The sequence below is a fragment of the Lycium barbarum genome, chromosome 5, assembly GCF_019175385.1.
Source record: "Lycium barbarum isolate Lr01 chromosome 5, ASM1917538v2, whole genome shotgun sequence".
NCBI lineage: Eukaryota > Viridiplantae > Streptophyta > Magnoliopsida > Solanales > Solanaceae > Lycium > Lycium barbarum.
Window position 1 is genome coordinate 9258290 of NC_083341.1, and position 70996 is coordinate 9329285.

At 35.7% G+C, this 70996-nt stretch overlaps 7 protein-coding genes, 2 long non-coding RNA genes and 1 pseudogene across 11 annotated transcripts in view; 5 read left to right on the plus strand and 5 right to left on the minus strand.

Moving 5' to 3' along the window:
• The first annotated feature begins 11273 nt into the window (after positions 1-11273).
• LOC132640374 (uncharacterized) lies at positions 11274-17770 on the plus strand. The gene is made up of 5 exons (XM_060356954.1): positions 11274-12027; positions 12957-13068; positions 15072-15186; positions 15874-16935; positions 17279-17770. Exons 1-5 carry the CDS (start codon positions 11847-11849, stop codon positions 17534-17536), a joined length of 1728 nt encoding a protein of 575 aa, XP_060212937.1. The 5' UTR covers positions 11274-11846; the 3' UTR covers positions 17537-17770.
• A 24-nt stretch (positions 17771-17794) lies between these two features.
• On the minus strand, positions 17795-20230 carry LOC132639160 (uncharacterized). Its single transcript, XM_060355642.1, has one exon. The coding sequence runs from the start codon at positions 20228-20230 to the stop codon at positions 18326-18328; it is 1905 nt and encodes a 634-aa protein (XP_060211625.1). The 3' UTR covers positions 17795-18325.
• Positions 20231-21700: 1470 nt separating this feature from the next.
• On the plus strand, positions 21701-25685 carry LOC132642266 (uncharacterized). Its single transcript, XR_009583078.1, has 2 exons — positions 21701-22379; positions 25252-25685. It is a non-coding gene; the product is annotated as an uncharacterized LOC132642266 (long non-coding RNA).
• A 597-nt stretch (positions 25686-26282) lies between these two features.
• LOC132639161 (uncharacterized) lies at positions 26283-28173 on the minus strand (annotated as a pseudogene).
• Positions 28174-31093: 2920 nt separating this feature from the next.
• On the plus strand, positions 31094-31797 carry LOC132642267 (pleckstrin homology domain-containing protein 1). The gene has a single exon (XM_060359518.1). The coding sequence runs from the start codon at positions 31172-31174 to the stop codon at positions 31607-31609; it is 438 nt and encodes a 145-aa protein (XP_060215501.1). The 5' UTR covers positions 31094-31171; the 3' UTR covers positions 31610-31797.
• Positions 31798-35363: 3566 nt separating this feature from the next.
• On the minus strand, positions 35364-37936 carry LOC132640375 (small ribosomal subunit protein bTHXc). Its single transcript, XM_060356955.1, has 3 exons — positions 37687-37936; positions 37278-37342; positions 35364-35636 (listed from the first exon to the last, which is right to left on the minus strand). The coding sequence occupies exons 1-3, from the start codon at positions 37853-37855 to the stop codon at positions 35514-35516; spliced, it is 357 nt and encodes a 118-aa protein (XP_060212938.1). The 5' UTR covers positions 37856-37936; the 3' UTR covers positions 35364-35513.
• A 2124-nt stretch (positions 37937-40060) lies between these two features.
• LOC132640376 (uncharacterized) lies at positions 40061-43313 on the minus strand. 3 transcript variants are annotated; one of them, XR_009582214.1, is made up of 4 exons: positions 41988-43313; positions 40677-40927; positions 40520-40597; positions 40061-40408 (listed from the first exon to the last, which is right to left on the minus strand). XR_009582214.1 is itself a non-coding variant. In XM_060356956.1 (3 exons), exons 1-3 carry the CDS (start codon positions 43142-43144, stop codon positions 40575-40577), a joined length of 1431 nt encoding a protein of 476 aa, XP_060212939.1. In that variant the 5' UTR covers positions 43145-43313; the 3' UTR covers positions 40061-40574. The 3 variants fall into 3 exon arrangements, 1 of the variants encoding a protein (XP_060212939.1); XR_009582213.1 differs by having other exon boundaries at positions 40486-40597; XM_060356956.1 differs by having other exon boundaries at positions 40061-40597.
• Positions 43314-60637: 17324 nt separating this feature from the next.
• On the plus strand, positions 60638-67915 carry LOC132640377 (eukaryotic translation initiation factor 3 subunit F-like). Its single transcript, XM_060356957.1, has 6 exons — positions 60638-61049; positions 64605-64684; positions 65952-66181; positions 66740-66861; positions 66946-67059; positions 67358-67915. The coding sequence occupies exons 1-6, from the start codon at positions 60828-60830 to the stop codon at positions 67445-67447; spliced, it is 858 nt and encodes a 285-aa protein (XP_060212940.1). The 5' UTR covers positions 60638-60827; the 3' UTR covers positions 67448-67915.
• LOC132640378 (uncharacterized) lies at positions 63022-66846 on the minus strand. Its single transcript, XR_009582215.1, has 2 exons — positions 66712-66846; positions 63022-63102 (listed from the first exon to the last, which is right to left on the minus strand). It is a non-coding gene; the product is annotated as an uncharacterized LOC132640378 (long non-coding RNA).
• A 2930-nt stretch (positions 67916-70845) lies between the features above and the next one.
• LOC132640379 (uncharacterized acetyltransferase At3g50280-like) overlaps positions 70846-70996 on the plus strand; it is a 1804-nt gene continuing 1653 nt past the window's right edge. Inside the window, exon 1 of the mRNA XM_060356958.1 lies at positions 70846-70996. This exon is cut by the window's right edge and continues 1653 nt beyond it. The gene's annotated coding sequence lies outside the window, so the exon portion shown is untranslated.

The window sequence follows — 70996 nt, forward strand, 5'->3', positions numbered from 1 at the left end:
CCGAAATTGCTATAACACACTCCAACTTTGCGGGGGTCCTATGACCCCCCTGGACTATTTTTTTGTGTATTATTGAGGGTATTATCAGGTGACGTGGATAAGCAAGTGAGCACATGTTGGTTGAGCGCGCAAGGGTGGACTTAAGACTTAACCGACCCGTCTCTATTTGCCATGTTGAATTCCAAATAATCCTTCTTTATGTGCTGACTTTTTTGTCCATATCACCCGATAATACCCTCAATAATACACAAAAAATAGTCTAGGGGGGTCATAGGACCCCCGCAAAGTTGGAGTGTGTTATAGCAATTTCGGCCAAAGTTAGAGTGTGTTTTGAACTTTTTTCCCAAGTTTGTACGATTGCAATAAATTTGTTTCTCAAATGCTTGACTAATAGTTGAAAGAGAATTATAGTGGTATAATAAACTTTTCAACTATACAAAACTGCGACTTTACAATTGAGCAAACAATGGCCAAATGAATTAGAGACGTCTGATTCATCAGCATAATTATAAGGTCTTATTCATAAAAAAGAAAATTGAGCTGGATGATTCATTCCCGATCAATAACTCAAATATGGAGGTAATTAACCCCACAAAAATCAAACACGGAGATATATAAAACCCGAGTAAGTCAAATATAGAAGAAATAAAATACAAAAATCCAGACTCTAGGATATTCAAATCCGGAGGAATCAGGCTCATACTCAATTGAACTAAAGAAGATACCATTTAAACTTTGAAAAATTCCTATTAATCCGAAAAAAAATTACTCCGGATAAACAACATGATTACTTAATCTAAACGAACAAGAATTCACTACAAAGTTGGAGTGTATTTTGTAACCTTTTCCCTACAAACTTTGATTAACAAGCTTAGTATATATCTGGTCAACAGTCCCCAGTTCTTATAACACCTAACTTTAAGGTTTGTTGCTACAGCTCTTGAAATAATCAAATTCTTGCGGCCACTCTTCTTAGAAGCTTCGCTAGGATTATTCCCGATTTCTGGCCTTTTATCCAGAACAACACATATTGCTGCCTCATTAAAAATATTGCCGGAAAAACCATTTCTCTATTTTAAGGGACAAAAATCGCGCGTAGGGAAAAAGATTGCAGTATGTGTTCTCTAAGTCCTCCAAATATCCTTGCGATCATTTCTTGCCTCCGGGCTCCATCCTTGCTGGGAAGCGTTCCGAAATCAATCCTTTGTTCCTGCAATAAATATTAAAACTCTCTTAGAGAAAGAGCCGTCCAAATAAATTAAGCTTACCTCAAAACGATCTTGGCCTGAAAATCCTGAAGATTTTTTGTTCCACTTTTTTCTCGGATATTTTCTCCGACCAAACAGTCCTTCACTTATATCCTTTGCTCACTCATCATTAGTTTATTCTTCCAGCTTGTCTGCAAGTTTTTTTTTTTTTTTTGCCAACTTCTTCGACTGTGCCTCTATCGGGCATTCCACTCATTAAAATTTCTTGTCGGGACGTACTCTACTCCTTTCGGAGTCGAAAATTCCAACCGCTTAAGGGGAGCTAAGATCACGATATTCGTATCCTGAATCCAGGGTTTCCCCAGTAAAACCTTGAAACCCTCGTCCTCATCTACTACACGAAACTTCATATTTTTCTCCGCCTCTGGTGGCTACCATTAACTCCACAACTCCAGATTGAAGCAAGTCAATGGCTCCCTCCACGGACAACTTAATTTCGCCCATTTCAACTAGCTATTCTATGACTCCCCACTGAATAATGTTCACCGCACTTCTTGAAACTACCGTTATTCCATAAACCACAATACTATTGATCAAAACGGAAATAACCATATCATTAGGACGATGTAAAATTTCTCGTATACTTCTGTTCCCTATTGATAACACATCCATTCGCTCCAGTCCCGAAGTCTTTCGCCTGAGCGCACCCGTCGTCTTATTCCTTTCAACTGTAGGTACTTTTCCTGACGAGATCCCTGTTTTACCTAAATAAGACCAATCAAAACAATCGACATTATTTATAAGTAATTTAATAACTTTAAGCCTGAGCTCCGGGGATAGTTCGATGCCCAAGTATACCTTCCTTTCCAGTTGTTGATCTAAAGGAACAATTTGATCCCCTTCTATACTTCTTTAGTTTGCTCGTGTTCATCAATTATCGTGTTAATAACATGTCAAGGCTCAATATGAGGCTCTTGCTTCACCAAGTCCCAATGCTTTCTATAGTTACCCTTGGCCCTGTCACACAAGAATTCTCTTAAGTAACTGTCCTTCAACAATCGTGCTACCTCGTCCCTATCACTCAAGAATTCTCTTAAGTAACTGTCCTTCAACAATCGTGCTACCTCATCCTGAGGTGTCAACAATCAATCGTTCGATAACCATGAGCCCCATGATAATCACAAAATAAGCTCATGTCTCTCTGGCTTGGATCCGTCCTCATGGGTCTGGGTTGTTTCACGCCATCGATTTTATTTATCAACTCAACCAATTCGACCAAGTCAGTGTTGAAGTTGTACTATGACAATCTTGGATTTTCCGCTTTACTTGTAACATAATAAATTGTTGCTGCCTTGGGTTGCAATCCTCATCTATTCTGATCAGACTCACCCTTCCTATCCGAAACTGGTCTCTCATACTAATTGCCCCGACTCCGTTCTGGCCTTTATTGAGGCCTTTCCTGGTGACCATACGGCTGATACCTATCCTTTCCAAATATGGAATCAGAATCAGCATTCCATCTTGGCCTGTCATAGTTCTGACTCCGACCAGTTGACCCAACCGGCAATTCAAATTAGTCATCCTCCACCTTGATTTTTAACTCATACCTATTGTGAACGTCCGCCCATGTTGCAGCAGGAAATTCTAATAAGTTTTCTTTTAAATTCAACGAAGCACTAGAACTTTTAGGGTTTAACCCCTTAGTAAACACCTCCGCTGCTCCCTTATCCGGGACAGCCGGTAGCTGCATATGCTTCTTTTGGAATCGGATAACGAATTCTCGGAGCAACTCATCACCACCTTGAGCAATTTTAAATATATCCGCTTTTCTTGCTGACACCTTCTTTCCTCCAGTATGAGCTTTAATAAAGGCATCCACAAGCATTTCGAAAGAATGATTGAATGCTCCGAAAGCAACGAGTACCAAGTCATTGCCCCTTTGGACAAGGTCTCACCAAATTTCTTGAGCAGAACGAATTCAATTTCATCCGACTGCATATCATTCCCTTTAACAGCACATGTGTATGTGGTCACGTGCTCTTGAGGATCGGTAGTCCCATCGTATTTAGGTAGATCCGACATATTAAACCTCTTTGAGATTTATTTAGGTGTTGCACTTGGCGGGTACGGAAATTGCGCATATCTTTTTGAATCCAACCCCTTTAGCATTGGTGGGGCTTCTGGAATCTAATTTATCCCGGAATTGAATGCCTTGAACCCTTTTTCACTCCTATCCAACTGGTTGTTTAATTCCTTCTCCTTTTTCTCCAATCGGTTGGAAAAAGCCTCCAAGTATTGCATTACCTCGGGTGTCGCCCCATTGCTACGAGCTTCACCACTGCCTTCTCTGTGCTCTGTCTCTGCATTGGGTGGGTCAACACTATTTTTCCCTATTTGCAAATCCACGATGGCCTTCTGCTGCTTTTCCAGTAGCTCAAGTATTTTTTTCTATCCCTGGATATGCTTTTGCAACCACTTCTTCTTCATGATCATCGCTAGGAATAAGGTCATCATCAGTGTGCTTGGATCCACGAGGTGAATCCGGGACTTGCTCGTTCCTTGTTCGTTCCTCTTCTACTACTTGATTTCTTTCCTGAGTGTTTGAATTGTTCAACACTCCATCAGCTTGGTTTCTAGTGTTCGTCATTTTCAAGTTTTACCTGATAACAGAGATTTAAGTATGATAAATATAATGGTTAGATCAACAAAACAATGTTACTATTATCTTTAGCCTCACGGTGGGCGCCAAACTGTTTACCCTAAAAAGAGAACAGTTGAATTTGTTTATGGTTTAAAGGATACGTGATGTGTTGTTTTATAAATGAATGAAATAAAGCCAATGATAACTATTATAATCAATTAGATAAAAATATATGAGATGTTAAATAGGCTATAATAGAATAAATAAGCGTGAGCTTTGTTGATTCTGGAGCAAATCCTTCGTTGGGTTTCCTCTTGTGGAACAAATATTCACTCCAGCTCTAAGAAAATGAGAGTTATTCCAGTGCAAAAGAATAAGTAAAATAGCAAATTGTAAAGACTGAATTGCAAAAAATGGGTACAAGTGATTGTTATTTGATGTTTTTTTCTGGGTTGTTAGGCTCCTTTTATAGTACAAATACATCAGCTCTTAAGCTGTGATTAAATTCCAATAATGACTAATAATGAATAATAAATGCAGCTTTAATTCTAAACTGTAACGCTTGCCCCGATCTGGACCGGTCATATAACGTTATTTTCCTATTAAAGGCCCGGTGCTATTGCCTTTGTTGATTTGCTCCGGATGTCTTCGGGATTTCTTACTCGAATTAAATGAGACAACTTGCAACGTTCCACCTTCTACTGCCACATGTTCTAATACCATATTGCCACGTGACGAGTTATATTTTTCCATGTATACAAGAACAATAAGGTAACTACCACAAAATCATATGGTAATCGAAGTACAAGAAACAACAAAAATCAAGGTAGGGGTAAGGATAAAAATTTAAGCTCCAATCGACTTTGTATTCTCTCATCCCTAATCCCTCTGAGGTACACCTCCTGGACAATGTTTCTAACTGCATTGTCTGCATTCTGAACCTTCTTTTGGAATATTCTTTTGTTTCTCTCCATCCACTCCTGATATAAATTGGAGGTTAATGACATTCTGAGGACTTATGTTCTTGCAGTCCTTCCTCTCATATTGACACTAGCTCATTGCATATTTATCTTTCATTCCAGGTTGCTCCTCTAAATCCCTTGCGATGATAAAATCTTTATCCACACCACACTAGACCAGTCACACTTGAAGAAGAGGTTATTGACATCCTCATTCTCCCTGCTAAACAAAGGACAAGTTTGGTTATCAATGAGCCCTCAACTAACTTAACCACAGTATGCAGCCTCTAATGTGCAGCTAAACTGAAAATGAAAGTTCATTTTGGGCATCCTCTATTACGGCAACTCAATTGTCTCCATTCCACCTTGGGTAAATCACATCTTAGCTTATGGTACACTGCCTTAATATAATACACATTTAGGTTCAACAACTCATTTATAGTCATACCTGTTTCATTTGCATATTGTCTAGCTTTCAAGATCTTCTTTATCATCCATGAAGCTTGTTTTGGCTCAGCTTCCCACATATTCTTGCCCTTTCCATATTATTCATGAACCCAAAAAACCCACTGTTGACACCCAATTTTGTCCCGCCTCTCCTCCGAAATACCTATTTACGCTTCTAATATTTTTTGGTAAATTAAAAAATATATTTGTATTTTTACTATAATTAATAGCCTCTTATCAATACCGGTGTTTTATCATTCTATTACAGTTACTAGCTATTATGATGATTATTATTATTATTATTATGTTACCAGTACTATTATAATTCACATTTTTTTATCATTGCAACACTTTTTTTACCAGCTTACGCACACGCATATCATTTATCTTCGCATAATTAAATAATAGTGTTTATTTACTGTGGACTTTCGAAATATTATTGCACAGCTATTACGATGCCATATAATTTTATTATCTGAGCATTAATAATTACACATTTTATATTAAGTAATATTTTAACACACTTTAGTATAGAGTTATTTAAATAGGTACTTTATTTAAATGTAGTAGCCCAATCAACCCATATTATTTCGGACCAATTCATAAAATCAGCCCACATTTTATTCCCATCCCGCATTTTCAGCCAATTCAGCCCAAATAATTACCCAAACGGACCAGCCCATACCCGTTTAATTTGTACCCGACCCGGCCCAACTACCCTTTTAACAAAATATGAAACCTTAGGGTTTCATATTTTTCCTTCAGCCGACACCCCCCTTTCTTTTTCTCCTCTCTCTCTCTCTTCGCTCCTTCATCATCTTCATCCCCCACCACCGCCGCCTACACCCCGCTCCCACTTCCCTCTGTTCCCCACTTCGTCTTGTCCCCCCGCTCCTCTCTCTCTTCGTCACAAGAAACCCTAGCTCGCAACTATAAATACCAGTCCTTGCATCCATTTGAGGAGGAGTTTTTGGATTGATGAAATTCCCCAAGAACTAGATCTTCTTTTCAGTCGCAAAAACCCCCAAAATATTGAGTTCTTTCAGCCGCTGAATTAGTTTTGTTTTTTAGCACTCATAGTATTGACTAATGTCGATTAAAGTATAAAAATGTTTTCCCTTTTTTTTACTGCTTCGATTCCGAGTGATACCAACTCAAGAGTTTGTGGTGTTTCAAGGTAGATCGGAGATTCGAGGCCTCACTTCGCTGCACCCGAAGAAGCATGTTGTAGGACTTTGTAATCATCCTCCAAGCTCAATGGTGGATCCTTCCTAATATGTGGGCTGGCCAAATCATTATATAGTTGTGTTCTCTCTTTTATCTGCTTAATAAAATCAGATCTTCGCTATGTGGAACATGATAGTTAGAGTTTCCAAATCATGTGTAGTTAAGTGTTGGGTTGTTATGAATTGTATTTGATTTGAGCTGTGTTGCATATGCACAATTAGTAAGTGTATGTCCCTGCCAAACAATCATGTAGTTAATTTAAGAATCATACATGTTAGATTTGTTCATTTATTAACTTGTTCTATGTGTTAGAAGACAGCCATGTTAATTGCTAGTTTAGGATATATTTATGTGTGTTAATTGCTATCTTTGTTTAGTTATGCTTAGTAGTAGTAGTTTTCAAGCATGTGCATATATGTTACTTACTAGGTTCAACTCTGTTTAAATTTCTTTATATGGTTTGGTTGGTAATTTAGCATTTGATATATCTTTACGGCAGTCTCTAGTACGCCTGGTTCTGATTTCATCCCTGTTTAGTTAGTGCTTGCTCTGTTAGATTGAGATTCATGCTTTAAGAATTTATGTGATCCAGTTATATGACAGTTTTTATATGTTACTGCATTAGTTAATTTATACATTGTTAACCTTGTTCTAAGTTTCCCACTGGCTGAATATCAGTCACCTTGCATGTACATTTGATTTGAGGTCTAGTATGCTCACTGTTTGGATTGAATAAACAACCGGTCTCTTTTGTTTGGGTCTGTGCATTAGCCGAGTGAAATAGTGATCATATCTCGCACACTGTCTAAAATTGATCTGAAGCGTGTTCATCTAATCCATGGTTGACCAATATATTAGTAGGAGTATCTACAAACCTGTGATATGTGATATTTTCCTCTTTAAAGATACCGATAATGTTTGTTGAGATGGTTTCTTATGATAGAAAATGGTCCAGGATTAGCCTTTGAATCTGTCGTCATGTCTGCTGTCAGATGTACTCATGTTTCCATACTAATGCTATATTTTGTATGGAATTTGATAGTATCTCTGCTGGTTCTAGTGGTCTTTACTGTGTATTAGCGGAAGAGTCTATTTTAGGTTCAAACTGAGACTTATATGTGCATATAAGAGTTGAATCAAAAGGCACTGGTTTTTCAGCTACAACGTATAAAACATCATGTCCCTCCCCCTGGCTGTTCAGCTTTATTTGGATGTGGTGTTCTGCATTTCCTGTCTGTTTCCAGTTTTGTTGCTATCTGGGCAATTTCAAACTTTTTTTTCCCTCGGTTATTGTTTGCTACTTATCTAAAGCTCCACATGGTTTGGTTGATTTGATTTTATAAGCACCTTAGTATTACGTAGTTTTGGTATGCGAATTGAGGAATATGAATCATTTACGGCTTTTAGTATCCTCTCCATCTGTGTTGACGCTGCCTATGTCTTGAGTGCTGCCTTGTTTTTCTATGCCGTGAGTATATAGGGGCTGAATCGTGTATATATACGAAATATACCCAAATATACACAGTCTACTGATCTTCTTTGAATTCATATTCTACATATTTAACCTTACTCATTGATTACATGCTAATCCTTTCCCTTTCGTTTTTGTGCATGACCATCGCGTACGAGTCTGAGGAACTCGTCTTCTTCCGCATTCAACGATGGGCTAAAGCCCAGCAAAACTCTCTTATCGAGTCTGCCCCATCAGTTCTGTCCACATCAAAAAATAGAAAACAAAATTCTGGGCCAAAGCCCAATGGACGGGAACAGCCCGCAGCAGCGCATATAAAATTTATTGGGTCAAAGCCCAATAGCATGAATAGTTTGCAGCAGTTGGGCCTGGAAAATGGGCCAGATCCATTTAGTTTTTTTTTCTTTTCTCTCTTCCTTATTATTGTTGTTGTGCATTTTTATTTGCTTTGTATGACTAACACCTTATCTTATTTTATTTCTTAACTTAAATGAATCCTAGTAAAATTAGTGGTTTAGTTTTAATATGATGGGTAGTTAATAAAAAAAAAAAGAAACTAACATTAGTTCCATAAGTTTCATTCCCTTTTTTATGTTAAAATTATTTATAGTATTTATTTTTATTAGAATAATTGATTTTCAAAATAGCATGACTATATATTTTTGAGCTAAAAGAATCATGATTTGTTCTTGCTATCTTAAAATTTAAAAACGTCACTAATATTGCAAAATATGAGTTCAAGTATGCTTTTCAAACAATTCTTCAAGAGTTACCTAACTATGCGTCTTTTAGCCAAGTATAGTTAATATAAAAGAAAGAAAACTCATACCCTTTTCATCACATTTTAAAGAAAATAAGTCTAGGTATTTCTACATCACCATATTGATATAATACAAATTTTGTCTAAAGTTCACATTTTGCTAAAAGGCTATAGGCGAGTTGTTATATTTTTTAAAGTCTTATTTTCAAGAACATTACTACATTTTCATTCAAGGCTTAGCATGTCCAAGTTTTATTTTAAATAGTATTTAAAATCTTCTTTTTATGCAATACATCATATTTTCTACAAGTATTATTTCAAATGACATCATTATTACTTTCATTTAAAGTCTTAGCGACATTTATAAGTCTTATTTTAAAAATGGCATTCAAAGTTTTCTTTTATATTATATTTTCTGTAAATCTTATTTTCACTAATATTATTTTCCTTTTTAAAACTTTAGCAACATTTGTGAACCATTTATTAAGCATTATATTTACTCTTAATTAATTAACCTAAGTTTGACCGGATAACCGTAGTTAACGGATTCTAAAGGATGCCTAACCCCTTCCCTTTAGGATAATATAGAACTCTTACCTAGAATCACACTGATTAAGCAGACTATTAACAGAGGTTTAGTTAGCTTTACCTTAGTTAATAAATTAGGTGTCCTAATTCACCGTTAAATTAATTAGGTGGCGACTCCTTAAAATAAAACAAATAGGAATCACCAAAATGTTGTACTCTAATTATAACCCGGTTAAAATGGGGTATGACACCCACAACTTGTCCTTCTTTTTACAAAGGTTCTAGAAGAGTTTAGTGATGGCTATCCTATCCCAGGAAAACAACTCAATAACATTGAATCCTTTTGTTGTCCTTGAGTAGCAAACTCTTTCCCAAGCCAGAAGTGCCCTCTTTGAAATGCTTGCCCCTTCAGTCCAAAGGAATGATCTACAAATTGCTTCAATCTTGCCAACGAGTTCCTTTGACATTAGAAAGATTTGTGACCAAAGAATTTAAATGCCAAAGAGCACACTTTTTATCACTTGAAGCCTTCCACATAAGAGAGCATCTTAGTTGTTCAAGAAGTGACCCTCTAACCATTTTGTCCTGAAAGCAATGGCTCTGGAGTCTTTTATTTTGTTATATACTTATATATCTATGAGAAAATGTAATGAGTTTTTAACGTTCGAAAATTAGAGCTAATTTTATTGTTATACTCCCTTCGAGTCAATGTATATACCGAAGTTTGACTAGATCTAGAGTTTAAAGAAGAAAATAAAAATCGAAATTTGTGGTTTTAAACATGTCACAAATTTGCTGTAAGACTTTTGAAACTTGTGATCTGACATTTGCATGACTATAAAAGCTAGTTATTAAGGATAAAATAACAAATTTAAATTAAATTATTTTTAAATTTTAAAAAACATTTTTAAATAGACTAATATAATATATAACTGCATATAAAAAATGTAAAACGGCGGAAGTATTAATGAAACGGATTTAAATGGAGTGCCGTGTGCAATAAATATTTACTATATAACATATCACAATTTGCACGAATTAAGGCTTTGTAGTTATTGTTGCTGTCATACTTTTGTTGCAATCATACTTTTGTAAGTATTGAAGAATTTAATTCCTATTTTCAACCCTCTAACATGCAATTATATCTTCATTTGAACTGATTAAGACAACTAACCACCATAACCTCTTTTTCCCTCACAACAAGGCAAAAGTGAAATTTCATAAATATTTTTGGTTAAATAAATCAAAAATATTTTCTAAAGTGGGGCTATTTTTGTAATTATGCATAAGCGGAAGCGCATCCATCGGAATTCTGATAACGTACCCTTCAAGTGAAGAAAACATCAGCGAGTTGTGTTGGTTGCATTAAACATGCCCCACACTCATGATTTTAGTATTTTTGGTCCCTCTACTATTAGTAAATTATAATTTTGATCCTTATGATATTTGCAAGCAAATTTAATTTTCAATAAATTTAAATGTGTATATTTGATCCTTTTCCTCGTAAATATTCACAACAACATAACCAGTATAATCCCATCAAGTAAGATCCGGAGAGGGTTATAGTGCATGCAAACCTTATCCCTACCTTATGAATATTCACAAATTTATCATAATTATTAGTCGTTCCACCTTTTAATTGTTAGTCGGTGATGATAAGTTTGTACTATTACTCCATATGTAACGATAATATAGTTCTAAAACATGCTTCTTACATAAAAGGACTAAAAACACTTATTTCGACTAATTGAAGGTTAAATATACCTGTCAGATATCACATGGACCAAAATTAAAATACATCTATAATTTCAGGATAAAATAATGCTATTATCCCTTTTCTTATTTAACTTTTCACTCATTCGGTGTCTTTATTAATTTTGATTATTAGTTTAAATTCATGTTGCATAAGATATATTTTTTAAAATTACTTATTAAAACAAACTTTTTTCATATAGCCTTTTTATTGGTGCCCCACAAGGGGTGACTTGCCCTCTCAATAATCCAATTCTTAAAAAATAAAATGAACAACCTAACCCCAAAAGTCATTGTAATTTTCCATTTCATCCCCCATTCTTCCCATAAGTAACATTTTTAGCTTCCCAACTTCCTCACTCTGTTGATCTTCACATCACACCCCTTTAATTCCTCTCTCTAATTTTTTCTCTCCAATTTTGTAAACCTCTCTGAATAACCCACAACAAAACAATTTTTGTTTGAATATTTCAAGTGATTTTTATATCTGGGTTTTAGCACTATTGTACTCCTTGTAGTTCATAAGGTTGAGTTAATGATGCTACTTTTTGAAATTTACTGAAAAAACTGGGGTTTTATTGAGTGAATTTTCCACTTGATGGATTAAGGTTTACTGAAAAACCCAAATGTCTTTCTCATATGCACTTTCATCCCTAATTTTCCCCATATGTAACATTTTTAGCTTCCCAATTTGTTCTTTCTGGTGATCTCCATATCATACCACTTTACTTTCTCTGCACATCAGTAATATTTATATCTGGGTTCTAGCACTATTGTAGTTCTTGAAGTTGAGTTATGATGAATTAAGGGGTTTGTTTTGTGATTATGATGAAATAAAGGGTTTAGATTTGCAATGAATAGAAGTTTTAGGGGAGAAGAAAAGGCGTTAAGGAAATTACAACAACAAATGGGGAGTTTTAGGAATTCAGTAATGAAGGAGAAGGAAGAAGAGCTAGCTTTATTTTTCGAAATGCGAAGAAAAGAGAAGGAAAGAGATGATCTTCTTCTTTTTCAAAATAACGATGAAGTTGATGGTGAGAAATTCTATTTTTACCTTTCAAATTTGATGTTTCATATTTGTGGTTTTTGGTTGAGATTATGGTGTGATTTTGCGTTTTGTATAGAGTTAATGGTGAAAAACACACCTGATCTGTCACTTTTTTCACACTGCAACTATTAGTTATTCCCTTTTCCTACCTGCCTGAACTATCACAATCTATGTATTAAAATACACCTAGGTAATAGTTCAGGTGGGAAAAAGGAACAACTATATTGTCTTTATTATGGTGTGATTTTGCCTTTTCTATGGAGTTAATAGTAAAAAAAAACACCTGAACGGTTACTTTTTCGCCTGTTTTACACCCCAACTATCAGTTGTTTCTTTTTCCTACCTAAACTATCACAATCTATGTATCAGAACACACCTTGAAGTTGATTAGGCTAACTATGAGTTGTTCCCTTTCCCTACCTGAACCTGTCCCCTACGTGTATTTTGATATATAAATAGTGATAGTTGTATAGAAGGGGAACCTTGGCTGGTAAATTTGCTACCATGTGACTAGAAGGTTACGGGTTAGCCGTGGAAATAACTTTTTGCAGAAATGCAGGGTAAGGTCCCCCTAGGCCCTTGTGATCCGGCCCTTTCCCCGACCTTGCGCATAACGAGAGCTTAGTGCACCGGGCTGCCTTTTATTTTTTTTATTTTTTATGGTGATAGTTCAGGTAGGAAAAGAGAACAACTGATAATTTGGGTGTGAAACTCGCCAAAAAGTAATAGTTCAGTGTGTTAGACCATTATCTCTTTTTTATGCTATAATAAGATGATTTGTGGTCATTAAAAGATGTTGATATATTTGGCTACTGTAGATGCATAACAGTTCTATAGTATGTTCAAGTTGTGGTGAATTTGGGTTTTCCATTGAATCTGCTTCATAAGCTAAGCTAATTAAGTGTTACTTTGTAGGATCAAAAGCAGGCGACTCACTATTCGATATTGGATCAGCCACTACTACTGTGAGGAAAAATGGTGCTGATGATTTCCTCAATGCTGACAATGATAAAAATGATTATGAATGGTAATTTCCTAATTTTTCCTTTCTTCTCGAGCATGTGGTGATAGTGACTCTTCTTCTTGTTCAGTTAATTATGCTTTTAGCTGGTTAGGTATAATTGTCATATATTCTTCAATCAAGTGAAATGTCTGTGTCATATCACCTACATTATGTCTTCATGTTCAATCTTTGTCTATTTAGGTAATGCAATGATAGCTTTTGCAATACTATCGTACATGTTTGCTAAAATTATCTTCCACATACACGGTTACTATTTTTTATCTACTCTACTACTCTTAGTAGAGTAGTAGTACACATAACACAAAATCTTGAAACTGAAGGGGCAAAAAAGATAAGTGGATAAGCAATTATAGTTTTATTTGTATTGATAAGTGAGGGTGCTAGTGGCAGAGTTCCATCTCAAACCATTAAGTTGGTGATCCGCGTCCCTAAGGGAAGGAAGAAGTGGAGACGTTTTTTTTTTTTTTTTTTTTTTGGGCGGGGGGGGGGGGGGGGGGGGATTAATTCATTATTTTGTATGTAGAATTTCTTTATATTAGCCTTAATTTGCAAAGAAAGGTAACATTAAGAACTTACTCATCAAATATATGGAGCGTACTTCCTTAATGTGACAGCGATAGATTCCAGTCACTAAATATTCATGATCAATATTAAAAAGCAATTACAATTGTTCGTGAGGCTAAGAAATGTAAAGCACCGTGCTAAATGTCTAAATCCCGTAAGGTGTTCCCCCCTCTTTGTCTCTGAGTTAGGACATTCTCGAATGAAAGTGGTTTGAACTTTATCTTCTCGCAGGTCTCTTTTGTAGAAGAACCAAATTATTTATTTTACTCATTGCTCTTTACATTGAAAGAAAAGCAGAAAATTAGGTAAATGTTGTATTGGTGTCCAACAAATTGACACTAGAGTCCAAACTTAGAAGTTATTAGAAATAGAACTGTGTTGGAGAATGTGTCTTTCAAAACTTGACTACAATTCGTAAATTTGGTCTCCATGCTTCCAGGAAATACTCACGATGTAGAGGTAAACTTAAGATGAACTCTCAAAGTAAGAAGTTGAGGATAAACAAAACTTTTGGTGATGGACATTTAAATTAAATTTGGTGTCAATAACTAGTCCCTCCATGCCAAAAAAAATTGGCTTGGTTCGGAGTATGAACATGATCTCGTATAATTTTGTGTGGATTCTAACATCGAATTTTTAATTGTTTAGAGATTAAAACTACATATTTGGAAACTACATAAAGGTACTACAAATCACAAGTTTTTGTAGTTAAAAGTAATTAGTACTTATTTAATGAATCATAGTCCAAGGAAAAGCAGTTTGACTCCCAAAATGGTAATGACAAATTCCAGGAATTGGTGACAATTACTGCGACTCTGTTGGAGCACAGCTAAGCTAGAGTAAGGAAAAACCAGCGAGTGGGAGAAAACTGTAACTGCTTCAGATCAGCAATCTTACTGCTTTTACAAAGTGTACTAATAACAAACATCTGCAAATTAAAACCTAACTAACAAGCTAACTGACAATTAAACAAACTTGTTATCTTAACTCTTCAGCACCAATTCGCACTATTTACATCACAGCCTCCCGTCATGCTAAGTCATAGCTCTGCAGTTTATTCCTCTGTACTTGCATTCTTCAAAGGTAACAGTGCCAAACTATTTGGGACAGAAGGAGCGTTTAATAATCAATGTTCATTCACATCATGAATAGCAAGAGAACATGTTCAGTATATAGAGCTCGTTGTTACTTACATTTTGAAGTTCAACTGAATAACTAGTGAATTCCATATATCAAATTGTTGATACAAACAAGTAAAGGAGTAGGTGTTGTAACCCCATGCCAAAAGGCCCAAAATACAAGAGAAAAGACTTCTCTAGACCTCTAATATCAGATGATCTTAGTGCCACACTTATACGCCCATTCAGTATCAAAAAAATATTTGCTTAGTCTTTTATCTAATGCTTAGGTCTCTATTCTGAGAGGATTCTTTTGTGTTTCAGGCTTCTAACACCTCCCAGTACTCCTCTGTTTCCTTCACTTGAGATGGAGTCACAAAAAACAATGATGAGTCAGCTGGGAACAGCTAAAGCTCGTCCAACTGCATTGAAATCTAGAGTAAGAATATGCTACTTAATACTTAAACTTTCCTTACTCCAATAATGCATTTTCTGTAATTGAGATGAGTAATATATATGATAATATACTTAATACATGAAATGTTATTTTAAAGATTTCAAGTTATTTCGCTTCACCTCCAGCCAGTAGAAGGGATGTAGAGATGTGCAAGAAGCATAATAAAAGGAAAATTTCGATAATCAGGCAGAAAGGACCTTGCAGGTCTTTTAGTTCAATACACACATGCCCAGTTGCACACGTGGTGGCTCCATTGTTTAGTCAAATGCTATCAGCAATGGAGTCATCTTTGTTGATATATCATAGTTAGCTTAATGAATTTCTGAAAGCAAATAATATGATGTACTAATTTGCATTTCCTTTTTGAAGTTTCTCATGAGCATATGGAATTACCATTGCTCAATCTCTCAAAAGATTTTACCACCTTTTGCAGACATAATAAATTTCTAGTAGTGCATAGTTGTTGGGTAGTAAGGCTTGTTCACCCTTTTATCACAAATTACGCATTCTCCTAAGACGTGAACAGATACAGAATTTTGCGTACCACCTACCCCAGATAAAATTTAGGAATTTCAAATGGAATACTGGAGCCTCCCCTAGGTAGTCTTAACTTGAATTGTTGGGAACCATGGACTGATTTTACCATGAAACTTGTTATTGTGGATGCAGTTAGCACATCCCCAGCCCGAGCCCTCTGGTAGAAGCAATTTAGCATCTAGACAACCTGCTTCCGCTGCTGGATTAAATACTTCAAGTTCAGGTCTTCGAAGACCATCTTCATCAGGTGGATCAAGACCTTCAACACCAACTGGACGACCCACATTAAGTGCAACATCCTCCTTGACATCAGCATCTAGACGCACATCTACTGCAACATCCAAAGCAATGACATCCACTGCAACTTCTAAAACAATGTCGACCACAACCACGTCTCGTCCATCAAGGTCTTCAACACCAACTTCTCGTGCCACCTTGCCTTCTGCTAAATCCACGGTTCCTCAAAGATCTTCAACACCTACATCCAGGTCTAGTGCGAGGTCCTCAACACCAACCAGAGCCTCCTCAACACCCGCAACCAGGGCATCTATTCCTGGATCAAAGTCCACATCAAGGGCAGCAACTCCAACTCGCCGGCCTACTTCAGTGTCCAGTACAGCTAATGCTACTGCTCCTTCCGTTAACTCTCCGTCTTCAGTTACCACAGCAACCACTACGGCAAGAAATCCTGGAGCCTCACGTGCTAGTTCTCCAGCTGTAAAACCCAGACCATGGAAGCCTTCAGATATCCCGGGTGTCTCCTATGATGCTCCGCCCAATTTACGGACATCACTCTCTGACAGGCCAACTTCAGCTACAAGGGGTAGACCTGGAGCACCAAGTGTTAGATCTTCATCCATTGAACCAGTTACAAATGGAAGGATTAGACGACAATCTTGCTCTCCAGCGAGAGGTCGTCCTCCTAATGGTGTTGTGCGTAGCAGTGGGAGCTCTGTTCCGATTCCAGCTATGAGTCGATTACATGCTAAAGCTAATGATAATGTAAGCCCTGGTATGGTTGGAACTAAGATGGTTGAAAGGGTAGTAAATATGCGGAAGCTGGCTCCTCCTGCAAAGCAGGACAACAAACATTCTCCCCGTAATAACTTGTATGCACACTCTTCATCGTCTGACAGCTTGGGCTTTGGAAGGACATTGTCAAAGAAATCCTTGGATATGGCAATGAGGCATATGGTATGTATATTCTTTTCATCTCATGCTGATATTTACGCAAAGATAATACACTAAATTCACTCGGGTAGGCTTTTGAGAAAACGGTCGTGAATGTTGTCTATGCAACATCTTCAGAAATTGTCATTTTTGTGTTAATGCAGCATGGTGCTCTTCAGATTGAACACTTTTTTTGGGATAAGTTTCTTTAGTCTGAAGACAGATATAGCCTTTTTAAAACTTTTAAAAGTATCAAATATGTTCTCTTGTTTTTTCCGGAGGTCTAGGAAGCTCCCAGCCTTGTCAGCCTTCTTGTTCTTTTTATACTTCAAGGTTTTGCTTAATTGGCAACATTCCTCTCTAACAGGATATACGGCGAAGCATCCCAGGTAATTTGCGTCCATCGATGACTAATATTCCAGCATCCTCCATGTACAGTGTGAGATCAGGACCTAACAGAAGCAGAACAGTGAGTGTATCCGATTCCCCACTTGCTACAAGCAGCAATGGTAGTTCAGAAATGAGTGTCAATAACAATGCATTGTGTGTTGATGGGAGTGAAGTTGATGATGCTATTAGCGGTGATAAAGGTGCTAGATCTCCTGCCAGTATGCATGGAAGGTAATGATTGCCCTTCGCTGATGCAAGATTAAAAATTATGTGCTGATTCAGTGTCGGAATGAGAGTTTGAGGCGCTTGAATTATCATTTTTTCCCAGGAAGAACCTAGGCGTATGGTTATCTCATTATGTAAAGATTGATGCACAGTTAGCTATATTATTTGAAGCCAGCCTTATCTCATTATTGTGTTGTGTGCTTAAACAAATTTTCTGCAAGCAGTAATGCTAGTTCTGAAGTGAGTAATGTGCCTCGTTCTATTTCCTTCTTGCAGAATAATCATAAGTCTACAAGGTACTAAATGAGGATATAAATTTTGCAGAGATAGGGTATTAGTATAAAAAAAAAAAAAAAAACTTTCCACATTGGAGGAAATGATTGGGGTCCGTTATCTCATTATGCTATACTGAGTTGTACTTGCGGCTTTTGGTTTTGTAAATGCAACTACAAGTTCATTTTTTTTTGGCCTGCAATAACTTAATATTATAGCATTTTAACGGTTACAAGATTCGAGCATCTGCAAAATAATAAGTACTAGTACTAGTAGCATTACAAAACGTAAAATTTCTATCTTGGATATTACAAGAAGATGTTATCTGCTGCCTTGTAACCTTGCGCATGGATAGTGTTCTTTATCCATTACCCTTGTTGGTGGTTGATAAAAACCGTGCAATGTGTATCTACTAGTTTCTGTTGACTTTAATCCATACTGTGCTAAATTCTCATCCAAAAAGTACTGCTGAATTGTTGGGTCATTCAGCTTGTTGATTAAGTAGTTCATCAAGTGAACAAGAGTCCTATGAAACATGTCGAAATGGAAAAGGCCCTGAGCTCTCGACAGCTTGTCTAATACGAGGAAACCGATCAACCCATGAGGAATATGCTGAGGCAATTATCTGAAAAAGATCTACTTCAGCTTTAGCATCATCTGACATCAAGTCCTGACCACACATCGCAAAGCTTCGTGCAATGAGCTTTGACAGAGTAACAGTAGTGCCACTACTGAAGTCTGGATGAGTTGGAAGAGCTTCCTCTGATGTCAAATCAAGTATAAGTGAACAGATGCTTGATGCCATCATGATAATAGATGCATCATCTGTACCCTCTGCCCAATGTGACAATGCTACTAAAAGTCTGATAAAAATGGGATCATCTGAGGGAAATTTAATTTGCTCCCGCTTTAGAAGAAGATTCAAAATTGTATCGCAAGCCAAGAATATAGAACCATAATTGTTTTGGTCAATCAAAGCAATGAGGCAACCAACAACTTCTCCATATGCACCTGAGGAAGCTAAAATTGTACATCCTCCGGTCTTGAGAGTTATTTGAGACAGCACAGGAAGCAAAAAACAGATGGAATAAAAAGGACTCAATTCATCTTCCCCTTCAATTGAAAGCATATAACCTAGGAGTTGTGTGACCTTATCTTTACATGCATCTGGTGCTTGAGCAAGATAGCTTCCTATTACTCGTACTGCCCCTAGAAGATCATCCCCTTTCATCTGTCTATGCTCCTTAGTATCTTGTAGATAGTCCAAAACAACACCAATTGTCTCATTGAGCCCAGAAATAACTTTTGTGAAGGTGCTCCCACTGATAACATCATTGGCAGTTGAGTACTCTTCTTCACCAAAGCTAGAGATAAGTTTAATTATCTTTTCAACCAAAGAGAAGGCTACAGCAAGATTCCTCTGCTTCACAAGAATGTTTTCTCTGTTTGAGGACGACGTGTCAGAGGCTTCATATTTTAAGTATGCCAGGTCATTTAGAAGAACAGCAATTTCGACCCTTGATGACTCCAAAACAAGCAGTAAACACAAGGAATCCTGAGAATCAGTTATGTTCATCTCCCCAATAAGCCACCTTTCACCAATGATTCCCATGACACAGTCAGCCAGAACAAGAGCTTGAAGCTTATGTGAAGGCGCAACTCGATTTTGCAATATAGCCATAATACCAATCCTTATGTTCGTTGACCAAACGCCGTTTCCCATTAAGCGAAGAGCATCATATACAGGTGCACAATTATATCCATAGGACAGGATAGCGAATAGGAGAGAAAGCGCTTCAAACTTGAGTGCATTATGCAGCAAAGCAAACTGTTTTGCCAATGCAGCCACCACCATTACCAGTTCAGTTGAATGCTCGGAATAAACTTCTAGCTTAGTAACAATTATCTGCACTAGTCTCATAGCGTGTTCAATCATAGAGCCATTCATTATTTGGGAAGCTAGTACGTTCAAGCCGCCAGTTTTATACAAGGTTTTAACCCCTTCTTGATTGGCAGTTGAGACAAAAAACAAGAATTCATAGCATTCTTGAATGATAGGTGATCCTGATGCTTCTCTTGATATTGTCTCAACAATGAGAGGAATCTTACTTACCATATCTTTAGAACTTGCAATCTCGGGAACTCTACATAATGCTGCTAGAACTGTGATTGACACCTGCAAATAGGTGTCACGACTATCATCACTTTCTTTTCTGGTTCCAGTTTGAAGAAGCCTGTGGAGGAATTGAGGTCCAATGGCATCGTAAACCTTGCGGATGGCGATGTGATCATCTTTATTGCACAACTTTGTTACTAGTAGTAGTCCCGCTAGTCGTTGTTCGTCCCTTTCTCCTCTGAGTAACTTCAAACAATCATCTAATGAAGCATGCTCTTCTTCAGGCAATGGAGAGAAGCCAAAGTTGCTGCTCATGATGGAAATTGGAGAGAACTTACAAAAACAGAATAAGATTTAAGACGAGGGATTGGGAATTGACGGGCTTGGGCTTTTATAATTTTTACTGTTAAGTCCAAACCTACTACAAGGAATAAAATTTAATCATCCAAGAGAAAAAATTAAATATTTTCCTGTTCAAGACTGGCTTAACATATTTAACATTATCCCATTAGAATTGGGTTTTACTAAAACTATTTAATTTAATTTTTGTTATATAATATTTTCTTATTAAAAGTGTAACAATTGTTTTAAGATTTTGCCGTATATGATATCCTTGGCATTTAGACAATGTTTGAACTGAAGTTGAAAAAAGTTATTGTTTGTAAAGAAAGTTTATTGTCGAAATTAATTTTTTCTTGAAATACACCTTTAAACTACTCCATTTGTCTCAATTTATATGGCACCAATTAACATAACATGAAATTTAAGACGAAAAAAATAAAGACTTTTGAAATTTATAATCTAAAATAAATTTTGATTTGTATTGTTATAATTTATCTCATTATCTCATTAAGGTAAAATAAAAAATTTAAAGCTAAATTTTGGATATACAAAGGTGACAGTCTTTTTGAGCAAAATTAAAAGGAAAGAGTGTCACGTAAATTAAAACCGAAAGACTATTATTTAGTACTTACTTAATTGAACATATCGTAATTCAATATTTACGAATGCCTTTTTTTTTTTTTGGTAAACTAGGGAACTCTTAGCCGCTAACTCTTTAGATGCGCTCTGGGTAAATTCCATTTCAGTTCAATAGCTCGCAAACCACACTGGAGAGATAAACTGTATTAGGCAAGCCCCGTGCAACTAGCTCGATCAAGAAAACATGTAGAGATTTCAATCCTGCGATCTCCCATTAATGGACTACTAGTACCCATATTTAAAACTCCCTCCATTTTAAAATAGGTGTTGTTGTTAGCTTTGGCACATCGCTTAAGAAAACTATTCAATCCTGGAAAGTAAGATGTATTTTACAAGCTTATCCTTAATAAATACCTTGAAAAATATGTCTTTAGTACTCCCTCCATTTCAAAATAAGTACTAGTGGTTTTATCTTTTCATTTTGTTTCAAAATAAATGGTGTTTCACATCATCAAGGAAACATTAATGACGTTCTTCCAATTTTACCTTTATTTAAATGAAGGGATATTTACATAACCAAGGAAATACTAAAGAGCTACATTTTATTCAAGGTATTTATTAAAGGTAAGTTAGTAAAAATATATCTTGCTTTCTAGGAATAAGTAGTTTTCTTAAGGGGTTTGTCCAAGATATATACACCATTTATTTTGAAATGGAGGGCGTCGTATCTCGATTATGTAAAACTCTCTTACTTAATTGGAAGAACACCATTAATGCCTTCTTGATTATGTGAAACACCACTTATATTAAAACAAAATGGAAAGGTAAAAACACCACTTATTTTGAAAGAAGGGAGTATTTTACTTGAGATAATGTAATTCAATAATTACGAATACTTATAAACTAGTATTTCATATTTAACGGAGAAGGGCCAAATATATCATGTCCTATCGGAAAAGGGCCAAATATATCCCCTCGTTGTACTTTGGGTCCAAATATACCCCTGCCGTTATACTTTAGCATAAATATGCCATTTAATTTAACGAAAGGACATGTGTCAAGCCTGGAACGAATAAACTCATACCCGATTTAAAATATCCATTCCATTTTAGAAACCCACCCGACCCAATCTCCTCAAAATTATACAGCCGACATAACAAGGAATTTTAGGTCATTTAACATAACAACAATTTCAACCCTTGATGATTCCAAAAGAAGCACAATACATAGGGAATCCTGCGAATCAGTTAAGTTCATCTCCCCCAATAAGTCATCTTTCATCGACGATTGACTTGACACAATTAGCCGGAACAAAAGCCTGAAGCTTATGTGAAGGTGTAACTCGATTTTGCAAGATAGCCACACTACCAATCCGCATGTTTATCAACCAAACGTCACTTTCCATTAAGCGAAGAGCATCATATACATATGCAGAATATGATCCGCTGGACAGGATAGTCGATAGGAGGTGAAGTGCTTCAAATTTCAGTGCATTATGCAGTAAAGCAAACTGCTTTGCCACTGCAACTACCACCATAGACAGGTCAGTTGAATACTCAAAATAAACATTTAGTTTAGTAGTAACAATGATTTAACAAGTCTCATAGCGTGTTCAAGCATATGAGAACCATTCATTATTTGCGAAGCTAGCATACTCAAGCCACCATATTTGTACAAGGTTTTAACCCCTTCTTCATTGGTCATTGAGACCAAAAACAAGAATTCATAGCATTCTTCAATGATTGTTGATCCTGCTTTTTCTTTGGATATTATCTCTATAGTGAGACAAATCTTAGTAACCATAGCTTCAGAAGAAGCAATTTCGGGAACTCTACATAATGCTGCAATAATTGTGATTGACAACTGCAAGTATGTGTCACAATTAGCATCACTTCCTTTCCCGGTTCCAGTTTGAAGACATGAGTGGCTCAAGGGTAAGGCCACTAAAGCATCTGCTTTAGGGTCGAATGAGTCAAAGGGTCCAAAAAATTGATTGATATTGTATAACTAGTCATTCTTACGTATTTATAGTTCTAGATGTAAAAAAAATTATCGCATGTCTTATTATATAATTGGGAGAGGATAAATGTTAGCCATTTGTTACAATTTAATACATTCATTCTTGTCGACAAAAATCTTTTGGTAGATATTGAGATTTAAGTAGTTTAATTCAAATTTTAAAAAATCAAACAAAATTCTACAATGATTTTTTAATCACTTTAAAAATTGAAAAGAAAATCTACTACATTCCTAATGTCATGACTATATAAGGAAACAATGAACTTTTCTAAATATTAATTATAACTTTGTTATATACGTATGGTAATATTCTAGTGGTTATAAGAAGATTTCTGTTAAAGATATACTCCCTCTGTCCGACCCTTCCCCGGACCACAAGGAGGTCACGGGTTCGAGCCGTGGAAACAGCCTCCTGCAGAAATGCAAGGTAAGGCTGCATACAATAGACCCTTGTGGTCCGGCCCTTCCCCGAACCCCGCGCATAGCGGGGGCTTAGTGCACCGGGCTGCCCTTTTTATATACTCCCTCTGTCCCAATTTATATGACACACTTTTATTTTTTCGTTAGTTCCTAAAAGAATGACACGTTTCCTTATTTAACAACAATTTAACTTTAAACTTTACCTTTTACGCTTAACGAGATTATTTATAGCCACACAAATATCTTTGGCTTATTTAAGACTACAAGATTAAAAAATCTTCCTTTATTTCTTAAACTCTGTGTCCAGTCAAACTACATCACATAAATTAAGACGGAGAGAGTAATTAATAGTGACTTCAGATATTGAAATAAAACTTGCTAATATGGAAGAAGATCTAACGCAAGAAAGGGTTTTATACAGAGTGGGAGACATATTTATTTTTGCTAAGGACTTACGAGTTGTTGTCCTATCTCCTTGATCTGTTCAGCATCAGTCATTTGGAATAATAGTAAAACATCTGTATATGGCTTGAATTGTTTCTTGAACGTTATTCCAAAAGCGGACCCCACGGTCACATGTTTGCACATTCTTAAGTCACTGTACAAGAAAATTATAATATTAAAAGACCTGAAAATAAGTTGTATTATTGAAGTTTTGTTTGGACATGAAATTTGGATTTCTTAAGTTGTATTTTTTATCTCATAGCCATAAAAAATCCACAAGTTATGAAAACCATTAAAACTTTTTCAATTCTTATACAATCTTACCAAATAAGCAAATCACAATTCACAATAAAATTAATACGTTACTAGAAGGCATTTCTAAAAAATACAACATTAATTGATCGAACTTTAGTCTAATAAAAAGGAACATTGAATATGAGTTTTAGTGTAACTACTCTTTAATATAATTATCTCAAGATTAAATTTCTTATAAATATACTACCAACTTGCTAATCTTTTAATATTTTGTATAAATGGTTGGTAAACATGATAGGTAAATATATCTACCAGCTTATGAACCTTTTAGAAATATATATATATAAACTAATGGGTCAAGTTTTACATTTTAAAATAAATAAATTGAAATCATGATTTGGAATTCCAAATCATACTTTTTCTGAGAATTTGGGATTTGAAATCATAATATGAAGTTGAAGTTGAAATTTTATGCAAATTACATAAACAAACGTTGATTTGAAATCAAAATATGAAATCATGATTTCATATCGCATGGCCAAACAGCTACTAAGATTTAAGAAAAAGGATTGGGAATTGACGGGCTTGGGCTTTTATACTTTTTACTGGAAGTCCAAACCTACAAGGAATAAAATTTCATCATCCAACAGAAAAAAAAAAATATTCCTGTTCAAGACTCTCTTACAAAAGGATGTGGTGCAGCGGATGAGTTGCTCCTACCTTAACCAGAGGTTTCGGGTTCGAATTCTGAATATGAAAAAATTCTTGGTAGGGAGCGCTTCCTCCTGAATGTCTAAGAATAACATTATCCGATTAGAATCCAAAATTATAAATCTATCAAAACTATTTAATTTGATTTTGTTCTAATGTTTTCTTATTTAAGGTGTAACAATTGTTTTAATATTTGTTGTTACTTAAAAATTATGACAATGTTTGAACTGAAGTTGGAAAAAGTTAGTGTTTGTAAAAGAAAAAGTATGTTGTCGAAATTAATATTTTACTTGAAATACATCTTGACCTACCTCCCTTTGTACTCATTTATGTGCATTCTTTTGACTGAATACGAAATTTAACAAAAAAAAAAAAGGAAACTTTTAAAATTTGTAATCTAAAACAAACTTTAGATATTGTGTCCTTATAACTCATCTTATTAAGAGTAAAATCTATTTTTTATTTTCATTATAGAAAGATAATAGTCTTTTTGAGCTACATTAAAAATAAAAATGTGCCACATAAATTGAAACAAAGAGATATTAAGTACTTATAAACTCTAACAGGATATAAGGCGAAGCATCCCAGGTAATTTGCCTCCATCGATGACTAATATTCCAGCATCCTCCATGTACAGTGCGAGATCAGGACCTAACAGAAGCAGAACAGTGAGTGTATCCGACTCCCCACTTGCTACGAGCTGCAATGGTAGTTCAGAAGTGAGTGTCAATAACAATGCAGTGTGTGTTGATGGGAGTGAAGTTGATGATGCTATTAGCGGTGATAAAGGTGCTAGATCTCCTGCCAGTATGCATGGAAGGTAATGATTGCCCTTCGCCTATGCAAGATTAAGAATTATAGTTTTGATTCAGTGCCGGAATGAGAGTCTTTGGCGTTTGAATTATCATTGTTTCCTGGGAAGAACCGAGGCGTATGGTTATCTCATTATGTAAAGATTGATGCACAGTTAGCTATATTATTTGAAGCCAGCCTTATCTCATTATTGTGTCGTGTGCTTAAACAAATTTTCTGCAAGCAGTAATGCTAGTTCTGAAGTGGGCAACGTGCCTCGTTCTAGTTCCTACTTGCAGAATAATCATAAGTCTACAAGTTACTAAATGAGGATATAAATTTTGCAGAGATAGGGTATTAGTAAAAAAAACTTTTCATATTGGAGGAAATGATTGGGTCCATTATCTCATTATGCTACACTGAGTTGTACTTGCTGCTTTTGGTTTTGTAAATGCAACTGCAAGTTCATGTCTTTGGTCTGCAATAACTTAATATTATAGCACTTTAACGGTTACAAGATTCGAGCATTTGCAAAACAAGAAGTACTAGTACTAGTAGCATTACAAAACGTAAAATTTCTATCTTGGATATTACAAGAAGATGTTATCTGCTGCCTTGTAACCTTGCGCATGGATGGTGTTCTATATCCATTACCCTTGTTGGTGGTTGATAAAAAACATGCAATGTGTATCTACGAGTTTCTGTTGACTTTAATCCATACTGTGCTAAATTATAAGCCAAAAAGTACTGCTGAATTGTTGGGTCATTCAGCTTGTTGATTAAGTTGTTCATCAAGTGAAGAGTCCTATGAAACATGTCGAAATGGAAAAGGCCCTGAGCTCTCGACAGCTTGTCTAATACGAGGAAACCGATCAGCCCACGATGAATATGCTGAGGTAATTATCTGAAATAAGATCTACTTCAGCTTTAGCATCATCTGACATCAAGTCCTGACCACACATCGCAAAGCTTCGTCCAATGAGATTTGATAGAGTAACAATAGTGCCACTACTGAAGTCTGGATGATTTAGAAGAGCTTCCTCTGATGTCAAATCAAGTATAAGTGAACAGTTGCTTGATGCCATCATGATAATAGATGCATCATCTGTACCCTCTGCCCAATATGACAATGCTACTAAAAGTCTGATAAAACTGAGATCATCTGAGGGAAATTTAATTTGCTCCCGCTTTAGAAGCAGATTCAAAATTGCATCGCAAGCCAAGAACATAGAACCATAATTGTTTTGGTCAATCAAAGCAATGAGGCAACCAACAACTTTTCTATATGCACCTGAGGAAGCTAAAATTTTACACCCTCCCGTCTTGAGAGTTATTTGACACAGCATAGGAAGCAAGAAACAGATGGAATAAAAAGGACTCAATTCATCTTCCCCTTCAATTGAAAGCATATAACCTAGGAGTTGTGTGACCTTATCTTTACATGCATCTGGTGCTTGTGCAAGATAGCTTCCAATTACTCGCACTGCCGCTAGAAGATCATCCCCTTTCCTCTCTCCATGCTCCTTAGTATCTTGTAGATAGTCCAAAACAACACCAATTGTCTCATTTAACCCAGAAATTATTTTTGTGAAAGTGATCCCACTGATAACATCATTGGCAGTTGAGTACTCTTCTTCACCAAAACTAGAGATAAGTTTAATTATCTTTTCAACCAAAGAGAAGTCTACACCAAGATTCCTCTGCTTCACAAGAATGTTTTCTCTGTTTGAAGACGACGTGTTGGAGGCTTCATATTTTAAGTATGCCAGGTCATTTAGAAGAACAACAATTTCGACCCTTGATGACTCCAAAACAAGCAGTATACACAAGGAATCCTGAGAGTCACTTAAGTTCATCTCCCCAATAAGCGACCTTTCACCGGCGATTCCAATGACACAATGAGCCAGAACAAGAGCATGAAGCTTATGTGAAGGTGCAACTCGATTTTGCAATATAGCCATAATACCAATCCTTATGTTCGTTGACCAAACGCCGTTTCCCATTAAGGAGCATCATATACACGTGCACAATTATATCCGTTGGACAGGATAGCGAATTGGAGAGAAAGCGTTTCAAATATGCAGCAAAGCAAACTGTTTTGCTAATGCAGCCACCACCATTGCCAGTTCAGTTGAATGCTCGAAATAAACTTCTAGCTTAGTAACAATTATCTGGACTAGTCTCATAGCATGTTCAATCATAGAACCATTCATTATTTGCGAAGCTAGTACGTTCAAGCCGCCAGATTTATACAAGGTTTTAACCCCTTCTTGATTGGCAGTTGAGACTAAAAACAAGAATTCATAGCATTCTTGAATGATAGGTGATCCTGATGCTTCTCTTGACATTGTCTCAAAAATGAGAGGAATCTTACTTACCATATCTTTAGATCTTGCAATCTCGGGAACTCTACATAATGCTGCTAGAACTGTGATTGACAACTGCAAATAGGCGTCGCGATTATCATCACTTCCTTTCCCTGTTCCAGTTTGAAGAAGCCGATGGAGGAATTGAGGTCCAATGGCGTTGTACACCTTGCGAATGGCGATGTGATCATCTTTATTGCAAAACTTTGTTACTAGTAGTAGTCCTGCTAATCGTTGTTCGTCTCTTTCTCCTCTGAGTAGCTTCAAACAATCATCTAATGAAGCATGTTCTTCTTCAGGCAATGGAGAGAAGCCAAAGTTGCTGCTCATGATGGAAATTGGAGAGAACTTACAAAAACAGAATAAGGTTTAGGGCAATTCGTTGCCCTTCTTTTGGGGTGGTCTTTAAATTTTGCCCTTCGGCTAAACCCCATGGGTTCCAGGTTCGAACTCCCACACAGTCAAAATTTTTAAAAAAAAATCGCAAGGCAGAGTTTAAATTTCGCTATGCCCCCACCGGCATACACTTGTGAAGGAATTACCAAAGTTATGCCGGACCCGGCATACTTATGCCTTATGGGCAGACTTGGCATAAGTATGTCGGGTCCGGCATAAGTTTGGTAATTTCTTCACAAGTTTATGCCGGGTCCGGCATAAAAGTTTGCCCATTAAAAGTATGCCCCCACCAGCATAAACTTGTGAAGGAATTACCAAACTTATGCCGGACCCGGCATACTTATGCCTTATGGGCAAACTTGGCATAAGTATGCCGGGTCCGGCATCACTTTGATAATTCCTTCATAAGTTTATGCCGGTGGGGACATACTTTTAATGGGCAAACTTTTATAGTATGCCACATAAGGCGGAATTTTTCCTTAAGGCATAACTAAAAGTTTGCCTTATAAGGCAAAGTCTATACCTTAAGAAAAAGTTCTGCCTTATGGGGCATACTTTTGGTTATTCCTTAATTAAAAGTTGCATAGTTTTTTAAGGAAAAGTTTTGCCCCATAAGGCATAACTAAACTATGCCTTGAGGAAAAGTTATGCCTCCTCCGGCATAACTTTAGTTTTTCCTAAGGACTTTATGCCGGATCCGGCATACACTCCTCCCAGCCCTGCCTTGCGAAATTATTTTTTTATTTTATGCCTGAGCGGGGGTTCGAACCCAGAACCTCATGTATCCAAGCGAAGGACAAAATTTAAAGACCACAAATATGAGGGGCAAAATTTAAAGACCGGCAATCCGTGCAAAAAAATGAAAGGTTTAAGACAAGGGATTGGGAATTGACGGGCTTGGGCTTTTATAATTTGTAAGTCCAAACCTACAAGGAATAAAATTTCATCATCCAAGAGAAAAAATTAAATATTTTCCTGTTCAAGACAGGCTTAACATATTTAACATTATCCCATTAGAATTGGGTTTTTTTAGTTTATTAAAACTGTTTAATTTAATTTTTGTTTTAATGTTTTCTTATTAAAATTTTAACAATTAATATTTTGTTGCCACTTATGAAATGTTGTATCTAGGCATTATGACAATGTTTGAACGGAGGCTGAAAAAATTTATTGTTCGGAAAAGAAAGTTTATTGTCGAAATTAATGTTTTACTTGAAATACACCTTTAAACTACTTCTCTTTGTCTCGATTTATGTAATACCATTGACAGAACATGAAATTTAAAGAATAGAATGAAGACTCTTAAAATTAATAGTCTAAAACAAACTTTTGATATTTGCGTTGCTATAATTCATCTTATCAACTCATCAAGGGTAAAATAAATTTATAAAATTAAATTATTTCTAAAGTAGAAGAGTACAATCTTTTCGAGCAAAATTAAAAAGAAAAAGTGTCACGTAAATTGAAATAGAGAGAATAATAATTAGTACATACTTACTTGAACATATCGTAATTCAACATTTACGAATATTTATAAACTAGTACTCTATACTTAATGTTTTACTTGAGATATTGTAATTCAATATTTACAAATACTTACAAACAAAAAAAAACCGTAAACAACTTGAATACTTACAAACTAGTACTCCATATTTAATACTTTACTTGGCATATAGTAATCAATTCAATATTTTTGAATACTTATTTCATCCTAAATAGAGTGGTAAATATTGTATAGTATATTTGTTAAACGCAACATTTTTAGTCTTTGTCAAATGTTTATCAGAATACGAATTGTTAAATATGATGGGAATTATGAAAAAAAAATCGTTTTGAGTTGTAATTTTGCTATTTCTTACTATAATATCTTTTTAGTACTTGCATATTTTAGGATATGATGAGACTTTCTTATTTTATAATTTAATTTTTTTTCCCACCATCTCCGTCAAATCTAACAAATAGAGTCCGTTAATATTTGACGGAGACTAAAAATATTAACTCCCCCAAACTTAAAGCACCATGACCAAGAATTATTAAGTTTATACTTAAAGGACTATATTGAATCTATCCTCAAACATGAAGGACCATCTTTATATTTTCTCAAGAAAATTAGAATAAAACTAGCAGTTGTGATGGCCCCAGTTCACACCTCTCTCTCCCCTTTGATCACATCACAATGGCCGTTAGTCCAATAGCTCGAAAACCACATTGGAGAGATAAACTGTATTGGGCAAGCCCCGTGCGACTAGCACGACCAAGAAAATATGCAGAGGTTTCAAACCTGCGATCTCCCATTAATGGACTAGTACTCCATTAATGGTGTTGTTAGCTTTAACACATCGCTTAAGAAACCTATTTATTACTGGAAAGTAAGATGTATTTTCCAAGCTTGCCCTTAATAAATTCCTTGAAAAGTATGTCTTTAGTACTCCCTCCATTTCAAAATAAGCACTGCAGTCAAAGCTCTCTATAATTGTCATTCGTTATAACGACATTTCACTATATCGGCCTGAGTTTCTCTGAAACTGATTTTTCATATTATATTTTACTTTAATATAACAGTATTTTACCTATAACAGCAGTAACGTCCATTATAGCGGTACACTCTTTGTAAAATTACCTCTCTATAACAGTCATACTCAAATATTATGTAATACTCCCTCCGATTAAAAAAGAATATCCACTTAGCCTTTATTTTTTTGTTCAAAAAGAATTTTCACTTACCTAATCAAGAAAGAATTAACATTATATTTTTAGATTTGCCCTTATTAGTTATTAAGTGATCAAAGTATTGAGATTTGATCACTTAATACCTGATAAGGACAAATCTAAAACCATTTTTGTCATTTTCTCAAGAAAATAAAAATAAAACCCAGCAATCTATTAGTCTTCGCACCTCTCTCTTTCTCTCTCTTTTTTCGATCCCATCACAATGGCAGTTAGTCTATGGCGAGCAGTGATGGGCAACACCACCACTCAATCGAACAACAACGAAAACTACGACTCCATCGAGTTCTGGTCTAACCCTGAACGAACCGGGTGGCTAACAAAACAAGGCGAGTACATAAAAACCTGGCGTCGTAGGTGGTTCGTATTAAAACAAGGAAAACTATTCTGGTTCAAAGAATCAAACATCACTAGCGAATCGAAACCACGTGGCGTGATCCCAGTGGCTAATTGTGTTACTGTTAAAGGAGCTGAAGATGTGCTAAACAAGCAATTCGCTTTCGAGATTTCGACACGTGAAGATACTATGTATTTTATTGCTGATTCGGAGAAGGAGAAGGAGGATTGGATTAATTCCATCGGACGGTCTATAGTGCAGCATTCTAAGTCTGTTACCAATGATGAAATTGTGGACTATTCATAGCTGGGAATAAATATTTTGCATAACCTAATTTATGTTTTTTTTTTTTTTTTTGGAAATAAGGTTTGTCTTGTCTGTGTGTGGTGTGAATATATGTAATTTGTGGTATTTGAAGATGTAAGTACTCTGTTTGAGTCATTGGTGAATTATGAATGTTGTAAATTTGATGTCGTTTGTTGAGTTGAAGTTTTTTTCCCTTTGCAATTTTGTGTTGTTAGGGCTTTTATCTTACTATTTACCGATTTGTGATGACAATTTAGATGTACAAGTACCAATTCAAATATCATGAACGTTTTGCTTTTTACTTGTTATATATGGTGATTAGTTGACGATAGACTATTGTTGATTATTACGATAGAAGAAATGCAATTAAAAGGAAAGAAACAACTTAGATTCTCTAATTGATTTCTTCGAATAGGAAATTTGGGACTTGCGACTGTCCCATGAAGTTTCTGTTTTACCCTCCACTTAAATACACTCAAAAGTTGCATTATATTGCTGAAATGATTTTTTAGGTAGGTCTCCCTCAAGTATTATCATTAATTGCTCTGACACTTTGTATAAAAGAAAAAAGGAAAATCCTGGGTTTCATTGACGATCCTACAAAATGTCGCATGACATATAGCCTTTTGAATATGTAGAGATTTAGGTTGTTGGCTAAATTTCTCTGGCTCACATCTGAGTACTTGCCAAGTAAAGTATTTCAGGATATTTAGTAGTTTTAGGTGTTGCCTTTTAAAACTGAAACTGATTGAAGGAAATTAGAGTGAATCCAGTACTGCGATATTGATAAGCTAACAGGGTTTCTCCATGTTAATGCTCATTCGAGCTTGGAAGAAATTTATTCTCTCCTTCAGAAAAATAGAATTTTCTTGCACTAACTTTCTGCTTTCAATTTCGACATTTTGATTGAGTTTCATTAGGAGTCTCTGCAATTATGGTTTCAAGAAGTTGGTTTTTAATTAGCCTCCAGGGCTTAGTTCAGGTTGAGGGTCATGTGACTTAGGCCGGAGGTTCGAGCTCTGCACCATGTGATCTTTTTTTTAAGATAAGGTAATGAATTTCATAGAAGCATCAAGCAGATGCAAAATTTACAAGGCAAAGAAAACGCAAAAAGACAATGTTAGCTCTATTACAAAAGGGCTATTCTAAAGTTAAGGAGCTTACAAAGTCTAAAAAGACTTCAGCGGAGGTAACAGGGGAAAGGTTGACCAGTTATAAAGACTTGTTAAGCATCTACCCTTAAGAGTGTAGTTTGGAGCATCTACCCTTAAAAGTGTAGTTTGGACTTTGGAGTAGATTTGCCATCAAAACATCTAGTATTCCTTTCTGTCCAAATACTCCAAAAAATACAAGCAGGAATCATCTTCCTAAGTGTCCTTATGGACTTTCCAACCTTCCATGAGTTCCAACTAACCGTAGCATCTTTTACACTCTCAAGCATTACCCAATTAGACCAAAAGCTGAGATAAACATGTTGCATATCTGCAGCTGCTCTACAGTGTAGTAGAAGGTGTCTATTACTTTCAATAGCCTGATCACACATATTGCACCTATTAACAATGTGTGATTTCCTCTTACGAAGGTTATTCTGAGTAAGGCATGCTTCATAAAGGCCTATCCAACTAAAGCACATCATCTTTGGAGGCAACTTAGTCTTCCAAATTATCTTCCATGGCCAGTTAACTGCCATTTCATTTTGAGCAGATATGGTAGAATATGCTGCCTTCACTGAGTATTTGCCATCATCTATGTCACCCTGAGTCTGTTAACTATCTGATCATTGATTTGGAATGTCTCTAACCTCTCCAGTAGGTTGAGAAGGTCTTGTAGCTCCCAGCCTTGTATATTTCTTCTGACTTGAGGGTTCCAGGCATTGTCAGCTCTATTTTGTGAAACGGTTGACTGCTTGCTTGTGGAAATTGAGTAGAAATTAGGAAATCTGCTTGCAAAGTGGAGTCCCCTAGCCATCTGTCTTCCCGGAACTTTATGTTTGTTCCACTGGCTACCTTGAATTTTGCATTTGTTCCACTGCCAACCTTGAATCTGCGCTGTGTGAACTTAGCCTGGTATTTAAGGAGGACAGTGGATGGGCCCATCATTCCGAAGTTTCGTAGGCTACGGTTGGTCCTTAGGGTTGGACCTGGACGGCTTCCTTAGGTCATTAAAAAAAAGTTGGTTTCTAATTTCTCCTGTAGCTTAATATGCACATCAAACTCATCATTTTCTTCAATCAATATCCATTTTACCTAATACTCTGTCCAACATTGGCTTACTTCTGCTGCCACAGATGCACTCTCAAGCTTAGTATCAACATACTCGTCGTCTGCACCTTTACCATTTTAACACGTCTAATGTGTAAACATACAGGAAAATGAGCTTGCTTAGGCAATAAAGACAGGGCGAGGAGACGTCGGTTTGTTGTAGCTTAGATTTTACTGCTCGTTTTCTCTGTGTGTAAGTAGCAGATTTGCCTTTTGAATATTCTACCTTTATTTGACCTTAATTTTGTAGGTAAACAAGTCTAGATTGGCTTTGAATACCTTTTCTCTTCTTTCTTGGTTAAACGTCTAGGTCGACCGTCATACATTTAAGAGACATGACGAAAAAATGAATCTTTATGCAACCAAGAAATGCTTGAGGGCCATGTTTGGTTTGGGAAGTTCTTCAGAAATCTTTCAAATACCAAATCCTAAGTCTGAAATTTTGTTATGGCAAAACCAAAACAATATTTTCCCTGTGGAAAGCCAAAATCTATAAGCCAGCTTTGTACCTAATAGTGAGCTCTAATCCAGAACCGAATAAAATTGGATGGTTAAATATTTCCATGATTGGATGATCTGATTGAGCTATATCCAGAAGTGCTTGGATGATGGAACATTTCTATTGTGCCTTTAAATGCTTTTTGATGTCAGTTGCTGTATTGACGCTGTGCTCTTGGGCAATGAGTGCTGGATTCGGTTTTTAAATTTTTATAGGGGAAATTTTCATTACTATGCAAGTTTTGTTTATCCAACTTGTGTCCTGTTGAATATGCATACAAACTTTGGAGTAGTTTAAGATTATCTTTTCAACTCGAACGAGAAAAGTAGTAGTTAAGATAATCTTAAGATTATCTTTTCAACTCGAACGAGAAAAGCTCTTCTACAACCCGTTTCATTATAATTTTGCTCCTCTCATACTTGTTGCCTCAATGTAGATGTTTCAGTTTTCATTTATTTCCAATTAGATTATATATAAATTCACCAGGAAAAAGAGTAATGAAGTGAAGTTTGTGGGTTCTTTAAGCTTTCCATTTTAAACTTATCAAAAAAAGAAAAAAACTTTCCACTTTTTTTGATGGCTGAAATCTTGAGCCTTAGAAAGGTGGCCTGAATCTCTCCGTTCGCCCTATTTGTTTAGTCCGTCTACATGGTCCCAAATTCTTAAATTGAGCCTCTTAACCAGTCCGAGATAGGTCCACAATCATAGATGGCCCAGAATGGACGTCGCTATAACGTCTTTTTCGGCGCGGTAACAAGGTCCAACGATGAGTCTTAACGTGGAAGACGTTATTGTGTCTTAAACGACGCAATATAGGCTTTTAAGAAGGTTATCGTGAAGGATTGTGGGATAGCTTTCACTCGGACTTGAGATCCTTTCCCTGGCTGGCTGGCTGTGTCTTACTATGATTTTCGTCCCCTCGACGATGGCTATTACCACTTGTATAATGAACCACTGAACGTTACTAAGCATACTTTAATAGGACAAAGAACAATTTAATGAAGACCCTTCAAGCAAACTAGAAAGCTCAGTCCAACAAGCAACTAATCGACATTTAAATTTGGGTAACTCAAGCAAATTAACAAGTTGTAGAAAGAGCTACATGAAAATAGAAATTGTAGATGAACTTGACCCTCCCAGAAAACTAGTTTTCATGAATCTCAATTTTAACGACCTGGCCATCATCAAATGGATCCCTCTTTGGAGCTGCTGGAGGTGCTGCAACCCTAGGTGGTCCTCTTCCCTTCTTCTTGTTCCTTGGCCTTGCCTAAAACCCAATTCTCAGAGTCAATATCAGTTGCAAATAACAATCAAAATTATTGAAACGACTACTGTTTCCATCAAATCTAACAAACATAAGTTGTTAATATTTGATGGAGACAAAAATGCTAACTTTGGCAAACTTAAGGACTAAAACTGGTCGGTGTATAATTAAGGGACTATTTTGAACCTACCCTCAAACATAAGGAATTATTTTTGTTATATTCTCATATTACAATGAAATTCAATCGATCAATTGAGCCTCAATCTCGAACTAGTTTAGGTCATCTATATAAATTGTTTTTGGTAAATCATCTATAACAATTTTTGATTGTATCTATTATGATCTATTAAGGTCCATTTCATTTTATTATAAAAATAACAGTGGATGGCCTTTTAACCAAATTAGAGGTTTTCAGCATCTTTAAACGCTCAAGTTTTAAACTAAACTAAGAAAAATTGTTGTAAGAAACAAAACAAAATCTTCAAAACTAAGGTATCGTCTCGTTTGAAATTTATAAATAATTTTATCAAAGTATAAAATTATACAAAATTAATATTGCATTAGTTGTGCGAAACTTTCTCCCTCCATTTCAATTTAAGGGGTCGTTTGGTCATCTTGATGAGATAGACAAGGATATTTCATGGGATTAGCTATCGCACCTTCTATAGGGAATAGCTAATTCCGCCATTTTAGCGTAAATGGTTCCTGTCACTAATTAAGAAGTACTTCCTCCGGATCAAAAAAAGAGTCCACTTAGCCATTTGCACACCCCTTAAAAAAATACTAACTCCTAGACAAAAATAGATAATTTGACTAAACTACCCCTAATTAAATATGCATTGGGATTTGATCATATAACACTTAATAGGAGCAAATATAGAAAAACAAAGTTAATTCTTTCTTGATTTGTTAAGTGGACTCTTTGTTTGATAAAAAAAAAAGAGCTAACTGGACTCTTTTTTTGATCTGGAGGGAGTACTACTTATAACCAAACGCGAGATCTCTGAATCTTATCCGGGATTGCTATCTCTTATCTCACCAAACAAACAATTCCTAGGTGTCTCACATTTCTTTTTAGTCTGCTTTAAAAAGAATGTCTTTTATATTCAAGTAACTCTCTAATTCCAACACTCTACATTACTTGTTTAAGACCACGAAATTCAAAAAATACTTTGATATGTTATGCACATCTTCAGGGGGTGTTTGGATTGACTTATTTTAAGTACTTATTGGTTTTTAAGCTCTTTTTTAAAATTTGAAGTGTTTAACAAAGATAAAAAGTGCTTAAAAGCACTTACTTTTAGCCAAGAAAAGTACAAAAATAAGCTATAAGCTTTTAGCTACTCTAAATAAGCCAACCCAAACACCCTCTTAGTTTAAAATCACAAAATTTAAAAGTATCTTTTATTTTCTTAAATTATATGTCTAGTCAAACTAAGAAATATAAACTGAAACTAAGGGAGAACCATAAACCAAATGGTTTGTTAGTAGTAGCACTTATATGGAAATTTATTTATTATTTTATATGAAACAGAGATATGAAATTAGAATAAATATTATCAGCAAAACGTGGATAAGAAGAGAATTTTTTTTCTTAAATTAGGTAATTTCTACGTAGCAGGAATGAAAGTGGAATTAACTCACATTGCCGAAGGAGTGATTGAAGCGCTTGCCCTTCGCAGTCTTCTTATCGCCTCTGCCGCAGTAAACTGAAATCAAATTAAAAAAAAAAATATCACTTTCCCTAACTAAATTGTATTATCACAAACATAATGTTGGTAAAAGTTATGAGGTAAGTTACTCATGTATAAAATTATTACATGTTTGGTTCGCATTAGAAACTCGCAGGTGGAATAACTAATAAGTAGTACATAAATAACTAAACCGTTCATAAAATAATACATATATTCCCTCTAACTAATATACTAACCTGCATAAGTCTAATCAACTACCAAACGACCCGTTACGGTTGAAAATTAAAATGAACAACAAAATAATTCTAATCTTATTTAGGGTTCAATATATTTCAAGGTTAAAAAGATGTGATTCATACTGAATGGCAGGTTTGAAGAGGTGAGAGTCAAAGACGAAATTGATGCTGAAGGGGTTGCCGCCGCAATTGACAGGCCAGCTACTGAGTGAGAACGAGAGAAGGATAAATTAGGAGAAAGAGCCGCCATGGATTGAACAGCCATAGGTACTGCCCCGAGTAACGAAGCCATTGCAGGTGAAGTGATAGTGAGATAAAATTGAGCTTTGTGGCCGTTCAAACCTCTTTTTATTGTTTCCAGATAATGTGTCTACAGATGTCCTTTTTTCTTCAGAAGGTCATTTGCACTTAAGCCCCTATTTTGTGCTGGTCTTTAATTTTTGCTCTCGTGATTTCTATCCACACAAATTTCTATAATTTATTTTAGATCATAATTTTATAAATTTTATTTTTATTTTTTAAACTCGTACCCAGTTAGAGACCCTCATATAAAATGGGACGGAAGGAGTAACTTTTTCATGGGCGTAAGTTTAAATTTTTGTATCATAAAATCCCATAAGTTATGCCTCGTGCTCTTAAAGAACATTTTTTTGTGCGGAATGTCCTTCAAAGGCACTGGTCTTTAATTTTTACCCTTCGCCTAAAACCCATGAGTTCTGGATTCGAACCCCCGCTTAGTCAAATATTAAAAAAAAATCACAAGGCAAAAGTTTGTAGCAAAGTTAGGCCTATTCGGGCAAAGTTAAGCCTATTCATGCAAAAGTTCTGCCTGAATAGGCCTAACTTTGCCCAAAATTAGGCCTATTAGGGCAAAAATTAGGCCTTAAGGCAGACGTTTATAAAATTCCAACTAACTAAAAAAAAATGCCTGAAGGCAAACATCTGCCTTAAGCAAAACTCTGTCTTGCGAATTCAAACTCTACCTTGCGATATTTTAAAATTTTTAAGTGAACGGGGGTTCGAACCCGAAACCAAGGAATTTTTAGTGAAGGACAAAAATTAAAGACTACCAATTTGAGGGACAAAAATTAACTAGTGCCTTTGAAGGGCAATCGTGCAAATGACCCCTTAAAGAACCTATGCTCCGATAGGCGTAAGTTCGATTGCCAGGGATAAAAATTAAAGGCAAGCCCATTTAAGCCCATTTTGTACGGATTGCCCTTCTTTTGGGGTGATCTTTAAATTTTATCCCTCATAGTTGTGGTCTTTAAATTTTACCTCTCATATTTATGGTCTTTAAGTTTTGCCCTTTGCTTGAAAAGGTAAGCAAATACCTGAAGTTCTAGGTTTGAACTCCGCTCAGTCATAAAATAAAAAAATAATTTTGCAAGGCAAGGCCGGGGGTCGTGTATGCCGGATCCGGCATACACTCCTTAAAGAAAAACTAAAGTTATGCCGGATCGGGCATAACTAAAAGTCCATCCCATAAGGCAGAACTTTTCCTGAAGGCATAGTTTAGTTATGCCTTATGGGGCAAACTTTTAGTTAAGGCAGAACTTTTTCTTAAGGCATAGACTTTGTCTTATAAGACAAACTTTTAATTATGCCTTAAGGAAAAGTTCCACATTATGAGGCATACTTATAGTTAGGTTTTATGGGGCACACTTTTAGTTAAGGCATAACTAAAAGTATGCTCCATGAGGTGAACTTTTTCTTAAGGCATAACTAAAAGTTTGTCTTGCAAAGTAAAAAGAAATATATATATGCCTTAAGGTAAAGTTTGGCAGAGCGAAATTCAAACTCTATCTTGCGAATTTTTTTAAATTTTTTGACTGAGCGGGGTGTTTGAACCCGGAACCCTTAAGTTTTAGGCAAAGGCCAAAACTTAAAGACCGGCAATTGAGGGACAAAATTTAAAGACCACCCCAAAAGAAGGGCAATTCGCAAGATCAGCCCATTTGAAGGGGAAAACCTGCAATTTCTTCTTCTTCTTCCAAAGATAATATAATTAAGATTAGTAGTCAAACTCGTTTGGTTTAACGGGATATAACATATTATTTATTTCATTGCCGAAACTGATTTTATAAATAAATATTTATGTGTTCGAAAAGAACTTAAAGTGAAGAAACTGATAAAAAGCAGTAACACACACACATCACGCGTTGGGTTGATGCTGATAAGCATTTTTCTTGTTAAAATGACTCAAAATGTCCTTAAAGTTATTCACAAAAAAAAATGTAAACTTAAGGATAATTTTTATAAGAAAAAGGGACGGACGAAGAAAGTCGAATGGAAAGATAATTAAAAGTTATGTTATAGGAAGAGCATATTTGAGATTACAAAAGATATTAGGGATAAAATTATAAAAGGCTTTGGTGGACCAAAAGTGGCTATAAGCTTTAAAATCATAAGTTGGGGGTGACCAAAATGTTAAAAACACTGAAGAAGTGTGTTTTAGGAGTGGAAAGAGAGATATCTCCAAATGAAGAGAGAACAATAATCAGCATTCAGCAGTAATGAGATAAAATGTATTCAATGATTAATCATACAATACTCCTGGCTAAGCCTGAAAAGACTGACATTCCAAACTGAAAAAACAAAATTACCAAACTGACTCATAAATACACAAATATACTAGCAGCAAGTTTGTAAAAAGATGAAAATACACTACTGCTATTGTATACTTCACAAAATTGGTCAGAGTTACAAAATTTTGAAAACACATTACTCTTGTTATAGACTTCACAACATTGATACAAAAACCATGATCTTTCCCTCTAACCTGGAACTTTTGCTTTCTGCCATTTCCCTGAATTGGTGAATAGCTCCAGGCGAATTACTCATGCTGAATATAGACACAGAAAATTAAGAACAAATAGTACAGCCATTTCCCTAGAAAAAGCGTGTTAATAATAGACTGACCATTCACATTAGCATTTATTAGTATGCAATTTACCGGAACAAAATTCATCTCTGTTGGTGTCTTGAGAAACTTCTTCTCCACTTTGTAGTTACTTAATATTTACCATAATCACTAACAAAAGCATATGGGAATCTCGTTAGTTGATGCATTTCTTGAACAATCTCTGTCATTTATGACTAAACTTCTTCACCTTTCCTGTCGTTGAAGGAAGTAGTACTACTTGGAAGGAAACAAGTTTCCTCGCCGCCAGTGTTCCACAAGAAATTGGCATATGAAGATGCATAATAAGGGTTCCTAGACTCAGCTGCCAATGCCTGTTGATATCTATCTTCTGCTCCCCATAAGTCCTTCCTAACCTTCCACAAGAAGTTTGCATACTGACATAGGACCTCTGCATCCTGTGGTTCTACTTGGACTGCCCGCTTGAAACATTCCTCTGCCCTGTTACAACAAACGACTCATCGTCTGAAGTTATAGCAAACAAACTACTTTTCGATCCCAAACTAATTGGGCTTGACTATAAGAACTCTATGTAGTTATTACACTCTATTCATATCCATTTCATTTGGTTGTCCGAAACTACAAACAAAAGGTGCTCTATTTTTTTTGTTACTCCATAAAACAAATAAAAGTGACTTTCTGAGATAATTACCATTAATTGAGTGACTTTTCGATAACAAAACAAAGAAAAGTGACTTTCTAAGATAATTACTACTAGTTGAGTGATCATCTGAGAAGTCAACTCCATCGATAAACTATAATCCAAATTTCAAGAATAGGGTTCAAATAATTTACATGAGTAGCAGTGTCAAAGCACAATCCCTCTTACTTTACATGATCCCATTTCCACATGAAAGAAGATAAGAAGTCTTATTGTGATGATATAAGCTTAAAGGAACAGTTTCGTCTGACAGGCTAGAAAAGGCAAACTCAAGAACCTAGTTTTGGCATACTCTTGTTGAGAGATTCAAAGATCAAACAGCAAACTTTTGACAATTTATAGAGAAGCAGAACTACAATCTAAGGTCACAGAGGAACTAATTCACCATTCAAATTTCTTTAACACAATATAGTTATTTGGCTTTTCTATGTGACCAAATTTTCAAAATGTTGGCAATGGACAAAATCTGATTTTGCACATACCAAAGAGGACATAATACACAAATCATCTGGATGAATGCTCGTCCATTTAAGAGACTAGTACAGTTAAACCTCTCAATAACTACATCGTTTGTTCAGATATTTCTTGACTGCTAGGGAGAAATGCCGTTATAGAGAACATAAATTATAGCATAACATTGAAATCGGTTCCAAAGGAAACTTAGATGTTATAGTGAAATGTTGCTGTAGAATAGAGCTTGTTATAGAGACTAGAGGTCTGACTGTATATCCTTCTATCCAATTGATTAACTTACTGGTAACATAATCTCAAATGAAATAGTACAACAAAATCTGCAAGGCATGATGCATCATATAAGGCAAGGGAAGTTTTAGAACTTACCTATTATAATCTCGAGCGATAACTTGCAGAAACTGTGCATAATTGCATAGTAGAAGAGTGTTATAAGGCTCATGAGACAGAGCAATCTGATAAAGAAGATCAGTCTTAAAATAGTCAACATTGTTATCTGGTTCAATCTCCACTGACAATGGTGAGACAAACTTTAGCATGGCTTCATGATCAAGCCCAATAATATCCCTTATACCCCTCATATTTAAGGCTTCATCTTCTATCGAATCCCACAATTCTATCTCTTCATCACTTCTCAGTACTTGATCAGCAAACTTTGATAGTTCTTCAGGAATGATACGATGATAATTAATCTGCACGTGTTGTTGATTATGCTCACAGGCTATTTGTGGTAATGGTTTAGCAATAGCAAAATTTTGAGAGGCCGAGTATACACTATAATTAGCCAAAAGGATCATCACATAGATCATTAATGTTGGTGTTCGAGAAAATACTTGTCGAAAAAGCCAAACAAACGATGAATACATTTCTCCTTGTACTTTAGCGATAATCCTATCCAAATCTTCATTGCATATTGATTCCCTCATGTGCAATGCATAAGTTTGCAACTCCAGAACAATGATTACCAAAGTGTTAAAGGCCTTTGAGGTGCAAGAATTGGTCTCTTTAAAGTCTCTAAAATTACCAGACTGCAATTGATGTTTCTTTTTTATCATTCTAAGTGACAAAGGAAGTCCAAAACTTTTGGCTTTTTGTTCAATATTTGTCCATAAAATTGCCTCTCTTTCTGGCCAATATGGAGGTTCTGGTTTAATACCAAGCGTTCTTGGTTCAAGGGACTCAAATTTTGATGGCAAAAATGAGTCTTTTCTTGCATATTTACTCTCAAAAATTGCACAACATCCTTCATTTTTCCTAAATCTTTCTTCAAAACCTTCTCCATCATATTGTTCTTCTCCAAAATTTGCATATAAACTTGAACTACAACATGGTTGTCTGCTACTATGACCTTTAGAGACATTTTTGCCAGACCTAAGTGACTTTCTTGATTTTATAGGACTAAAAAGAACAACTTTAGAAACCAAGTTTGCATTTTTATCACCCCATCTTGTTGATTTAGAAGGTGAATCGAGAAGAGAAGTGGCTGAAGGAGCAAAGGCTTGAAGCACAAAATTTTGGAGGTTCATAATTAGTACAGTAACTATTTCTGATCATAACTATAGAGTAAATAAGGCAAGATGTAAGGAGAGGAAGTAGTAGTGGGTATGAGATGAAAATAATAGGCAGAAGAAGTGGTCAAATAAGAAAAGTGGAGAAAAAAAAACCAACAGAAAACCCGTGGGAAAGGGACATTTTTCACAGATCTCCAAAAAGAAAATAGAAAACCTATTATTTGAATCTCAAGGAGATTAGAGGCGGTGGTTCGGTCCGATTTTGTGTATTATCAATTTGGTTAATCAGTTTTTTCGATTTGTAAACATGTGGCCTTGTGATGTAAATGGAAGATTAATGGTTCTAATTAGCATGAAAATTTGTTGTTAAGTTGTTGTCAGAAAGTATGTGATTTTATTACAGTTTATGTAATTATGGGAATGGAGTTGTAAGATGCAAATTGTTGTTGTTGTTAATGAAATTGAAAGATGAAAAATGCGATGTGAATGTTGTGTCGAAGGTTGGAGGTTTCGGGTGAATTATAGTTTTTGGTGGGATTGTTGTATATTTTGTAGAATGGTATGAAATGCTTTTGAATTGCACTTGAATGATCTTAAATTGATAGTGAATGTGTAAGTGTCGATATCGGCTTGAAAATTCGTAGTTGAATTGAATGTTGATGAATTATGTTGAAGAGAAGGTTACTAATGTTAGAATGTGTTTTGAATTGATTAGTGATGTTATTGGTATTGTTGGTATGGTTGTTGATGAATTTGGCCGAGTTAAATTCTCGGGGATGTTGAATTTACAGGGGAGATGCTGCTGAAATTTCTGTAGACAAATTCTAATTAGAATTAAATTTCTAAGTACTTGTAACTAAGTTTTGGGAAATTGATAATATTATTGTAGATATTGGAGAGCCCGAGACTTGAGTCGGGATTTGTTTGGCGAGTGATCGAGACTTGGTAGTGAGCGATCGAGATATGTAAAGCTTATCTTTCTTTCTTGGCATGTCATTTGTTATTTATTTTTTATCCGTAACTGTTCGGTTTTCGATTTAATTATAAGAAAATACTCTTCCAATTTTTATTTTTACTTTCTCTTATTTTCATTTGTTCATATATATATATATATATATATATATATATATACTGTCTTCATACATAAAAGTCTACACAAATTACAAGCAGAAATAAATTCAATTACGTTATTGCTAAACCAAACTTGTTTTCTTTCCGATGAAGTAGCAAATTTGAATGCAAATAGCACTGTAGCAATCTCTCAGGAAAAAAGATCAAGGCCAGTTCGCAATGGTGGGTAGAACCCACCATGCCAACGACTTCAGGAAAAAAACAGCAGCACCATGAGAACAGCTATAAAATGCAAAAAGCCACTATTATATAATTAGGGATAAAAGGTAATTTTAATATAATTTTACTGCTTTATCGATTTAATCATTAATTAAAACCTTAAAATCGGAAATCAAACCGATAACTTAATAAAAAAATTACAAAACCATTTACAAAACGTAAACCCAATAACCCGATATGGATAAACAATAACATTTTTATCGTTTCTGTTTATTGGTTAAACCGATTTTTGCACCCCTTCTGGGATTGCGTTAGATTTATCGCATCCAAGTTTTCAGAATATGTTTATTTAAAAAAAAAAAATTAAAACAGTACTTTCAGAATAATTTTTTTTGATTATTGATTTAAAAAATGCTTTTATAGTAATTTAATTTGGTCAAATCGCAAAAGAGTTTTTGGACAAAAGTTAATTTTTTTAATTTATGAAGAATAACTTTAGTACTCAAAAATACTTTTTTTTCTTTTTCTTAAAAGTTCAGCTAAACAACTCAACTCCCATAATAACATTTTTCCTAAATTAATATTTTGTCTTGTGAAAAAATTGACCAAATAGTCTATTTAATTAACATGTAGGTCCATGTAGGTCCAGGGTTCGAGTCTATGAAAATACTATAGATCCTTCAAAATGGAGGGTAAAAAAAAAATTTAAAAAAAATTTAACCTGTGAAATACAAAGTTAAAAGAACTAAGAGGATCCACTTTAATGAAGACACCAACGTGTACTGATCCAATTCACATACACGTAGAGAAAGCCATTGGAGAAGAATGCGCGACTTAAAGTAGTAAAAAAAAGAAAAGTTGAACCAAACTAGTATAAAAAAAAAAAAAAACACATTAATAGGTTTCACGCACGAATTTCGTGCGTGAAAGGACCAAACTGCAAAAATGCACTTTGGGCTTTTCACGTACGAAATTCGTGCGTGAAAGGAGTAACTTGCAAATATATAGTTGCCAGCTTTCAAAAATATACCTGGCACCTTTCTTGCACGAAATTCGTGCGTGAAAGACCAAATACCATTTTTGCCTTTCACGCACGAATTTAGTGCGTGAATGGGAGCAACATAAACCCGTCCCCTTCTTCCCCACCACAGAACCCGACAGTTTGCCCCACCCACCGCCATTAAAGCCTAATTTCGGTGGTCCCCAACCCCAAAAACGCTATTTTCTTGTTGTTTTTCAATCCAAAACTCAATATTCTTGGTATATTGAAGTGTAGGACCAAGTTTCTAAGGTTAGATTTTGGAATAGAGCGGCGCAGAGGTCATTTTGAAAACTCAAAAAAACCTTCAATCTAGGTATTTCACTACAAACTTTTTATTACATTGCTAAATATATTATTACCCTAGTGATTGTGGAAGTGGATCTAGCGTTTTACGCAATTTTTTTGTGCGTTTTTGGGCAGTGCCCACGCACTGTTGGGACTGCCCTTTATTATTATTATTTTAAAATTTGTTTATGTATTGTTAATTAGTTAATTATTTAGTAATTGTTTATTTAGTATTTAGTAATTGTTTATTTAGTATTTATTAATTGTTTGATTAGCGACTTAAGTATTTATTAATTGTTATACTAGCTATTTTAATTGTTAGACTAGCTAATTATTTATTGAGTTTTTGTTAAGCCAATTGTTTATTTGCTAATAAATTCTTAATTGTTTCATTAGTTAATTAATTGTTTATTTGTTAAATATATGATAATAATTTATTAATATTTTGATTAGTTTCTTAATTGTTTATTTATTAAATATATGATAATAACTTGTCTATTATTTGATTAGTTAGTTAATTGTTTATTTATTTATTATTTACACTAATTGTACGCTAACTAATTGGTAATTATTTGACTTATTAATTTTTAATCTTTATATTTTAGGATTGAAAACCCTTAGATTAGGATTGATAACCCGTAGCTTAGGATTGAAAACCCTAAATATAATTTTCGATAAAAGATTACATAACTAATATTACTTGTTAGTGGTTTATTTAAAATACGTAAAACAGATGGATCACCACCCTCTTGATCCGGGGCCTTTCGACCGAGAGTTACTGTATCTTCAGCCCGAGCATAGGTCGCAACATATATGGACATCCGACCTGCAGCCTAAGTCTCAGGTTCGTACCCGGTTAGGGGACTCAGCATGGGAGATCTTAGCTGCTCACCCCCCACATCCTCGTGTCCTAGATATACTACGTCGGGGCGGTATCTACCGGTGCGTCGAAGTTGGTCGGGTACAGCACGATAGGTCGCTAGTGACAGCATTGATTGAGAGGTGGCGACCGGAGACGCACACATTTCATCTCCGCACCGGTGAGGCTACCATTACCCTTCAGGATGTAGAGGTCATTTATGGGCTACAGGTTGATGGACGCCCATTGTATATTGAGGAGCCCCCTGTGCTGCCACCTTACCGGGATGAGTTGACTAGGCTCACCGGTTTCGCGGCTCTGGATGGTCATATTTCCGGCCAGAGTCGGCTTTTATTGTCGGCCCTTTAAGCTCACTTGCGCCTCACAGACATGCAGCATCCGATTGGAGAGGATACGCCTCAGGCTGATGTTGACCGACGCGCGCGTCTATACCTACTCGTCATATTCGGGGCCATCTTGTTCCCGAACACTTCGGGTTCGCATTTGAGCTTGAGGTATCTTCGGTATATCGACGATCTTGCCGAGCTAGGATGTTATAGTTGGGGCGCTGCTGGGCTGGGCTACATGTATCGAGGATTCTGCCGATGTTCTATGGGCACGAGGGTAGAGGTCCCTGCATTTTGCTCGCTCCTTCAGGTGATATATTTAAGTCTGTGTAATTAAACACAAAATATATTTTTTTAAAACGACGACTGATAAAATATTTTCTAAATGACTATATCAGATATGGGTGTGGACTAGATTGAGACCTTTTCAGCCCATACCAGCTCACCCTTCCGCTGACTATCTTACTGTGCCGATGCCATACGCGCGGAGATGGTCGCGAGGCGTACGCCGACGTGCGGAGTCTCATCACAGCCTTCTCCCGTTTAGGGATCAGCTAGACCGCATGACGGCGCAGACGGTATGTTCATATTTTAGATCCACACGCTAGACCACATAGCTACTATTTTAGTCTTTTATTGTTAACTAGTTCAATTCTTTTTACAGGCTTTTATATGGACGCCGTATGATCATATTTTGGATCATCTGCCGGCGTTTTGTAGGGCTGGTCAGCACATGTGGATGTCGCGATGTCCATTGATACATATGGATATCGTTGAGTATCACGCGCCCGACCGCGTGTTACGGCAGTTTGGGTATGTACAAAATATACCCGCGGCTACGGTTTGGGAGCATGACCACCATGCTAGGGACGAGTGTGCCGGCGTCGATGATGCATGGCGACTATATATGCAGCAGCAGGTCCAGAGTTGGGATGTGAGGATGACGAGCCTAGCGGTGGTCGGACATGACACTCCGATCCATGTGTACATAGAGTGGTACATGCGGATCACTCGCATCATTATTGGCAACCCCTCTAGGCGTCGTCCAGATGGCCTGGGATATGTAGCTCTCTCAGGAGCGTACGAGGCGCTAGTGCGGACCGTTCATACGATGCGCTATGAGAGCACTGCCCGTATGGAGGCTCCCAAGACGGCGGAGTATGCAGCACGGATGATTGAGCTTGCCGAGGCTGGTATGAGACAGGCACATGACTTTGAGCGTCTTCATGAGCGTGTTCCCGCTGCCCCACCTGGGGCAGCAGGTGGTCGTGGTCGCAGAGGAGTTGGTAGCCATCGTAGAGGTGGTAGGGCTGGCAGAGGTGATGAGGCGACTTCAGAGATCCCATCAAGTTCTTACCAGCCGGCGACTACTGATATCCCATCGACTTCTCATTCCCGGCCGTCGACTTCACAGACACCTCTTTATATGCCGGACCCTTTTCAGATTATGTGCCCTGGCCTTCATTTCCACATCCACCAGTTCGTGATCCACAAGGTGAGCGGCCGGTTCGTGATCTACAGGGTGGCCTACAGTTGCACTTCGACGAGTCTATGTTCGAGGAGTTCGTGTTTGATACGGCACCATCTCAGGAGGCCGTCGACACACAGGTTTGACTTTTACAAAAAAGCAAAATTATTTGTTTATTTCAGGTTAAATCTAATTTAAATTGTTTATATATTATTTCAGGTTCATTCCTCTGCGCCTGTCGACCCATCTCCTGCACCGGGCCCCACTCCAGAGACCGTTGAGGAGCCAGCTCAGGAGCCCTCTCACCAGGCATCACAGGAGGTCGTCGTAGAGGTGGTATTTTTACAATAAAATAATTTATTAATTATTTATTTATTTCAGTTTCATTTCAGAATAAATCTAAATTAAATTGTTTATATGTTATTTTAGGTTCATTCCTCTGCGCCTGTCGACCCATCTCCTGCACCGGGCCCCACTCCAGAGACCGTTGAGGAGCCAGCTCAGGAGCCCTCTCACCGGGCATCACAGGAGGCCGTCGACACACAGGTTTGATTTTAAGAATAAAATAATTTATTAATTATTTATTTATTTCAGGTTCATTTCAGAATAAATCTAAATTAAATTGTTTATATGTTATTTCAGGTTCATTCCTCTGCGCCTGTCGACCCATCTCCTGATGAGATTGAGGAGGAGCCATGTTATGAACCGGCCCCACCGCCCACCGTTATTTCCCATAGAAAGCATGTTATGAACCGGGGTCCAAGTCGAAAGAAGGGAAGGAAGGGAAGCAAGGATGATCATGCCAAAGAGCATGTACAGATTAAGAGGAGGAAGGGGGATGGAGATGATGGTGGTGGTGGTGGGGTTAGCCTGAGGCCTAGCCGAACTCTAAAGGCTCCCACTTGTGGGACTTGAGATTGTGATATTTTATGAAAAAAGTGTATATTTTATGTTGTTACTTTTTTAATGATAATTAGTTATCTTAATAATAACTCGTGCAACGTATGAAAAAAATCGTGATTTTAATATGTTAAAAAAAAAACAAATCTGTGCGTGAAAGTAAAAAGTTTTTGAAAAAGTGAACCGGTTCAAAAAAAATAAAAACAAATCTGTCCGTGAAAGTGAAATGTTTGAAAAAGTGAACCTTTCATGCACAAAAATTCTGCGTGAAAGTAAAAATGAAAACACAACCTTTCACGCACAAAAACTGTGCGTGAAAGGGAAAATGAAAAAGAGTTCACTTTCACACACATTTTTTGTGCGTGAAAAGCAATACCCTTTCCTGCATTCTCACTTTAACACGACTTGTATTGCGCACCATTTTAATGCGCAATGTCAATTTCAGGAATCTATGACACATAAAGGCTTGATTTGACAATACGTTGCTGCATTATTTGATCGCTTTAACACGACTTGTATTGCGTACCATTTTAATGCGCAATGTCAATTTCAGGAATCTATGACACATAAAGGCTTGATTTGACAATACGTTGCTGCATTATTTGATCGCTTTAACACGACTTGTATTGCGCACCATTTTAATGCGCAATGTCAATTTCAGGAATCTATGACACATAAAGGCTTGATTTGACAATACGTTGCTGCATTATTTGATCGCTTTAACACGACTTGTATTGCGCACCATTTTAATGCGCAATGTCAATTTCAAGTGCTCTATTTAACTTGAAGGCTTGACGAGTGAAAAACTCATCAACTTCTAAGTCTTACAAGTCATTCAAAAAAAATCAAACTTCATAGAAAAAATGTCTCAAAATGCTTCAACTGTTAAGGTTTCACTATTTTGGGATGGAGATATCGTCGAGGACAATTACTCCATTCGTTATAGTATCAAACCAAAAGCCCATGTTAAATTTCCAACAACTTTAAATTATGAAACACTAGTCAGTTACATGCACAAAAGAATGAAAACTACACCCACTGAGTTTGGAATCTCAATAACTGGCAGATATCCACAAAAAATATCAAACGGTGTAGTGCGTTATGGCATGCACAATATCAACGATGATGAATCTTTGAGTGATTATTTGGGATCGCCGGAAGAATATCGTGGTTTAGTATTCATTAATGTTCTTGAGATGTATGTTGAAAAGATACCTCGAGAAGAAGTTCCTCAAGTCCAGCCTATTCATGGTAACACTTATGAGGACTTTAGTTCTTATGGAGACATTTTGAGTGGTCAAGTGCCGCTGGAAAATCTAAGCCAGCAATTTAATCAAGCTTACAATGAAAATTGGTAAATATGAATTTTTGATATTATAGTACGTGTTTGTTGTATGAATTGGTCAATAACCAGTTTTCAAATCTTTATAGGAACTATTCTCAAAATTCGCCAGTGGTACCAAATATGGATGTTGGTCAATCCTCTCTGTTCGGTGGAGTTGATCATTCTCCACACTATGACAGTGCTTATGAACGACAGTAAGTTCATCACCTTAATATTAAATTATCTGTGTGTGTGTGTGTGTGTGTGTGTGTATATATATATATATATATATATATATATATATATATATATATATATATATATATATATATATATATATATATATATATATATATGATGTTGGTATTTAAAATATGTTACTTTTTCGTGTAGGAGGATGAATGCACTTGATAATGAAGATTTTCCTAATTATTATGAGTCATCATCAAGTGATGACGATGAAATAGCTAATAATGCAGAGGTAACCGATGATGAAGATGATGATGATGTTCAAGTTGGTATGACCAATAATATTCGTCAAAGCCAAAACCAACAAGAATCAATGCACCACCACGTACCACCACCGATGGCTGAAAACCCAACTTCTGAAAGCCCAATTCAATGGCATTCTAATAATATCTCTTATCTTGACAGCCTGCAGGGTCGTGATGATGCATTTGTCTTCACAAGAGAAGATGATGATAGTTGCCAAAAAACCTGGATTGAACCAAAGGATCTCAACAAAGATCGATGCTACCTTGCAAAGGGAATGTTGTTCGCATCCAAAAAGGCGTTGCAACGGGCTGTCAAAATTTATTGTTTTAAGGACATGAGGGAGTTTAAGGTTGATCAGTCAAACACAAAGATATGGAGACTAGTTTGTAAACGACGGTATCAAGGCTGTGAGTGGTTGCTTCGGAGAATTGTTAAGCCTGATGGTATGTGGACTATCACAAAATTCCGCGAAAGACACACTTGTGATATGGAAGAAAATAGAGCAGATCATTATAATTTAGATACAAACATGATTGCTCAAGTATTACTTAAAGACGTTGCTGAAACGCCAAGGTAACTTATCCTACCTAGTACATTATATGTCTTATATCAATTAAAAGATCGATTACTAAATGTTGTTTGTTTAAACTTGTGCAGGATCCCCATCAAAGATTGTATTCGAAACGTTCAAACCGTATATAGTAAAACTATAAGCAACAGAAAGGGATTTCTCGGGCGTAGACGCGCTTTTGAGATGGTCTTTGGAAATTGACATACTTCTTTTCAATCGCTGCCAAGGTATATGGAAGCTCTACAACATTTTGATAATGGTACTGTTGTAGAGTGGCGGCTTATAGAGGGTAAAATCTTCAACTTCGTATTTTGGACATTCAAACCATGCATTGATGGTTTTGCTCACTGCCGACCAGTGATATCCATAAATGGTACGCATGTATATGGTGCCTACGACATCAAGCTCCTAATTGCAATAGGAATGGATGCCAACGGGTCAATATTTCCTCTTGCTTTCGCAATTGCCGCTAACGAGAGCAACGACACATGGGGGATCTTTTTGACCCATTTGAAAACTCATGTTATTAAGGATCGTACCGGAATATGCGTGTTGTCTGATCGTCATAAAGGCATATTGCACAATATGGCTAATTTACCGGGGTGGCAGCCTCCCTTTGTTTACCATCGCTATTGTTTAAGGCACTTGAAGGCAAATTTGCAATCAACGTTTCACAATGGTACTCTAAACAAATTGATGTGGGGGGGCTGAGATGGAGCATCAACAACGAAAATGGGCTGCAAAAATGGATCTGATCAAGGCAGTGAGTGAACCCGCATATGTTTGGTTGATGAAGCTCGAAGTTGAAAAATGGACGTTTCATGCTGATGGAGGCAAAAGATGGGGCATGCTCACAACAAACAGCTCAGAATCTTTCAATGGCTTGCTGAAATCTGCTCGAGGACTACCTGTCACCGCAATGGTGAGAATGACTTTCAAGCAGGTTGTGGAGCGATTTGTTGTTAGGACAAGGCAGGCTAGAGCGATATTAGCCGACAACGGGACATGGATGCCAAAGCCCTTCAAAATTATGGAGCATTATAAAAAAAATGTGAGCATCACCAAATGACCGAGTATGACCCAATTCAACATGTGTATGAAGTTAGGACGGGTTATCGCAACGGTAAGGGTGGAAACGTGCATACCGTTTATGAGGCAACAAGAACATGCATTTGCGGTAAGTGGCAAACGTATCACATGCCATGTTCTCATGCTGTCAAGTGCTTCGAGAGAATGAGAAAAACGGTAACAAGTTATGTGGCGGGGGAATACAAGGTCCACAATTACCTTAGAGCATATTCCGGCCAATTCCACCCACTTGGTAATGAAGCTTATTGGCCAAACGAGCCGTTTTCGATGGTTGCTAACAAGGATTACATCAGGAAATTGGGCATTAACTCACGGAGTCGTAGACCCAATTAAATGGATGTTAGTGAAAGAACTTATTCTCGCAAGTGCTCTACCTGTAAGCAATATGGCCATGACAAGCGTTCGTGTGGGCAACAAGGCCGTGGTAGTACAAGCACGTCTCAAAGTAATAGTGTCTCTAGAACTTGAAAATTGTATTATTATTGTAATTTATTATTGTATTACTTTGAATTAGTATTGTAATTAGATGGAATGAATTATTTTTTAATTAGTATAAACCTCTCGTATTGAATGAATTATTATTAAATCAAATATTTATATTTGTACATTCAAATATAATAACAACAACAACAACAACAACCCAGTGAAATCCCACAACATTCAAATATAATAAAACACTTAAATCAAAACCCTATAAATAGACAAGTTTCAAAACTTACTTCGGGACACTTTAGAACCCCTAAAACGGCGATCCAAACGTTTAGGTGGACTTGATGTAATGAGCCGACATTATTGTACGCAAAAAAAGATATTAAGTTTTATATAAAATATTGATATTTTGGGGTTTTGAAACATGACTAATATTTGTCCAAAGTATGAAAAAAAAAAGTGATTTGAAAGGTAACACCAAGAAAAAAAAAAGGTGTGGTCTTTCACGCACGAATTTCGTGCGAGCAAGGTGCCAGGTATATTTTTGAAAGCTGGCAACTATATATTTGCAAGTTACTCCTTTCACGCACGAATTTCGTGCGTGAAAAGCCCAAAGTGCATTTTTGCAGTTTGGTCCTTTCACGCACGAAATTCGTGCGTGAAACCTATTAATGTTTTTTTTTTTTTGGGTATTAGTTTGGTTCAACTTTTCTTTTTTTGTACTACTTAAGTCGCGGATTCATAGGAGAAACATAAAGTGTCCAGCTTTATTACTTAAAAAAATATCTATTTTTATGGTTTAATGCACGCCAATAACTATAATTAACATCACCAACAAACATGAAAACGAGTCAACATTTATCAAAGAGAAAGTATTCACGTCTGCCAAAATATCTACGAAATTAAAATATACACAGAGAATCCAAAGAATTCAACCGATAGACGATAGTATATATATATACCTAAAAATTGACTCATCTACTAGGAAAATCATATAACACACAGCAAGAAGAAACTTTAAAAGAACTTTTTTTGTAATCATTTGATATTTGACTAACTAAATTTAGATTCACATTATATATGATCAAAGATAAAAAGATCTATTTATATATCTCACCACTTCTCTAGTGGCTCAGCCGGAGAAACTTAAAGGCCTCTTTAAACTCTTCTAGAAGTTGGTGGAAGTGTAAATATAGCACCACTACAAATAAATTTAAAAAGGTAAGAGTAGTTGATTTACTTATTTAAATACTCCATGTATGATCTAATTTACACCAAGATTTTTACCTTCTGGATATAGCAAAGTGGGTCCCTTGACTACTGACAACAACAACAACATATATACCTAATAAAATCTCACAATGTGGGGTCTGACCTAAAGAGTATGCAAACCTTACCCTTATCTCAGAAGATAGGGAGGTTATTTCTGAAAAATTATTGGCTCAAGAAAAAACATGATGAGAAAATGTCAAATAAGCACAAATAACTCAAAGCAATATAAAAATGCAACTAACGAAAATGAAAAAGCAAGCGATTTGAGAAAAAAGAAGTACGTAATTATTAAGATAAGATAGTCGAAATACAAAACTCAAATTAATTTCTTGTTTTAGACTGGTATTAGGCTGCACCAACATCTGTAATGTGCATGTCGGCTGATGTTGATAGTGTGAATGTAATGTCTAAGGACCGCTAGAAGTTGTACAAATTTCATATGGCCATTTGCAGTTGGAAGATAAGGATGGTGGTGTATAAGTGTCATTGGGCAGTGACGCGTCAAAATATCAACGGCCAGGTGTTCCATTGCTGCTCGTGATCCAAAAGAGTGCAACTTTTTCCCAAGTACCAAGAATTGATACAAGAAAGATGAGGATAATTCAGTTATGGGTGCAAAGGGACTGCCATATGTGACGTCTTTCCTCTGTTAATGCAACTACTGTGTTTTCAAATAAATTTATTTACGCCTAGTTTGACGATCTCGTATTATTTGTGAGTAATCTTACACGAATATAAAATAAAGTTATTTTTGCTTGGTATGATTTGCATGCTATATTTAGATTGAATATAATATGAAGTTATACTAATTTTTCATGATATGCTACAATTCTAAAATAAAGTTTTTTTTTTTTTTTTTTTGTATCTTTGAGATCTTGATGATCTGGTATGATTTGTGATTAATCTCAATAGAACAATCAGATTGAATATAACAAGTAATTATACCGATTGTCACTACTTAATATGTCAATGTTGTAAGTAATTATATCGATTGTCACTACTTAATATGTCAATGTTGGAGGAGTTGCTTTACCATATACATTCCACTCATTAAGGATACTAGTTTCATGAGGCCCGACTCAATATATAAAAGTAGATATTTTATTAAAGAAATATAATTTATGTTAGTAATAATTAAATTTTAAATAAGTATATTTTCAATATATAAAAGCAAAACGTTCATTTCACTCCTTCAATATTTTAACTTCATTTTGAAGAAATTATTTACTTCAAATCAGATGAGACCAGAATTTGAAGTTCATGAGTTCTAAATCCTAATTTTTTAAAGTTATTTTCTAAATTAATAATCTATACATTTAATGAACTTTAAGGACAAATACAGAATTTGAACGAAAACACTATCGTATCCGACCAAACCTGTAGCCGACACTCTAACTTAGTCTTGCTTCAAACTTATTTTGTGTTTAAAATATTAATTTTAGTTAACCAAACGAGATTTTAAAGATAACCCGATCTTGATTGATAACACTGTCTTCATTTTCAACAGTATATGACATCATTTAATAATTTTTAGAACTACTTGACACTCATTTTAATAAAAATCTTTTTAAACACATATGAGCTCATTAAAGTATATAAATATAAAGTAAAAGAAATGCCTACATATAAGTAAAAGAATTTTTAGAAATTCTCAACCCATGTCGGCCGCACTTTCGGCTTTGCCCAACTTACGATCCCCCGAACTTGAGCCTTAGTGTGTTGTGCGAAAGCTAAAGCCTGTCATACCTGTTTAGTCGACAAAATAACATCGTATTATTAAAGTGTGAAATTACATTACAAGAAAATGGCAAAATTGTGACGGACAATACATGTATTTTACTTATTGGACTTACATGGAAAATTATTTTGGAATAATTGCTCATAGATTTTAAACATGGAGCGCGAGCGGCTCAATAAAATTGGTGGCTTAAAGCCAAATCTTAACAAGACGTCTCAAGTGTATTCTATAAAATTAGCTCACGCACGTGCATCCCATGAATAAATTTAGTTGGAATATGACCAGTACGATTTTCTCGTGCATCAAATGTACACATCATTATAGTAGTCAATTCTTAAATCATACTCCCCCATCCCAATTTAAGTGTCTTACTTTGACGTACTAACAAGTATTCTTGATTTTGGCTTTCCCACATCCAGCTACCGCTCAAGTTTGGGCAACAGCAAGTCGGGTGCCGCCAAAAGAGCCGACATGGCACATCTAATTTGCAATCTTCGGTTTAATACTATTTTTTCTTGTATTTGTTTGTATTTATTGTTTTGGTCAGCATCACCGACCGAAATGCCAGATGTTCCTGCAGAAATAGAAATGCAGAGGCATCCAGTTGACCCGAAACTGTTTCCTAAGGATGGAGGTCAAGAGAGATGTAGTATATGTCTTGAAGACTTTGTCATAGGAATATCCGTGCGGGTTCTCCCTTGTGAGCAGAGGTATCACTATCATTGCATCAGTAGATACATGTCGACTAGTGATACTCGGTGCCCACTTTGTCGCCGAGACGTTATGGTCTAGGTCCTTAGGATAGATATTATGATAAATTTTACCTTTTATGCAATTAGTTTAATTTCATGTATCTAGTGGGTTGTTCTATCATTAGTTTGACATTGGGAATTTTGAATTATCTTGTAATACAAATATGTGTATTTTCTCTAGTTAACTCTCCCTGTCACAATTTTCGAATTTATTCAACTTCTGTCATTATGTGAGATTTTTTTGTTGTGTTTTTGAATAGTAAGTTGTTACTTTCTTATTTTGACCAATCGTAAATGAGAAAATTGGAAAACATTTTTCGCAAATGTTTTCCTCCATACCAAACACACCCCTAGTCGTCCAAGTGTGGTCTCTATTGAATATTGATGAGCTATTCAATTTAATAAAAAGAGAGGTCAGCTTGCGTAGAGATGATATCTCCTCAAAAGAAGTTGGTCCAAAAGAGTCTCCCTCTCACTACGGGTCCATCTGACGAAGGGATTTATCATTTCACTCTCCACTCTCCACTCTCCAGCATGCAGCATATTTAACATTTCAATACTAGACATTTTGAGAAAAATTCCTTGGCCGATGCTCTCCAAATTGGTACGTACTATTTCTGACTCAAAATTTACAATGAGTGAGACTAGACATTTACGAAAAACTTTACCATGGGAGAGACATATGTATGACATGGTGTGTGAGGGATTATTTAATTGAATTATAATGCGGGACTCACCACTTTATCCTCTCATCCTCCTTCTTTTTCGTCCTCTTCAATTTCTCTCTCCTCTTTTCCTCTTTTTTCTCATTTTCTGTTTTTTATTAATTTTTAAACCCTTTTCCTCTCTTCTCATTTTCTGTTTTTCATTAATTCTAAAATTAATTCTATTATACACAGATCAAAATTCTTTAAGATATTTTTGCGTTTCATTATCCAATTTTCAATTTCTTCTTAATAATTCAATTAAATTCCGAACTACCTTAAAAGAAAATATTTGGCCTTAAAAAAAGTTTTAAATTAAAAAACTGATAGCTAAAGATGAAATTTAGGATACTTCGATTTTTTTTTAATTAAAAACCACACAGCATGGAGTTGTTGGTGCTTTACACATGTAGAACCTGAATCTAGAGCTGTGCAAAAATCGGTTAACCAATAAACTGGACCAACAAAGTTTTCAAACATAACTGGTTTGGCCTCCCGCATCTTCACAAAGATATATCACTGAAATATACTTAAAAATATAATTTTAATAAGACCTTATATTCTTATTGGGTTACCGGTGATCCGTTAATAAAAATGTAAAAATCATAATCGAACTGGTAGTCCAATAAAAAAAATTACAAAATTGTATAAAAATCATTAACTCAATAACTCTATATCGGTAAATCAATAATATTTTTTTCCTTCAATTTTATCGGTTAAACCGATTTTTGCACAACCCTATTCAGGGTCTACTTTGATAACACTTAAAATTTTGAATTTCTCAGATGTAGAATATAGCAACTTTGAATTGAATATATACTAAAAAAAAAAAAAAAAGCACAATAAATTTTCCAAGGTGGTAGCGTGGCATGTGAAGAGAAAATGAAAGGTCACTAATGAAAAGAGTAAAAATGTAGAACCCACTGTGCACTTGTCAATTAATAGACACCCTCACACAAATATGACATGACATACCTCACACATAGTAAAACTTTTCAGACATTTACATCTAAAACTATGGATCTATACAGGTAAAAATGAGTTTAATTTGTCCACTGGCTCTGCTAGGTTATCTAAAAGTATAAATATTGTTTCATGATCACCGTCAGTATATAGAAGTTAAACTCGTTAATTCTACTGATTTAGAACTACTTGAAAATCATTTTAAAAACATATGAGCTCATTAAAGTATAAATATAAAGTAAAAGAAGTGCCTACATGTAAGTAAAAGAATTTTCCGAAATTCTCAAATTTCATAATATAGAGCCCGTTTGGATTGGCTTATAAAGTTGCTTATAAGCTGTTTTCAGCTTTTTTGAGTGTTTGGCTGGCCAGCTTAAAGTCATTTTGTGCTTAAAATAAGCTCAAAAAAATAATTGGCCCCATTTGACTTAGCTTATCTAAAGCAGCTTATAAGCTGAAAACAACTTATAAGTCAAAAAAAATAAGTTAGACTACCCCAACTTATTTTTTTTAGCTTATAAGTTGTTTGTAGCTTATAGGCATAAGCCCATCCAAACAGGCTCATAAATATAAAGTTAAAGAAATGCCTGCAAGAGTCGAAAATGAGAAAACGAGAGAGCAACAAGAGGCAAGAATCTAGAGAAGAAATGACTATTTTTAGGTTAATAGATAAGATCAATAGAAGAAAGTAACAGGGAAAATAAAGTGCAGTGGATGGAGCTACGCGTCCCTTAACCAGGGGTCTCGGGTTCGAGTCTGAGTATGAAAAAATTCTTGGTAGGGAGCGCTTCCCCCGAATGTGCCCTACACAACGCGAGTCTGGATTAATCTGGCTTCAATGCATCGAGCACAGGATAGAAACAATAAAAAAATAGAAAAAATAAAGTAAGAGGTTCGACAATTTTTGAAAAGAGATCATAAGAACAAAAAGAAGTAAATTTGACTTTAAAAAATAAGGTCAAGACTTAGAAGTAATTAATTAAAAAGTTTGACATTTTATTGGAAACTTTTATGAGAACTACAAAAATCCCTTGGTTGTCCCTTATTACTAGTACTAGTAGTAATTTTGGTCTAAGTTTTTATTAAATTTAAAGCGTCATTTTTTCACACAAATATAAGAAGACGATATTTAAATAGCAAGGCAAAAGTATTCTTTTGTACAAGTCACTCGATTAGTGTGATTAGGGGTGTCAAATGAGCTGGCTCGACTGAATTTAGGTGGATCAAAATGTGATGAGTTAATAAATGAATAAATTAATGACTCATGAAAAATTTAATTGAGCTAAAAATCTAACCATAACTCAACACGTCAATTCTAACTAAGTTTTAATTTCTTCGTTTGTTTTACAATTTGTTTAAATACCAAATAACATTCTGTTTTTCTTTATTATAGCAGTATATAACATATCAAAAAAATTATCTTTAAAAATATTTTTACAAAATGTTTTATGAGTCAATTTGAGTAACATATCAAATTATAAATTAATTGATTTAAACATGTTAAACTAACCCGAATTAATAAATAGACTCACCCAAACAGCCAAACATAAGAACATTAGGCAGCTCATGTTTTTATGGGCTAATTTTATTACACTTATATGATTTTGGGCAATTTGCACGATTGTCCTTATTCGGGAGTGGGCTTTAATATTGCCCCTCAAATTGCTGGTCTTTAATTTTTATTCTTCGCCTAAAATACCTCGAGTTTCTGAGTTCAAATCCTGGCTCAATAAAAAAAAATTATAAGGCAGAATTTCGTAGCAAAATTAGGCTTATTTTGAAAAAATTTGAGTCTTGTAGAATTCCAACAGAGTAAAAGAAAATTCTACCTTGTATAATTTGACAAGGAAAACTTTTGCCCAAAGCAAAGCCTTAAGATAGATTTTCTGCGAAGCCTTACCTTGCCATTTTTTTTTTTGACTCTGTCACTTTTTTAAGCGAGGGAAAAATTACTAACCAAACAATTTGATGACAAAAATTAAAGACCAGCACCTTTGAAGGCCACTCCGTGCAAAACAATGTAGTATTGATTTAGTTCAGAGAAAAAATTCCCGGCCCAAAAACAAAGCTTCACCCAGTTGGCCTAGCAATCCGCAAAACCCTAGCAACTTCACCCTAACACAGTTGTTCGATTTTTGCTGTTTAAGGTACGAAGAACAAGGTGATAAAAATGGGATCCAGTGATCAAACAGTGTTGCAATTTGCGCCATCATCAACAACCTTATCAGCTAGAGTTCATCCTTTAGTCATTTTCAACATTTGTGATTGCTATGTGAGACGACCTGACCAAGCTGAACGTATAATAGGCACACTTCTAGGGTCTGTATTGCCTGATGGTACTGTTGATATTAGGAATTCTTATGCTGTTCCACACAGCGAATCGCAAGATCAGGTTTGCCTGTGAATCTTTAAAATGTAGCCTTTTTTTTTTTTTTTGCTTCTCATTACTGTTGATTCTTTAAAATTTAGCATTCTTTGCCTCTCATTACTGGGGATTCTTTAAAATTTAGCCTTTTTTGTCTCACATTACTGTGGATTCCTTTAAGTTTAGCCTATCTTGCTTCTCATTACTATTGATTCTTTAAAATTTAGCATTTTTTGCGTCCCATTACTGGGGATTCTTTAAAATTTAGCCTTTTTTGCCTTTCATTACTGTGGATTCTTTAAAATTTAGCCTTTTTTGCTTCTCATTACTGTGGATTCCTTTAAGTTTAGACTATCTTTTTGCTTCTCATTACTGTGTATTCTTTAAATTTAGCCTTTTTTGCTTCTCATTACTGTGGATTCTTTAAAATTTAGCCTTTTTTGCTTCTCATTACTGTGTATTCGAAAAAGCTGCATTTCGATTATAACTCTCTCTGTTGAATGATCTTTGTGCAATTTGTAGTACATTTTTGTAACGGATATATGTTAATTATATCACTATCTTGTTTAAATACTGATGATCGTTGATTAGGATGCACACCGTGTTAGTACATAGTAATAAAATGTGTTTGAACCAATCAAATGCACGGAAAACATACTAAAAGAAAGGAATCCATTTTGTATAAATTCTACTCTCGAATCCGCAAAACCCTAGCAACTTCAGTTCTTCGTTTTTAGCTCATCACATACGAAGAACAAGGGGATAATAAAAATGGCATCCAGCGATCAAACAGTGTTGCAATTTTCACCATCATCAGCAACCTTATCAGCTAAAGTTCACCCTTTGGTTATTTTCAACATATTTGATTGCTATGTAAGACGACCTGACCAAGTTGAGCGAATAATAGGCACTCTTTTAGGGTCTGTATTGCCTGATGGCACTGTTGATATTCGCAATTCTTATGCCGTTCCACATAGCGAGTCTCAAGATCAGTTTTTTTGCTTCTCATTATTGCGGATTCTTTTAAATTTAGTCCCTTTTTCCTTGTTTTTGAGCAGGTTTAGTCCTTTTTAGATTGATTTTGCTGAAAGGAACCCGAAAAGAGCTGTATTTAGATTAAAACTCTCTTTTCTCTCTCTGTTGGATGATCTTTGTGCAATTTTTACACATTGTATGGTTGTTACCTATCGTTTCACAATGTTTCGTAGTATATTGTATTGTACTGTATTTTTTTACCCTCTGTTTGGATGGTTGTTTCCCGTGGTTCATTAATGTACAGTATGGTGTTGTATTGTATTGTATTAATGAACACAATGTTTGGATAGACTGTATCGTTTGTTGTGGTTTAATAACATTTATATTGTTTGGTTTGACTGTATGGTACTGTATAGTTTGTAAGTTTACTAAAATACCCTTAACTCTTAATTAGAAATTAGTTTATATATATTAATAAAACTCAACTAAAGAATAAAATAGGAACTTTAAAAAATAAGTAGGTAGTGAGTGGGGGTGGTGGAGGGTGGGTGGGATGAGGGTGGGGGTAGTGGTGGTGAGGGGTAATGGGTGGTTGTGGGATGAGGATGGGGGTAGTGGGTGGTAGGGTGGGGTTGGGTGGTGGTGAGGGGTAGTGGGTAGTGGAAGGGTGGGTGGGGTAACATGGGTGGTTGTGGGATAAGGGTGGGGGTGCGTGGTAGGGTAGAGGTGAGTGGTAGGGTGGGGTGGATGGTGGAGGGTGGGAGTGGGAGTGGGGGTGAGTGGTAGGGTGGGGGTGGGGTGGGGTGGAGGGTGGGGTATAATGGGAAAATGAAATATATAACCACAGAAAAACCACCAAATCCGTGGTTACAAAAATTGGGACTTTTCATGGTTATATAACTATGGGATGAACCACGGGTTTACAACACCATACCACATAATTTTAAGAACAATGAAAACAAACATAGTTTCATACAAAACCATACATTAATAAACCATGGGAAACCACCATCCAAACAGGGGGTTAATGAATACAATGGTTGGATAGATTGTATTGTTTTCCGTCCTTACATAATGCCAGACATCAACAGTTTGAAGGATAAACCTACAATAAAAGTTGGGTACAAGGTTAGAACTATTATAAAAAGATAAGGTAAAGGATAAAATAGAATTATTAGATAATTAGCAAAAATAAAAATGAGGAAAAAACTAGGTAACGACGTGATCACATCAAATCGGTCGTTAGAATATTCTAACAATATTTACTTTATTGTTAGAATATCACTGATTAGGGTGCACATTGTGTTTGTACATACTAAAATGTGTCTTGACCATGCAAATGCACGGAAAGCACTTAAAAATCAATCTGGTAACTTTAGATACATTCTAGTAACCTTGTGTAATATTTACTAGTTTATAGATCTTGTTAACTCAGTGTGTGTGACTTTGAATTGTGTTTCTCTGCTTCAGAACTTCCTAGTTTAGGTGTGTTGAGTCAATCAGTTTCAGAAGAAACTTAAGGTGTATTCCATCTCCATCTCAAAAAGAGACTTAAGGTGTATTAATTTAAGTGGAGAAGAATAGACAGGGTGACCATTTTGCACCGTGTTTTTTCGAGGTGCAGTAAAAGAAGAAAACTTAAGGTGCATTAGCTAGAAACATAGATACAATAAAAGTAAAGAGGAAGGACATTTTTGGTACATGGCTATTTATTCTTCCTTTTTGTCCCATTTGGAAGGAGGGGGAGGGGGGGGGGGGGGGGGGGAGGATGTTCACTGGAGGCTCAAAAGATGATGAAGGGTGCTACTGGCAGCAGTGTGTATTCTGTATACTGAATCTCCTCTATTGCCAGTTTGTGGCTCGAGCTAACCAGTAAATATCACTAGTGTTAAAAATTTCGTTCAAGATAAAAGATATCCATGGTCCTTGATCCATCTCAACCACATCTAAGAAGTGGTCACATAATGGATCCATTGAGGCAGTGCCTTCACTGGAGAGACAACATAAACTCTTGGAGTGGTGGTCCAACTATTAAAGAACTTAATGTTTACGCAATTCTAATATATTATCAGTTTCAGTTTTCTTGTTTGCTTTAGTTATAGTTGTTACTTCAATTGATTGCAGCTAATCTCCTTCTTCCTCATTACTTTTCTGAAAGAGCAATTTCAAATAGAAAGTTTAGAGACGATAATATAAAGAAAAAAACATTGACAAAAAGTTGAAGTTAATGTAAGCGCTATCAAACTAATACACTACCGTCATTAAGGTTTCGGAATAGGACTTTGGACCAGGCTTTTATCTGCCTGATTAGTTTTCTTCCCTTGTGATGCTCTTTTAATAATTGGATACTAGAATCTTTTGAAAGACATATCTGACATGGACAAACCAAATCTTAAATTGTTCTTGCATATGACTCTTAGAGCTGATACATCTTACAAAAATGTCTTCGATACACTTTGTTTTGCCAAATTGCTGTTTCTTTTCTCGTGATGGTTTTCTTAACTCTATGTTTATAAAAAGATATCCCCATTTGTGATATAGACCTTGTTGTAGAAGTGGGTTTCTTTTATTACTTTCGCTGAACTTTTGTGCACATCTTCGTTAAAGGTTGCACTGGATATTGATTACCATCATAACATGTTGTCGTCTCATCAGAAGGTGAATCCAAAGGAAGTGATTGTTGGATGGTAATTCTCCATATGTTTATGCTCTTTTATTTTATGCATTTATGTTTATGCCCCAACTTGGTTGGGATTGAGGCATAGTTGTTCTTCTTTTTGTTTCTTTCATTTTTTTATATTTATGATACTTGAATATTTGGTGATTAATCAGGAATAAAGGAAATAGTATTTCTTTGGATAAGTGAGAGTAATGGTTAAGATACTCGTTTATTAGTATGTTGTTTGAGTCTCTCTTGGAATCATACTGCAGAAATACTTTTCACTCTCCCTCCCTCTCTTTTCACTCGTCAAAAGCATTGCCTCTATGAATGCACAATTCTTACCTAGGTGACATTGGGCTGCATTTTATTAATTTTTGAGGAAGACATTATATCGGATTATAGAGAACCTCTAGTATTAAAAAATTTCCCAAATAATTGAATATTGAATGAAATGGGTCCAAATGGTGCAAAATGGATAGAGAGAAGTCATGCAGCTAGGTTGGGATTGAGGAGTAGTTTTATATCGTCTTGCTTCCGTTTACATTAAATTGACGGCATCAGTTTTCTTGGCACATCATGTGACCTAGAAACAGCTAATGATTTGCAAACCCTGTTGTGGATAATGTTTCATTTGCTAGTAAAGAATATTTTGGATTGTATAAGTTTCTTTTTGGGGTAGGGGTCGGTGGGAAACATGCTTGTGTTGTGTGTGAACCATAATTCAAAGCACCACTATGCACGAAGTTGCATTCAATGCTTGGTTTGATACTGTATCTGTATAGAGGGCTCAAGATTCTGGTAACAAATTGGGCTTGGCTGCTCTTATTGATTAAAATTGTCTACATTGGTCATGGTATCTTAGCGTTGTAGAAGGTACTTGCGTTCACTGTATAGAGGGCCTCAGAGATGTTGTAAAGGGATGAAATTCTAAGACGATGCTAAGAATGATTAGAGAGATCATTTGATTTAGGTGACAGCATTCTTTGTATAATTTTTTCATTAATAGTATAAACTGATTTGGGCCCTAATAGCTTAGTGGTACTAGCTGCTATAGTTTGCATGTATAAAACATTAATTAATGACTACATTTGTCAAGATGCAATACTTTCCGCCTTTTATATATTATAAAACACTGGGCATTTTTCCAGGTTCTTTTTCCTTGAACATTACATCCGCCCTAAGTTTTGGTTGGTTTACTTATGCACCTCCTATGCTGTGTAGGGGTAACATATCAAATACTTGGAATACTAGAGCTGATGAAATTGTGGATATCTCATGCTTGAACTTTCCAGGTTTTCTACTGGTTTTGGAGTCTCTGGTGGTAGTGCTTTGATCCAGGAGTTTTATTCTAGAGAAACCTCAAATCCTATACATTTGACTGTTGATACTGGATTTCAAAACGGGGAAGCTTCTATAAAAGGCTTTGTCTCTGTGCATTTGTCTCTTGGAGATCAGCCACTTGCTGCCCAATTCCAGGAAATTCCATTGGACCTACGCATGGTTGAAGCTGAAAGGGTTGGATGTATGTCTATACTTATCTTCCATTCCTAATAGGATAGGCCCTATTTTCTGCATATTGACTTAGCTATGTCCATGTGTGGGTGATATGTAATTGAGAACTGTTGGTGGTATTTTTTTTTTTTTTTTGATTAAGCACCGGGTGTCTGAGGCTCTTTGAGCCCCGACTAATCCCGGGGGTGCACAGGTCCTCGGCAAGGAGTTTCCCGCAAGTGCACCACGGGTAATTCAGGGTTTTACCCAGTCCGATGGCCCTCAGAAATTGTTTGCACCCAGTGGGTTTCGAACTTGAGACCTTGAAAGGGAGCACCCCAAGGCTCAAGCCAATTGTCACCAGGCCAACCCCTGAGGGTTAACTGTTGGTGGTATTTTCTTATAACAATGAGAGTTGATCAGAGTATTTTTCGTAAAATAAATAGCTATTCATCTTAAGGATATGGTGCAAAAAGTTTAAGTCGAAAAGTAGGGTATGGCATATATTCTTTTTGCTTGGAGCAATGGTTTTTATTTCCTGATTGCAATGGAAATACTTACTAGGACTTTCTTGTGCTCCTTGATATAGTTGATATGCTCAAGACAACAACCGTGGACAAACTTCCCAATGATCTTGAAGGAATGGAAGCATCAATGGGGCGACTACTTGCTCTGATTGATGATGTCCACAAATATGTTGATGATGTTGTGGTAAAAGGAACTTTTCCATACTTGAATTTTGCAAGTTTCTGTATTTTTTCATCTGTAAGTCTTCATCTTGGTTTTCCTTTGTAGGAAGGACGTCTACCTCAGGATAACAAAACAGGAAGATTCATAGCTGATACTGTGGCTACAATTCCTGAACTCTCACCTCAAGCCTTTGATAAGCTTGTGAATGATGGTCTTCAGGTAGTTTTTTCCCTGTGCTATGTTTATGCTGTTGCTTCCCTCCCCTTTTCCCGAACCAGAAAGTAGGTAGGAGACTGTCCAATCAGGATCCTGTTTGGTGGTGATTTCCGGTTTATTGTTTTATATAAAGCTGTGGGTGGCTCCCTTCATCATCTCTTTCTTGTGATTTTTTCTGGGTGTTTTCCATAGAATGACCATATTTTAATAACTTTTTTAGCCCAGGTCCTAAAAGATGCCCGTGGCCTGGTTTATCACGATATTAGTGAAATCTTGATATTCGACTTGTCTATATTTGTAGGACCAATTGCTTTTGCTGTATTTGGCAAGCCTCACGAGGACTCAACTCAGCTTTGCAGAAAAGTTGAATACTGCTGCTCAGATCCTGTGATTGATGATCATTTTGTTCTCTTGTAATGCAAGGCCAAATTTTTGCCCGGGTGACTGATGTCTAGTTTTACTTTTCACAACACAGCCAATCCTCTTGATAGATGGGGCCTGGGGGTCATGGGTTTCAAGAATTATACATTATTATTGGCAATGTAGTTTACATGTTACCCTCCCCAGACCATCCCCAGACCCCAAGATGTGGGATTTCACTGGGCTGTTGTTGTTAATGTAGTTTACATGTCCTTTATTTGGTGGGGCGTTGGACTTGGACTAGACTGACAATTTGTAGTGCTAGAGAGGCTCAGAGTACTTAATAGTTTAGAGGTCATAGGCGTAAGGATACAGCATGTATCCATCTTTTTGTAGTTGGCTTTCATCGCATTAAGCTCAGTAATAGTAGTTAAATGACTTCTTCTAGTGATGGCTATATTTATCCTTGGAATGTACTTATTAACGGAAATTTCCAGTACCTTTGATAGCTCCAAGGTCTTTTTTTTTTTAAACAGAAAATACTATGCTCAATACATAAAATTTTCTTGAATTTGGCTCAGTTTGCAACTTGCACGCCTAAGCTATGTGATGGTTCTATTACTCTTTGAACTTCAATTTTCTGTCTATGATTATCACCCTTATTATGTCAGACGGTTCTATTACTCATTGAACTAAAAATGCACACATCCAGAGACAGGCACAGGCTCACTGCCCAAGCTCACTGCCCAAGCTCATTAATCCATTTGTTACTGAAAAGGTTTTGCTCATATTGAATGAAATGCAAAGTCAGGTATTTAAACTTCGTGAAGTCGGTACTGGCAAAATGGATAAAAAATTTAATGTATTTTTTTACACCACATTCAAATTTAGCTAATATAATTACTATTGTATAATCAATGTACAATGATGATTATACACTTGTTACACATCGGGGACAGCTACAATGACAGAATGTTCAGATCCCCATCATAATGGCTACGAGTTTAAACTAGGATCCCACAAAACAAAAGAATAATGCCTAATTACCTAATAAGTACTCGCTCCGGTTAAAAAATAGTGTCCACTTAACCTTTATATTTTAGTTCAAAAATAGTGTCAGACTTACCAACTCAAGAAAAAATTAACTTTCTTCTTTTAGATTTTTCATTATTAAGTGATCAAATCCCAGTACTTATTTAAGTAGGGGTAGTTTAGTCAAATGACTTATTTTTTGCCTAGGAGTTAATATTTTTTTAATGGGTGTGAAAAAATGGCTAAGTAGACACTCTTTTTAAACCGGAGAGAGTACCACCAACTTCCTTGACCTTTCAGTACTGGGCAGGCGTCAGCCTCCTTACATGGTATTACGACTTTGCGGAGACGTATTTTTGGTATTATCACCGTAACATATAGAACTTCGATGTATTAAACCTAAACAATTTGTTTTTACGGAGATCCTTTTTTGTTTTCCGAGAAGGATCAAAAGCTGTCCTCATACATGATCAACGAATTTCACATAGATCAAATGCACACAGTTTTCAGCTGATTCAGTTTACATTAAAGACTATACATTTTTGACATCCTAATTGTAATACTATGTTACTCCACATTAGTAGCATCGTTCGATTAATTGAATAGTCCTAACAAAAGAGTGACTATTATAATATGAAGAATTCTTCACAATTGCTCGTGAACTGTTGTTCACGTGGAAGCTGGAACTTTGCTACCTTAATTTGTACTATTAATTAGTAATGAAAAAGACAGCATATATCAAGTGGAACTGCGTACAGAGTCGAACCATTAAATAATAAATAGTGCATATAATATTAGTATACTGTTTTTGGTTATATCCAAATGTTCCTAGTTGGATTAAAGTAATAGCTTACACCGACCAATCGAAAAAGACGGTTTGGAGGATCATTCAGTGCATTAAAAAACCAACCTCTTAACTGGGATAATCTAGAACTCAAGCTAAGGTCAATTAATTAAAGTATTTTAAATTAGTGGTGGAATTAATTAATTAGCAGAAGTATTTTGATTAATAGTGAGGAGAATGACAGGTAGGATACACAACGTTAAAAGACGGCGATCATGGATTATTATTAGGATCAAGATTTGTCTCATTGTCTCTTTCCATATCTCTCACCGTGCATAATTAAGTATATCTACTAAATAATCTCGATATTATATAATTACGGTATTGTAATCCTCAGGAGGATTTAAGTGGAGGAGAGGGTGTTCACCCGAACACCCACGGTAAAAAATTACAGTGTATATATATGATAGATTTTCTATGTTCATGTAGATATATTAACTTTTGAACACCCTAGACATATTCAAAATGTTAACTCAAGCGGTCCAGAGTGTTCAAAATTGTCTCTAGCATCCTAAGTTCGTTTCCCATCAACAACATTATTTTTTATATTTAGCTTTTGTGATTTTTTTCGAACCATTTGAGTGAAAATTCTGAATCCTCTACTACACACAGGTGAATTTATTATAACTTGCTCATAAACCAAATGACCCTCGAGGGTTTTCTCAATGCAAATGGAGGGTTGTTTTTATTTAGAGTTGAAGTTCAATCTACCAACATGAAAAAATCTTTTCATAATCAAGTCATATATAAAGTAATAACAAATGAATATATATGATAACATTAATTATTAATTTGGTAAAAATGATAACTAACTTATTATGACGGGTTAAAATTTATTGCTACTCTAAGAAAATCTATTACACTATATTATAACTTAAATTCTTTTATTTATGTATACAATACCTACTCCTTTCCATTTTTGTATTATATAGTTTGCCTTTTGAATTCCATGTTGCCAATTTTTGAACTCAAATTGATGTCAATTGATTCAACTCATTAAACTTTATCGCACGAGTAAATTGTGGATTTCTTTTCTATTTTAATTAAGTCCACCTAGCGCGAATGAATTTTATACCAAGAAAAAAAAAAAAAAAAACGAAGACGTTGCGCGACTTTTATCTATGTGAAATTTGTCCCTTGCTGATCAACAGCTACATTTGCCATGTCGAATAACTTCTCTTTTCATGAATTTTTTTTCTCAACCAAATATTTCATCTTTTAAAAAAGGGAATAATTTTATTACTAATTTCTGTTAGACATTTTCTGAAAGGGAATCATTGTAGCATATGTATAATTCAATCACTAATACCAGCAAATTACTAAATATTATAGTGGAATATAAGTATTCTTCCATCTTTAATAAAAGATTTAAAATTGAAGCAATAGAGTCTGTTTTAGTAGAGAAAGCTTTAGTTTGAACTTTAAAGTAAAACTTCAAGATGTGAATTTAAATTAATGGGAGAAAATACAGAATATTTGGTGAGGGGTCGGTGCCGTAATTTGGTTATAGCCACGTGCCAGCCACCCAGGCAATCATTTATTTGAAGTAGCAATCCACCAAATCAATATTAGTAAGCAAAAAAATCGAACACTGGGTCAACTCCCCCCATGTTTCAAACTTGACAACAAACAGAAAAGACAGCAAGTGCCACTTCGTCAAATGCTTGAATCAAAGTTCCTTAAATCTCCTATAAATAGCCCCTC

Excerpts from the sequence above, each read along its gene's own strand:
- LOC132640374 (XM_060356954.1), top strand. The coding sequence starts at position 11,847 with ATGAATAGAAGTTTTAGGGGAGAAGAAAAGGCGTTAAGGAAATTACAA. Across the intron at positions 12,028-12,956 it reads AAATAACGATGAAGTTGATG|GATCAAAAGCAGGCGACTCA; the intron begins GTGAGAAATTCT and ends GTTACTTTGTAG. Across the intron at positions 15,187-15,873 it reads CAACTGCATTGAAATCTAGA|TTAGCACATCCCCAGCCCGA; the intron begins GTAAGAATATGC and ends TTGTGGATGCAG.
- LOC132642267 (XM_060359518.1), top strand. The coding sequence starts at position 31,172 with ATGGCAGTTAGTCTATGGCGAGCAGTGATGGGCAACACCACCACTCAA.
- LOC132639160 (XM_060355642.1), bottom strand. The coding sequence starts at position 20,230 with ATGAGCAGCAACTTTGGCTTCTCTCCATTGCCTGAAGAAGAGCATGCT.
- LOC132640376 (XM_060356956.1), bottom strand. The coding sequence starts at position 43,144 with ATGAACCTCCAAAATTTTGTGCTTCAAGCCTTTGCTCCTTCAGCCACT. Across the intron at positions 40,928-41,987 it reads ATCGCTCGAGATTATAATAG|GGCAGAGGAATGTTTCAAGC; the intron begins GTAAGTTCTAAA and ends TTGTTGTAACAG. Across the intron at positions 40,598-40,676 it reads TTCCTTCAACGACAGGAAAG|TGATTATGGTAAATATTAAG; the intron begins GTGAAGAAGTTT and ends TGCTTTTGTTAG.
- LOC132640377 (XM_060356957.1), top strand. The coding sequence starts at position 60,828 with ATGGGATCCAGTGATCAAACAGTGTTGCAATTTGCGCCATCATCAACA. Across the intron at positions 66,862-66,945 it reads AATATGTTGATGATGTTGTG|GAAGGACGTCTACCTCAGGA; the intron begins GTAAAAGGAACT and ends TTTCCTTTGTAG. Across the intron at positions 67,060-67,357 it reads TTGTGAATGATGGTCTTCAG|GACCAATTGCTTTTGCTGTA; the intron begins GTAGTTTTTTCC and ends CTATATTTGTAG.
- LOC132640375 (XM_060356955.1), bottom strand. The coding sequence starts at position 37,855 with ATGGCTTCGTTACTCGGGGCAGTACCTATGGCTGTTCAATCCATGGCG. Across the intron at positions 37,343-37,686 it reads CTCTTCAAACCTGCCATTCA|TTTACTGCGGCAGAGGCGAT; the intron begins GTATGAATCACA and ends ATTTGATTTCAG. Across the intron at positions 35,637-37,277 it reads TCAATCACTCCTTCGGCAAT|GCAAGGCCAAGGAACAAGAA; the intron begins GTGAGTTAATTC and ends ATTGGGTTTTAG.